We start from the raw sequence: 72089 nt of genomic DNA, 5'->3' as shown, positions 1-72089 counted from the left end.
CCGCTCCGCGGCATGTGGGATCTTCCCGGACCGGGGCACGAACCCATGTCCCCTGCATCTGCAGGCAGACTCTCAACCACTACGCCACCAGGGAAGCCCTGTAGTGTATTTTTCATTTCAGTTATTGTGTGTTTCATCTCTGTTTGTTCTTTAGTTCTTCTAGATCTTTGTTAGACATTTCTTGTATTTTCTCAATCTGTGCCTCCATTCTATTTCCGAGATTCTGGATCATCTTTACTATCGTTACTCTGAATTCTTTTTCGGTTAGGTTGCCTATTTCCTCTTCATTTACTTGGTCTTGTAGGTTTTTACCTTCCTCCTTAATCTGTGACATGTTTTTTTGCCCCCTCATTTAAAAATTTTTTTTATGAGTGGGATTGTGTTCCTGTCTTACTGGTTGTTTGGCTTCAGGCTTCCAACACTGGGGTTTGTAGGCTGTTGGGTAGAGCTGGGTCCTGGTGCTGACCTGAGGACCTCCATGAGACCTCACTCTGATGAATATTCCCTGGGGTCTTAGGTTCTCCATTAGTCCAGTGGTTCCGACTCGGAGCTCCCTCTGGAGGAGCTTCGCCTGACCCCCAGCTCGTGAAGTAATATCCCCCAAGCTGCATGGGGTGGCCAAAAAAAAAAGAACAATAACTAAGTAAAAAATAAAATTAGACTAGGAAACCAACAGATATGTTAGAAAGAATATAAAAATAAAAATGTAGATGAATCAGCAACTGGGAGGTACATCAGTACCACAATAGTAAAGAAGAGGAGGGGGGGAAAGGGGAAAAAAGGGGGAGGCTGGGGAAGAAAGGCCTTGACTGTGGAGGGCGGGGCTAAGCAAGGGCAAGAGTTGGGTGGTGGGTGGGGTGTATGCTTAGGATCCACAGGGCTTGAAAAGGCCCTGGATGCTGTGGGAGGTGGGGCTTAGTCTTAAGCAACAGAATGGCCCCAGGCGTGCCCCCCCCAACCCGTGGTCTCAGAGGGTGGGGGAACTCACCTGGGAGCTCAGCAGGCTCCCTGGGTGAGTGGGTGGGGAAAACGCCCTCTATTACTCTCCTGCTTCTCCTGGATGGCTCCTCCCACCTGCCTCCCCTGATCTCCCCAGCCTCCCTCCTATGCCCCCAGTATCAGTGTTGCCTGGGGGGGGGACAGTGGGGTGGCCTTGGAGGGCAGGGGACTGGCCTGGGAGTTCAGCAGGCTCCTCGGGCCAGAGTGGGTGGAGCAAACGCCCTCCACTCCTCTCCAGCTTCTCCCACCTGCCTCTCCTGATCTCCCCGGCCTCAGAGGCACTGATCCTGTCTGGCCTCCACTTCTTCTCCCCCCACTCAGTCCCCCCATGTCCTACTGGTTCATTTGGGGGTTCCTCCCATCTCCTTGGGTGTCAAGGTTCCCCTGCAGCAGCTGGCAGGTGCCCTAGTTGTGGGGAGATGCTAACTCGGCATCTTCCCACACCACCATCTTGACTCCGCCCCAGATTTTTTAAAATGATATTGACCTTGTGTGTGGAGACATTGTTATATTCACTTATTAATTAAATAGATTTTATTATAGTTTTCTTAGGCTTTTTTACATGAATAATCTTAGTAATCTATAATAATTTATAAACAATAATCTATATAATCTATAAAGTTATATATATGTATACACACATACACATATGTACTTATATACATTTTTTCCAACTTGCATAACTCTGATTTCTTTTTATACTGGCTAGAACTTTCAGGGAAATGTATAAAAATAGACATATTTGCTTGTTTCCAGTATTAGGGGAAAAACATGCAGTCTTTCACCATGTAATATTTTTGTAAATGCTTTTTATCAACTTGAGGAATTTCCCTTCTCTTCCATAGTTGAAGGTTTTTATCATGATTGACTTTGATTTTTCTCAAATGCTTTTCTGCATGTAGAAAGATACATAGTTTTTTCTGTTGCTTTAGCTACCTTATGGTTAATTACATTTGCCTGATATTTGAGTGGTGGAATAGCTTTCATTTGTGGAATAACTCAACTTGCTCATAATGTATTTTCTTTTTTTTATATTGTTAGATTTAATTTTGTAACATTTGGCTAAGGATGTTTGTGTCTCTACTCACGAGGGATATTGAAGTGTGATTCTATTTTCAGTTAATATTTTTTGTCTGATTTTGGTATATGGTAATGTTAACCTCAAATAATTAATTGAAAAATGTTTCCTTCATTTCTGTTTTCTAGCATTTTCTGTGTAGAGTGGGTATCTTCTCCAAATTTTGGTAGAATTCCCCAGGGAAACCATTTTAGGTAGTTTTATAACCAAGCATTTAATTAATTTGTGTGTGTGTGTGTTTGTATATGTGTATTCAGGTTATCTGACTCTTCTTGAGGAATTTTGATACATTTTTCTAAGTATTTTTCCATTTCATCTAAGTTATCAGATTTATTGGCACAGGTCCTCTTTTTAGCCTTTTAATATCTTTAAGGATCAGTAATATGCCCTTTCATATTATTTGTGTGTTTTTTCCCTTTTTTCTGATGATTCTGGTTACAGTTTTGTTAATTTTATTGCTGTCTTTAACTAGCTTTGGATTCCACTTTTACCTATTGCTTTTCTATTTTTAATTTCATCTGATATTTTATATGTATTTTCTTTCATCTTCAAATGAAAAAGTTTTAAGGATTTTAAGGGAAAATTTAAAAACTCATTATTCACAGATGATATTAATGTATACATGATATAGTTGTCTAAACAGAAGATCAAAAAGGACATACAGTTCAATTGTTGAAACTTATGAGTTAAAGGGAAGATTAATATACAAACTTTAGTTGTAGTTTGCATACCAACCACAAAAAGAAAATTGCAATTTATAAATACACTTTATGCAGTAACCAAAAAAATTAGGTACGTAGGAAAAATTCCAACAAAAAGATGTGCATGAACCTTTTGCAGAAAAAATTTAAAGATACTAAAGTTCATTAAGGGATACTACATTGATGGAGATTCATGACATCTTCATGGCTAATTGGAAAAAATGTTATAAAGGCGTTATTACCTAACTACATTATTCACTGATGTAATGACATTCCAATCAAGTTTTTATCAAATATATGATAGAGTTTTTCTTAGAGGTTAGAAATATGATTCTAAAGTTTACAAGAAAGGTAAAACAACACCAATAATAGGCAAGAAAATTGCGAAAGGGAATACATTTTAGAGTGAAATTTTTCCCAATAGATATTGAAATATATTTATTTCCATTTTCTCTCCCAGTTTTTGATAGTTGGATTGTATCTATTCAGCAGAGCATATAACATTTACATACTATTCTGGCATATTTACCTCTATTATTTAGTCTTAATGCTACCCTTATTTTTATTCAACTTACACTATCTATCCTTATGCCACAGCTTCTCCTACCATTTTTGGTTATCTGAAGCTGATTTCTCTCATATTATAGCTTGTTTTGTAATATTGGGTTAATTTTTTTTCTCAGTTATCATCCTATTTTTTGATGTAACTTTGTCATTTAGATAATTTTCTTTTTTTAAATAGCATTTTGTTATTAGCAGTTCTTTTGTATTACATCTGTTGAAATCAGTTACCTGGGTGGGAGTTGAAGGGTGTCTGGGTGGCTCTTTTGACTGTTTACACCTCGGGACGTTTAAACATACAGCTGTTTTTGCAGCCTCATCCACTTTTCTGAGATCTGTGTCTTCTGAAACTCTGTTTCCATCTTTTTTTTTCTTTTTTAACAACTGATTCTGCCTATTAGTGTTGGATTTGACTTCTAGCAGATTTTCCTCAGTACAATCCTCACTCTGAAAATTTATTTTTTGTTTTTTTCTGAAGTGATCAGGACTTCTTCTGTGCCCTTTTAGTCTTTTCTATATTCACCCTGACTTGGAGTAAGCCAATTTTTTCTAGTTTTACCACTTGTTCTCAGATCTACTTGCTGAATATTGAATTAAGAAAGAGAGAGGTCTGCTCCTTTTGGCAATGTTTTTTTTTTGGGGGGGATTTATATGATCCCGTGTTTGATGTATCATTAGAATTTGTTTCCTTTCTTTTCCGACTCTGACTGCTAAACAAACCAGATACTCTCTGTTTCCAAACAAAGAGAACTTGGAATTTAATACAACTTAATTAAATTATAATATGTTAAGTCAAATTTTTCAAGTACATTTTCTAATTCATTAATTTTAGCATCCATTATCTCTAATATATATATAATTATATCTATATACACACTTGTAATCATACACACACACACACACACACACACACACAGCTTCTTCAACTCTAAGACTTCTATGCAGTGCTTTTTCATGTCTGGTTGTTTTTTATTGTAGCTTAGCCTGCTCATTTTTGTGATTTTATTTTTTATTTTAAAAATATTTTATACTCAGTTATTTCATATTATGTATATTATTAGAATACCTAAAGTCCGTAAGAGTCTACACCTAAGCATTTTTATCTTTGATTGTGAGCTTGTACTTGGCTTGTATAGCAGATATTTTTGGTGGTTTCTTCACCCAAGGGGACATGTATGTGTTTGGGGCCAGGGTCACTGCATTCTGCAAAAAGTTTAACCATCTTTCCAGCATTCAGCAAGCGTTTTCCGTAGGCACCCCTACCTTTTGTAAATGCTTATAAATCACTGTGTACCCACTTTTAATTTTCATATCATTTTAATGGGAGATTAATCTTGAACAGTCCTTAGAGTTCATCAGTAAATTAAACTGTATGGTTCATTTTTGTCCCATTTCTCTTTTATGGAAGGCTCTAAAGTCTATCTAGTATGCCATACTTCTCTATAATTGCTCTTTAACTTTTTCTTTCTCTTATTAGACCATTTAATAACATGTGGTTTATTCATATTTGAGTGAGTAAATGGAGGATTCATATGATAAGTCACCTGGTTTATCGTCCTTGTATTGATACATTCAGGTAACTGAGTAAAAGAGACATTGATTTTCAAAGCATTGGCTGAGTTGAACAGATGTTATTGAACTTGAATTCTCTTAACTTTTGGGTTTTTAAAATACTAACTATGACAAAATCTCTGTGATTTATCATGACTTCTTTAAAAAAGCTTTTTGATATTAGTCATATATTGCTCTAGATTGACAGCCGTTCTGTTAAATTCAATTTTACTCATCTCTAATTTAATCCATTTTAAATGGATGGAATTTATTTTTTAGAGAAGTTTTAGGTTTACAGAAAAATTAAACAGAAAGTGCAGAAAGTGCCCATCTATTTCCTTCACCCCCGATCTCCCTCTGTTACCCCTATTATAACATGTTGCTTTAGTGTGGTACATTTGTTACAGTGATGAATCAATGTTGATACATTATTATTAACTCAAGTTCACTCTTTGTTGTACATTCTATGGGTTTTGACAAATGTATAATGTCATGTGTCAACCATTACAGTATCATACAAAGTAGTTGCACTGCCCTAAAAATCCTCTGTGCACTGCCTATTCGTTCCTCCCTCCTTCCTTCTAAACTTCTTTCAACCAGTGATCTTTTTACTATCTCTATAGTTTTGCTCTTTCCAGAATGCCATATAGTTGGAATCATACAGTATGTAGTCTTTTCAGACTGACTTTTTTCATTTAGCAATATGCATTTAAGTTTCTTCCATGTCATTTTGTGGCTTGATAGTTCATTTCTTTTTTTTTTGCGGTATGTGGGCCTCTCACTGTTGTGACCTCTCCCGTTGTGGAGCACAGGCTCTGGACACGCAGGCTCAGTGGCCATGGCTCATGGGCCCAGCCGCTCCGCAGCATGTGGGATCTTCCCGGACCGGGGCACAAACCCGTGTCCCCTGCATCAGCAGGCAGACTCTCAACTACTGCGCCACCAGGGAAGCCTGTAGTTCATTTCTTTTTAATCACTGAAAAATATTCCATCAATTATATGGATATACTCCTGTTTATTTTATCCATTCACCTATTGAAGGTTATCTGGATTGCTTCCAAGTTTTTTTGTTATGAATAAGCTGTGCAGTGGTATCTCGTTGTTTTACGTCGCAGTTCCTTAATGACATATGATGTTGGGCATATTTACATATGGTTATGCCATCTGTACATCTTCTTTGGTGAGATATCTACTCAGATCTGTTGCTCAATTTTTAAAACTCGGTTGTTTTTAAATTGTTGAGTTTTAGGAATTCTTTTGTATTTTGGATACATACACTTCATCAGATGTGTCTTTTGCCGTATTTTCTCCCAGACTCTAGCTTGTCTTTTCATTTTCTTATTAGTATCTTTCGCAGAGCTGAAGATTTTAAATTTAATGAAGTTCCACTTACCAACTTTTTTTTCATGGACTGTGCTTTGGGGGTTATATCTGAAAACTCATTGACAAACCCAAGGTCACCTAGATTTTTCTCCTGTGTTATCTTCTAGAAATTTTGTGGTTTTGTCATTTCCTTTTAGGTCTGTGATCCACTTTGAGATAAATTTTGTGAAAGATGGAAGTTCCATATCTAGATTCTTTTTTGTTTTTGCATGTTATATCCATTATTTCAGTACCATTTGTGCTGTGTATCTATAAGTATACATTTTTCTACAAATTGCTACTATAGTAATGCTTCCAAATAGTTCTGTTTGTTCAAAGCAATAAAATAAAATTGTCTTACCAAGCACATTTCCTTATAAGATTACATTTTTGCCAACATTAAGATACGTTACCACATCAAGAAAGACCCTTGTTAAAGTAACTCAAACTGTGAAACCGTTTAATCTGTGAGCTTAAGTGACTTTCATGTTGTAAAAACAAATTAGGCCTTCTAAATTTCAAATTATGCTTCTTAGCTATTAGTGTTTTTTGGGGGGAGGGATGGCTTTCCTTCAATTAAGAATTAAGTGACATCTACACATGGAGTTGAAATACATGCTATACCATACTGAACCTTTTTCCCTAAACTGGGTATATTGCAAGGCAGGTTAATATATAGAATTATGTGGAAAATATCACTTAAAATTTCACCCTTTATTTAGTTATGCCAGGAAATAAAATAGTTTCATTTCTTTTCCCAAACCTCATTATTCCAACTAGTGGACTGAAACAATTGCTTTTATCTCTTGGGTCCAGTAAAACAATTTAGTCCTTTAATTGGTCTTGTTAGATTTGAAGACCGTGCCTTTTTGGGATAATTATTTTTGTTTTCTTACTAATAATTTTTTTGTGTTAGTTGTATACTACCTGCTGAGTCATCAGCTTAGAAACCAGAGGTTAATTTCCTCCCTACTAAATGAAACAGATAATCAGCCATTGGAGGATGGTTCCTATCCTGTAACTAAGTCTGGACAAGCTGAGGGACAGCCCAGTGCATCACTCAGGACTATTCATGCCATCTGTTCACAAATTAAATCAAAGTAAGGATTTTAATTTGTTACATTCAAAAGCTGTACTGACAAACCCATATGGACATTTTAAATGGCAATAGATAACTGAAACACTTTACTAATATTCGTTGAGTCATGGGTTATGGTTTTTGTAAACTTCCTCTCCAGCAACCAACATGTGGAGAGTATTTTTGACCAGAAGCACAGCTGATGACTATCAAAGCAGATGCTTCTGAAAGCATTACACAAAGGAATTAAAAAAAAAAATCTAAGAAGTTATTTCAACCTCATGGCATAAAATTATATCATTTTTATTGAAAACAAATTATACAAATGACTTGAGATTGCTCTGAACTTTTTACGAAATTATATTTATGAAATACTCTTATCTCCCCCAAGGAAATATGTGTTGCAAGGTAGAGCTAGTGTATTGCAGGGTTGTCTCCTACTATGTAGGTGAAACATGTCAGACAATAGGCAAAGAGAGTCATTTAACTGGGAAGAAGAACTCAGTGAACGGGTCATAGGAAACAGTCATGGCCACAGTAATGTTAACTTCTGTTTGTCTGTGATTAAAAATATATGTATATATGGGGCTTCCCTGCGGGTGCAGTGGTTAAGAATCCGCCTGCCAATGCAGGGGACACGGGTTCGAGCCGTGGTCCAAGAAGATCCCACATGCTGCAGAGCAACTAAGCCCATGTGCCACAATTACTGAACCTGCACTCTGGAGCCCGTGAACCACAACTACTGAGCCCATGTGCCACAACTACTGATGCCCGTGCGCCTAGAGCCTGTGCTCCGCAATAAGAGAAGCCACTGCAATGAGAAGCCCGCGCAACTCAAGGAAGAGTAGCCCCTGCTCACCGAAACTAGAGAAAGCCCGTGTGCAGTAACGAAGAGTCAACGCAGCCAAAAATAAATAAACTTATAAAAAATAAACAAAAATAAATGTATATCTGTGTACATGAGTATATTTGAGACAAATTGTATAGCACATTGGTAAAAGTTCTGCTTAATTCAAGTCTGTGAGAAAGGGTGACATTAAAACAAAATACATCATTATATGAAAAGACATTGATAACTTATTTATACAATTAATGTGGTAACTGGTGAGATATTTTTATTCCTTCCTTAGAATATCTTATTCCCCCACTTCTTTTTTTTGGTAACTTTACTGGATATATGTAGTCAAGATACACAATAATTTATTCTTTTGCCCTTATTCTAAATAAAGAGGAGTGCATTTAATAAGACTTTCATGTAAAGCATGTCTTGCAAAATATATTTACATGTATAATGAGGGCAAGTGATATTCACTTACAGACACGTTTGCAGAGTAGTGTCAGTGAATAATCTGGCACGTCAAACGGTCTTTTTTATTTATTTATTTTTATTTTGGCTGCCCCACATGGCTTGCTGGATCTCAGTTGCCTGACCTGGGATTGAACCCGGACCACAGCAGTGAAAGTGCCAAATCCTAACCACTAGACCACCAGGGAACTCCCTCAAGCAATCTCTTTTCATTATGTCATTTTGGATTTTTATAAACTGTATTATTTTCATCTGATGCCCTTAAATACTATTTTCGTGCTTTCTTAATAATGACATTGATCTAGAACATCCAGTATCTTTATTTTACAGATGATTCAACTGAACCTTAGAAAGTTTTCCTGACTTGCCTTTAACAATATTTTTTTGGCTTTGAATCTTATGTGTTTTTCTTTACTTATTCTTATAAATCAAACAATAGATGTCTTGGCATATATGAACTTTAATAAATTTCATAGCATGGTTTGGTGTTTCTCTATGTGTCATGTTAAGATGCTACTAACAGAGATGTGTATTTCTAACCTAAAATCTGTTCCTATTTTAAAATACCTTGTAGTAAAGACAGTGGTGTTCTTCTGAGTTTTTTTTTTAATTTCGGAATAAAGGAGAGTGATTTAATTTTTAGTTATTCTAACAATCACCACTATCACCTCTTGTTGCTTGGTGGAAGGACAGTTATCTACCTTGAGTCAGCATCAGCAAATCTATGATATAATTAAAGTTGAAGGGAGATTTAACTCTACATTATTAATCTAAAACACTAGGGGAAATCTAGAAAAATGTACTTCTTTACCACCCTTATGTGCCTTTGTTAACTTTTCTTTTGAAATTGTGGGGAGTATAGAGCTTCAGGAGCAGTTGGTACCAGAATTTGCTAATATTGGGTCAGTTTAACAAGTAGGTTAAACCTCAATTAGCCAGATTCAGAGTGAGAAACAGAGTGAGCAAGAGGATGAGGAAATATTAAGGCAATCTTTAAAACTCACTTAAAGTCAAAGCTAGCAAGCAGAGTTCAGACTTGAAGTAGAAATGAGGTTAAACCCAAGCAGCCAGGCACCAGCTAAGCCAGATGTTTAAACTGTATAGGGTTGAAGCAAATCTTCCTTCCACTCTTTGTTTAAAATAACAACAATGTAATAAAATAGTATAAAATTACATTTCTGTAATTCCATTTCCTAAAAATTGAGAGGATTAAAATTCATGACAGTTGTAGGTGAGCAAAGAAAACAATTTTCTAGAACCAGCAATTCCATGACTGTCTGGAATTGCCCTGTAGAAATATTCCAGAAACTCTGGTTTGACTGGATATGGCTTTTTTTTTTTTTTTTCCAGATCTTTCATGTAGTCACTGCAATAGGAATGACTAATAAAATTTAAATTCTGTGCTTGGTTTATTAACATTTCTTAAGGCTTAGCCTTGTTGTATAGAGTGTCAATCACAATACAGTAGCCAGTGAATATAAATGTCAGTGACGCTAATATGATATCAGTGAAATCACAGGACTTTTCACTTGGAGGATTAAGTAACCCCAGGCAATTTATACCATTTCCTTCCTCATGTGTTCTTGTTTTTAACTATCTAGAGAGCCTTAGGGGCAGCCAAGAAAGATTTATTCCTGTAATTTTGTTCAGACTGTTCATATGTCTTTCTTAAGCCATAACAAGAGCCTACGCTGCACTTGGCTTTATGAACAAAGCCATATTCTTATCATGCTACATTTTATTGTTAATATATAAAACTTTAATGAAGATATATGACAATTTTTTTCTGCTAGACTACAAGATTTACTAGTTTTGTATTTTTGTGGGGCTGTGTCTTGTCTGATTACTTTTTGATATCATGTCCTCAAGGGGCAATTCAAATAGAGAAGATGGCCTCTGGAAGCAACAGGCAGGGGATACTGACATCATGTTTTAATCAGCCCTTTAGTCTTTATTAAATATTTACCCTAAACTTCACCTATAATAGCAATATTAAACTACTGTATTTTAATACAAAAAATATTTTTGGAAATGTCATCCAAAAATGATTATTAGAAAACTTTATAAATTTCATATGTTTTATAAGAAAAGTATAAAGTAGGGACTTCCCTGGTAGCTCCATGTTTTAAGACTCCACCTGCCAGTGCAGGGAACATGGGTTCAAGCCCTGGTCCGGGAAGATCCCACATGCCGTGGAACAACTAAGCCCCTGTGCCACAGCTACTGAGCCTGTGCTCTAGAGCCTGCGAGCCACAACTACTGAGCCCATGTGCCACAACTACTGAGCCCACATGCCACAACTACTGAGCCCACGAGCCACAATTACTGAAGCCCACGCGCTTAGAGCCCATGCTCTGCAACAAGAGAAGCCACTGTGATGAGAAACCTGTGCACTGCAACGAAGAGTAGCCCCTGCTCACCGCAACAAGAGAAAGCCTGCACACAGCAATGAAGACCCAGCACAGCCAAAAATAAAATTTAAAAGAGTTAAAAAAAAAAAAGTATAAAGTATACCTGAGTTTAAAAAATTATAGAAATAAATTCATAGACATAGTGGTAGCACATGACATGATTATATGTCGTTTTACTTTTGTGTATTTTTGGTGTTTTAAAATTTTCTACACTGTACATATATCATTATATTTATAAACAGAAAAACTTATTTAAAATAACAATAACATTTTCACTTATAAAACCAGAATTTTACTATCAAAATTGGTTTTTAGTTGTTACATTATTTTGAATAGGTTTTACAAATCAACTGCACAATATTTCATTGTATGTTTAGAAGTGCTGTGGGCTCTAAAGATAGAGAAAGCGCCTGTGTGAGTTCATTATATTATTTTTGACAGATGTACTGTTCTGGTAAATATGAAATTGTATGGTATGATTTCCTCCTCTCTAGATTATAAATTTCTTGAGCCCAAGGAGTCTATAATATAGCACTCCTAATATATTTCCCCAAAGGTCTTAACACTCCTGATTTATTGCCTGAAGTAGGCATTCACTAGCTGGGTAGCATTGGATAAGTTACTTAATCCCTCTAAGCATGTTTGCTTTGTTCAACAGAAAAATTAGGACAATGGACATACTAGCCAAATGTATTGACACAGTTGAGTGGGACACTATAAATGAACATTATGCATAAAGCACAGTGTTTGGCACATATTAAGAATTCAAATCATTATAGCCATCCAGATTATTTATTGATATATAATTTTATAGTTCTCTATTTTTTATTTTATTTTTTTATTTTTTTTGCTGTACGCGGGCCTCTCACTGTTGTGGCCTCTCCCGTTGCGGAGCACAGGCTCCGGACGCGCAGGCTCAGCAGCCATGGATCATGGGCCCAGCCGCTCCGCGGCATGTGGGATCTTCCCAGACTGGGGCACAAGCCTGTGTCCCCTGCATTGGCAGACGGACTCTCAACCACTGCGCCACCAGGGAAGCCCTCTATTTTTTATTTTTTATTGAGATATAATTGACATAATCATAAGAAAAATGCAAATCAAAATCGTATCACACCTGTCAGAATGTCTGTCATCAAGACTACAAATAACAAATGTTGGTGAGGATGTGAAGAAAAAGGAACCCTTGTACACTGTTGGCGGGAATGTAAATTGGTGCAGTCACTATGGAAAACAGTATGGAGGTTCTTCAGAAAGCTAAAAATATAACCACCATATGATCCAGCAATTCCACTTCTGGGTATGTATCTGAAGAAAATGAAAACACTAATTCAAAAAGATGTATGCACCCCAATGTTGATAACAGCATTATTTACAATAGCCAAGATATGAAAGCAACCTAAGTGTCCATCAACAGATGAATGGTTAAAGATGTGGTACATCGGGCTTCCCTGGTGGTGCAGTGGTTGAGAGTCCGCCTGCTGATGCAGGGGATACGGGTTTGTGCCCTGGTCCGGGAAGATCCCACATGCCGCGGAGTGGCTGGGCCTGTGAGCCATGGCCACTGGGCCTGCGCGTCCGGAGCCTGTGCTCCGCTATGGGAGAGGCCACAACAGTGACAGGCCCACGTACTGCAAAAAAAAAAAAAAAGAAAGAAAAAGATGTGGTACATATATACAATGGAATATTACTCAGCCGTAAAAAGGAATGAAGTTCTTCCATCTGCAACAACATGGATGGACCTAGAGAGTATTATGTTTAGTGAAATAAATTAAACAGAGAAAGACAATTACTCTATGTTATCACTTATAAATAAAACAAACAAATGTATATAAGAAAACAGAAACAGACTCACAGATATAGAGAACAAACTAGTGGTTACCAGAGGGGAGAGAGGGTAAGGGGGAGGAGCAAGATAGAGGAATGGGATTAAGAGATACAAACTACTATGTGTAAAATAGAGAAACAACAAGAATGCATTGTATAGCACAGAGAAATATAGTCATTATTTTGTAATAACTTTAAATGGAGTATAATCTATAAAAATATTGAGTCACTATTTTGTGCATGAAACTAACATAATATTGTAAATCAACTATGCTTCATTAAAAAAAGAACAACATTATGCCAGTTGATAAGAATTCAACTTAGTAATTGGGTGTGTTTGGAAGGTAACTGCTTTCATATATAACCATTTCATTCATTTTATTTCTGTGATAATTATTTTATATTTTTTCATTTCACCACAGTATAATAAATTCAGTCCAAAAAAAGAGAGATACAATTGACATATAACACTGTGTAAGTTTAAGGTGATTTGGTATACTTAACACATTGCAATATCATTACCACCATTAGTTAACACCTCTATCTCATCACATAATTATTTCTTTTTTTGTGGTGAGGACATTTAATATGAAGTATCTTAACTTTGAAGTATATAATACGGAATTGTTGACTATAATCAGTATTCTGTGCATCAGCTCTCCAGAACTTACTTATCATCGAGTTGCAAGTTTGTATACTTTAACCAACATTGGTCCCTGGTAATCACCATTCTACTCTGTTTCCACAAGTTCAGCTGTTTTAGATTCTAAATATCAGTGATATCATAAAAATTCATATACTGAAGCCCTATCACCCAGTACCTCACAATGTTACTGTGTTTGGAGATAGGACTTATAATGGGGTAATTCAGTCAATACGAGGTCTTTAGGGTGGGCCCTAATCCAATAGGACTGGTGTCCTTATATGAAGAGGAAATTTGCACATGCAGTGAGACAGCTGGGGCACGCTCATACAAAGGAAAGGACTCTGTGAGGATGCAGGGAGAAGGCAGCCACCTGCAAGGCAAGGAGAGAGGCCTCAGAAGAAATCAAACACTGGCACCTTGATCTTAGACTTCTAGCCTGCAGATTGTGAGAAACAAATTTATGTTGCTTAAACCACTCAGTCTGTGGTACTTTATGACAGACCTAGCAAACTAATACAGTGGCAAAACAAGAAGACATGTCCCAATCCCTGCTTCATTTCGACATTATAATGTATAAGATGCCATAATTGATGCAAAGGGGCATATGTTTTAGAAAGGAAAAAAATCTATATCTTTTTATCTAGACAAAGTGATTGTTTAACAAAACTCCAATCTATTAATATTGCTGACTAAAGCATTGACATATGAATAGCATTCCGGCACCCCAGCCACAACTCCTTATAAAAACTAATAGTAAAATAGATACAATAAAAACTATATATGATATCGAGGAATAGATGTAACCAAAGATTTTTTTTTAACCTTTAAGGAGAAAATTTCAAAATACTATTGAAAACCATACAAGAGCAGACATGATAAATGCAAGAAAACACAACCTATTAGAGGATGAGACTATATTAAAGATTCCAGTTCTCACTGTATTAAAATACATGTTCAATGCTATCCCAATAAAAGTACCAAAAGTTTTTTCACAGAAGTTGATTGATTCTAAGTTTCGTATGGGATTGAGAGTATGAGAATAATAAAGGGAATTTTGAAGGCTAGAAACAAGTGGATGAATGTGCTTAAAAGATAAAAAAATATTTTCAACTTGTAGCAATGTAAACATAGCACTTGTAAAATAATATAGGAAAATAGTCCAGAAACAGGCCTTATCATATGTGGAATTGCTACATAATATAAATGACATTATAAAAAAATCAGAAAATAAACTAGTTAATGGTTGGTGCTGATTCAGCTGGCTTTACATATTTAAAAAATAAAATTCAGTTAGAACTATGGGATAATACCACTTCACATCTTGTCAGAAGAAATCAATCTTTGCTATAAAATATAGAATAGAAACCTAGAATAGAAATGATCAATCAAAAATAAATGCATTAGTGAAAATAAGAAACTACTTTTTTAAAGTAAGCTGTGTAAGAGACTAGAATTTTAGACAAAAGCTGAATAATTTTTCATTTATATATTGCCTCCAATAATGTGACTTCACAATATTACAATTATCTTTTTCAGATGACTACACTTGTCAAAAATTAGATTCTCCCACTACATTTTCTAAATTGGGGTTAAGTGGAGACATGCTTAATTTATTTTTCTGTAAGATTAAAGGCTTTCAATTATTAACTGTTTAAGAGAAATGGATCAAGTTACAGGAAATCTCTTCACTTCTTTCTATTTTCATATTATTTTATTTCACTGAGGTTTCATAGGTCTGCTTGCCAATCCCATCATATTATGGCCTTTAAATTGAATGAGCAGTGGGAATTCTGTTTTGTTATTAACATTTGAATTTTTTTCTGAACTCCTCTCTTCTGTCTTCCAAACTTTGAGGATGGTGAAATAAATGAATTCCTCTTCTCTACAATCCACTGGCATAGTCATTGCTCCTGTGGAGTGATTGTCACTATTTTAAAAGTGGACGTAACAAACTACTCTTCTGTTGAACCTACAGAAAAAACAGTGAATCAGTTTTAATGGGACCTATGAGTTTATTTTTATTTATTAAACTGTGAAGAAAAAAGTGTGAAATTATTTCAGTTTTAGATAGCATGCTGTTAGCTGATTATCTGATATATCAGATTATCTGGGTAAATATATATGTATTAACCTATAAACGACGTATAGATACTATATTTCTGTTGTGAACATAATGTGGTTGATGTGTTCCAGATACTGGCATTTTAAGACAACAGAAGCATCTGGAAACCCAAAGGAGGTAAAAAGTCCTTAAGAGAGGAACAGAGGGTTCTTTGAGTGTTAGGTAATCCATCCCTGTTAGTTCCTGTAGCAACAAGCATTTCTTTTTTTTTAAGTAATGCAAATCAAAACTTGTGAGATAAAATTTATAGCCTTAAAAACTTAATTTAGAAATAATGAAGTTTGAAAATTAATGAGAAATATTGATGTGATCAATCTAAGAAGTTTAAAGATAAAATCAAGTAAAAAAAATAGGAAAAATATCAACAAAAGCAGAAAAATATAATGTAGTGATGTTCAACAAAATTAAAGGTTAGTCATTTGAAAAATATTTTTTAATAAAATAGAAAGTCATCTCATGAGACCTAGCATGATATTGGAGATATTAAAGTATAAATTTTAAAAAGATAAAACCATTACTCTAATACAAATATAAAATGAATACATGTAAAAGATTATATGCAACTCACTAATGAGGGAATCATTAGGATGTTAAAATTGTCCAAAGTGTATTTGAGGATCTGGGTATGTATAGACAATTTAATATAGGAATTTTAGGTTAATATTTTTGGTTATTGTCTTATAGGGGTATAAATTATACACTTTGGAATTACTTTTCCTGCTAGACAGAAATTCTTTGTATCTCTACCAGATAGAAATCTACAAGTTAGATTCTGCCTCTACAGAGTGACAAAAGAGCACATTCAGTATATAATCCATAAAAGGTGCAAACCTAAAAACTGAAAGGACGTTAATTTCTTATATATTTTCAGCTTGCAGATAATTTTACGACAAAGATAAGGTAGAAGTGAGCTGAAAATATAATTTAATAAAATTTGAAAATTAAATAAATATATTAGAAAATGTTATCAACTTTCCACCTAGCAAACACATGCAAACATATACATAGAAAAATGTATTCATTAAAAATGTCACTCACTATTCAATCTGAAAATTCTCAACAGAAAAATAACAGAAATATGCCATTCTTGGTAAAATGAAAAAGGATAAATTTGAATAGAAAGTTGAAAAAGGAACTCTGGCATGATAACTAACACAGTTGCATTTTCAGACAGATCACTTTCAGAAAAGTGTACATGGGGAATTTGGTTATCTGGAAACCGATTCCCTTAAACTATCCTTGGGAAAATTCATGTGCCTCTAAAATACAGTACTAAGGGCTTCCTTGGTGGTTCAGTGGTTGAGAATCTGCCTGCGTATGCAGGTGACACGGGTTCGAGCCCTGGTCTGGGAGGATCCCATGTGCCGCGGAGCAACTAGGCCCGTGAGCCACAACTCCTGAGCCTGCGTGTCTGGAGCCTGTGCTCCGCACCGAGAGAGGCCGTGATAGTGAGAGGCCCATGCACCGCGATGAAGAGTGGCCCCCGCTTGCCACAACTAGAGAAAGCCCTCGCACAGAAACGAGGACCCAACACAGCAAAAATAAATAAATTAATTAATAAACTCCTACCCCTAACATCTCCAAAAAAATAAAATAAAATACAGTACTAAGACTGATGACTTAGAGTTTGCATATGTGCACAAGAGAGTGAATATATCTGCATTCATTGCCACATTGTTTGCTTTAAAGGAAAGAATTGGAAAGAAATTAAATGGCCTTCAACATAAGAATGGCTAAATTATTGTATTGTCACAAATGGAATGAACGATAACTACATATACCAAAAGGATAAGTTTCAAAATCAGAATTCTAAATTTTAAAAAAGAAAGCTGCAGGGTAGTATGAACGTCATGGTAGCATTCAGATAAATTGCCAACTCTGCATAACAATACACATAGATTCATGCATACTTAGTAAATATATGAAAACATACATGAGAATGGATAAACATAGACATCAGAAGCCGGCTACCTTTAGAGAGAGAACAGAAAATGTATCAGGGAAGATAGTTGGTCTCAACTGTGTTTACATTGCTTTAATTTTTAAAAATGAAAATAATTTCTTAAACACATATAGAATCTTGTTAAGATTTGATGGAGTCAGATTCTGGGTACATGGGTGTCTCATATTCTCTATTCCTATCTCTCTGGAAAAAAATCACAATTAGGAAATAAAACCGTAATGGATATAGGATTTCTGGGTGAGAGAAATTGATTGAGAAAAGATAGAGACCACAGTGTAAAAATATAAATTGTAAGTATATTTTATGGTGAAATGTTTAAAAAGGTTGATTCATATGGCAACACAAGCAATCTGAAGTTATAATGTAATATGAAAAAGTCAGAAAATGGATTTTCTGAGTTTGAAACTAGGTGGAGAAACCTAAGAAAAAATTTTAAATTAGTATACTGCAGTTTCCTTGTCTATAAAATAGATAATTAAGACTTGCCCCGTGGAGTTTTTGTATGGTTCATATGTGATTCAAAGTGAATGGTCATGTGTATAAATTTTAGTGTGACTAAATATATTATTGGAAATCTAAATTTCCTTATTAGTTGTCTATCTGTGAATTAACTTTACAGTGGGATTTTTCTTTTTGTCTGTATCTATACCATACTTATATATGTATATCTGTTCTTACACCTATACCTATGTCTGCCTTATCTTCGCTTTTATCTGAGATAGAGTCAATAACTCCCATTTGTTTGACTTAAACTACCTGATTCAGTTAAATATTTTATACAATTATCAGTGTATTTAAAATTTAGGTTTTGCTAACTTGTAGCAATGTGTGCTTAGCAACCTAAATTAAACCTCTTTATAAATATCTACATAGGTTTATAATTAAATCTATTTATATATCTACTTTGTGACCCTGAAGCAAACCAAGTATTAACTTCCTTAGCTTATGACTGTTACATTACATGTACACAGATTTTACATAAATGTGTACTTGCTAGATTCTGTGAACATGATTCGAAATGGGTTCTGAAGTATCTCCAGCAGAACTAACTTGGAAAAAAATCCATGGAATGCAGAGAAACATCACTCTGGTGTGTGTTTGTTTTGCTTTATTTTTTTACTACACAAATACTCAGACCAAAGTAATCTTTGTAAGACAATTTTAGTTTAAAATGAGGAAAAAATGGTAGGAGGCACATGTGTTTTTGAAAGAAAACATTTCTTTATCAAGAAGATTGGAAGACTCATGGAGTTTTCAAAAAGTTTTCATTGTCATTTTCAAATAATTTTAATCCATTGCCAATTTTACTGTGCTCATTTTAAATAATTTCTGACTCTTCAACTAGAATTAATCAAATTCCCTAAAGTAGCTGTTTTCAGTTTTGAACCATGAGTAATTACTGTCATTAACAACAAAAATAACAATAGCAAGAGATTTTGATTAATACAGGTAATGGCCATTCCTTGCTCCAGGCTTCTGGAATCATATCCCTCTGCCACAAATGAGGTAACTACATTTTATATCAATTAAAGTTCTCCATTGACTCCTATTACATCATACAATGTTTTCTTTCTATCTTCTTGATTATTTATTTTCAGCCTCACTAACCATTATTGTATTCCTCTCCCTTAAATGTTAGGTGCTCAATAAGTATTTCTTCAATAAACAAATTTTAGATAAAAATATGAAAAGGTAGGGCTTCCCTGGCGGCGCAGTGGTTGAGAGTCCGCCTGCCGATGCAGGGGACACGGTTTCGTGCCCCGGTCCGGGAGGATTCCACATGCCGCGGAGCGGCTAGGCCCGTGAGCCATGGCTGCTGAGCCTGCGCGTCCGGAGCCTGTGCTCCTCAACAGGAGAGGCCACAGCAGTGAGAGGCCCGCGTACTGCAAAAAAACCACAAAAAACAAAACAAAGCAAAGAAAAAAACAAAACAAATATATGAAAAGGTAAACAGATCATCATATTCTCTCCTTTCATCCTTTACACTTGCTTCTCATGTTTTAATGCCATTAATATTGAATAGATATGCCCCAAGGGTAGCAAAAACTTATTGCACATTTGTTATGAACCATATTCTGCTATGCTAGGGCATAAGAATAAAAGAAGTGCCTGTTGCCTTGGGCAAGTTATGTTTTAGAATGGGACGTACATGCAAACTAATTAGCACATATTCTAATAACTTAAATTGTTAAGCATATTCATAAATATATTTTAATAGGTTGTTATAGTCCCTGTTCTTCCTGGGTGGTCTAACTTTATGGAAAAAGAAAACATGCTATTTGCATGAGAATGTTAGTAAAGAGCATGTGGTCAGAAAAGGTGTGGATGCTTACGTGTTTAGTACTCTATTTTTCTATTTCCTTTATAAAATCATTTCTTTCTTCAGGCCACAAAAATATTTTGTTTGTGTCCCAGAAGATAGCCCAGTGCATCACACATAAAAGCAACCCATAAACATTTGTTGAATTAACCTGGGGAAGTAGCTGACTACATACACCTGGAAAAGAGTCACTGGAAAGTGTTGAGGATCCTTATACCTATTTGGGAGCTCAAACACCATAAAATGGTAGCAAAACACATTGCAAGTAGAAAAAGAAATGGACATGAGATCCAGTTCTATTCAGCATTATTCCTAATTCCTAAAGTACAATAGAATTCAGTTATGCCTCAGTTAATTATTATAATCACTTTATCTAATTAGAAATTTATCATTAAATTTCAAAATTTAAAGGAAAATTAGACAAGGAGAAACATGTTGTGAATAATTTTGTTTTTGCTTTTGCATTTCTACATCTTTTTCTCCCTTGAACTTATTTTGTGTCTTTTTCCTTCTCCTTCCACTTATTAAATGTGATCTAGGTGATTATTCATTCCATTTAATTGAATATCACTTGAATACACTGCTCCCTACTTTTCCAGTTTCTTCATGCTTGATGAGGGGTTGCTAAGGAAATCTGCAAATGTGAACTCATTTCCTCAAATTTTGTAATTGCCTTACAGGGAGATATTAAAGGCGTGAAAATTTAATCTTAAAAGATAAATAAATATAGAGCAACTTGAGATGAGGTTCTAAGGAGATTCTAGATTCTTATTATCTATCCTTGTAATAAAACCTCTTTATTATTCCTTCAAAGTTTTTTTTTAAACTGAATGCCTGATCTGTAGCAAGTAATGCACTATGTGCTAACATAAGAATAAGAAAATTTAACTTGTCAAATATTTGCACATACATGTGATACATGATATATTTATTATCATCATGATTAAAAAATTACCATTTGTTTTGCTTCATTTTACATTGTAAGCATTTTTATATTGATTCTTATCCCTTCTTGTAAAGGAGGAATGAGATGTGTCACTCTGACACATTTCTTAATGCATCTCTCATCATTTACGTGTGAATTTAATGAAAAAATAAGTGGTGTTCTCAGTTCAGTTCCATTCTTGCTTTGGGAATGATTCATTCATGGAGAACAGGAGCTCTGTTTCTCTGAGGTTTTAGGTTGTTCAAGGACTAACCCTTTCAGAAAGTGTGCCTGGCTCTGGTGCTATCTCAAACTTGCTGTTTCAGTCTATGTAGTTTGGGGCTCGAAAAGTAAGCTTAGCTGCCTTTCACATTAAGCACCATCTTCAGAGATGGCGTTTATTAATAGTAAGAATGCTATATTTCCTCATGAAATAAGCTGCCACCTTTTGGGGTGAGGTGCATATATGTCATCATGTTCTATAAATATACATGACTTCCTAGTTGTTTACAGGTTTTTTTTTTTTAATATGATAGTGTTGAATTTTGTTGAAGTATTTTCGCTCTGTATCAGGATGGTTTTCTAACATTTCTTTTTGGATCTACTGTAATGGGGAACTAATGTTAATACATTTGCAAATATTGAACCAATCGTAAATTCCTTAAGGAGCACACTTTATTTTGACGTGTTACCTTTTACTGGGATTTCAGAATCTGTTTCCTAATATTTTGTTAAGTTTAATGAAAATACAGTATGCACACAGAAAAACATACATATCAAACCTGTACAGATTGATGATGAATGTATAAAAACTGAACAAACACATGTACTGGCAACCAGATGAAGAAAAATAGCATTATCCCATAATAGTCGTCATTGTGCATCCTTCACATCACTAACCTTTGCCCCATCTTAACCCAAGGGTAATCATCATCTTTCCTTGTAATAACATAAATTACTTTTGTCTTGATACTTTATATAAATGGAAACAGAGTAAGCAATATTTGTGTCTGGTTTCTTTCACCCAACATTATGTTTGTGAAATCCATTCATGTTGTTGCCTATAGTTTTAATTAATTCCAGTCATCACTATTTGAAAGTCATTATGTAAATATTCCACAAAATATTAATTCAGTTGATTTATGGACTCTCTGATAGTTACCAGTTTGGGATGGAAATAAAGAGGGCTGCTAAAAAAAAAAAAGCGAGAGAGACGGTGCTATGAACATTCTAGTAAATAATTCAGATGAATATACATCATTTCTGTTGAATATGTACCTAGAATTTCTGTGTCATAAGTAATGTCTCTTTGGCTTGCATAAATAATGCCAAAGAGTTTTATAAAGTAGTTGTGCCAATTTATAGTTCATCACAATGTGTGAGAGTACCAGTTGCTCATCAAAATCTGCAGTTTTCTTTGTTGTCATCCTGAAAAGTGTGTAGTGGTACCTCATCATTGTTGTATCTAACTTTGCCTTGGTGAATAATAAAATTGAGCACTGTTGGGCTTCCCTGGTGGCGCAGTGGTTGGGAGTCCGCCTGCCGATGCGGGGGACACGGGTTCGTGCCCTGGTCCGGGAAGATCCCACATGCCGCGGAGTGGCTGGGCCCGTGAGCCATGGCCGCTGAGCCTGCGCGTCCGGAGCCTGTGCTCCGCAATGGGGGAGGCCACAACAGTGAGAGGCCTGCATACCGCGTACCGCAAAAAAAAAAAAAAAAAAAAAATTGAGCACTGTTTCATTGTTTAGTAGCCATTTGTATACTCTTTGCTGAAGTAATTGTTCAAGTCTTTTGCAATTTTCTTCCTAGTTTTTCAGTATTTTTCTTACTGATGTGTAAGAATTTGTTATATATTCTGGGTACGTGCCATTTGTTGGACATATGTATTATAAGTAACTTCTCTAATTTTGTCTTTTCAAGGAAACTGCTTGAAAAGCAGTTTCTCCAGTTATATTTTTCCTTCTGGTTCTGTTTACTTTGGGTTTATTTTGTTCCTCTTTTCTGGCTTCTTATGGTCAAATCTTAGGTTACTAATTTGAGAGTGTTTTATTTTCTAATGAAAGAATTTAGTGCTGCTTTAGTTGCATATGACATATGTTGTTTTACTTTCATTCTGTTCATTATACTTTAATTTTCTTCGAGACTTCCTCTTTAATGTGGATTATTTATATGTATGTTGTTTAATTTCTAAGCATTTGGAGATTTTCCTGTTATCTTTCTGTTATTGATTTTACAGTTTATTTCCATTATGGTGAGAAAACATATACATTCTGTATGATTTCAATTCTTTAAAATATTTTAAAAATTTTATTATGACCCAAGATATTATATAAGCAGGCTTGGTGAGTGTCCCATTGGAGCTTGAAGACAATGTGTATTCTGCTGTGGTTGTATAGAGTATTCTATAAATATTCAGTAGATTCTGTTGGTTAATGGTGTTGTTTAGTTGAGTCGTTCTATATGCTTGCTATCCAGAGGCCAGTCTGAAACTTGAGCAGAATTCCATACTGTAGTTCACTTCTCAGACTTCTCATGTAGTTTCGTTCATATGTTTATGTTTGGTTCATATGTTGTTCAGGTGTGGTTCTGCTCAGGACTTAATGCAAAAATTTGAAAATCGTTTTCTCCAGCTTGCTCCTCTCTGTCTTCTCTCCCCACTCACTAGCTGGAAGAGAAGACTTGATGCGTCATTACTGAAGGGTGTGAATGGAATTCAGGTCTCCAACCACAGTCTCTGTGGTCAGGTTCCATGATGTATTCATTACAAAAAATAAGTATAATCTTTAAAGTGTAATATAATATTTTCAATATTTTGTAATAGTATAAAAAATGAACACTAAAATTTTCACACCAAGTTAGCTAGTTATCTTATGGGAAATTAAAAGCATTGTTGATTTTAAGGTATTACTCACTTATTATAAAAAAGGAAAATGTTTCAAATAAAAAGTTACTACTAGAAACTGTTGAAAAGATACTTTTGTTACCTGGAGAAGACTTAACATCAGATGTCCGGAAATGTTTCCATTTTAAATTTATTGGCAAAATGTATACATAATTAGAAAAATTTTGAATATTCACACACTTCAAGAATCAACAACTCTTCCAAGCAGAAAGCTTTAGTGGAATTTGAATTGAATTTTTAAGATAACAATTACAATAGCTTAATGTAGTCTTGAAATATTTTATGATCTAATTTGTTTCCTACTAATAATCTTTGGGTGAATAAATGAATTAAGAGCAGATTTTTTTTTTTAAGTAAACTATATATAGGATCAGATAGGGGGAAAACACATTGAAATAGACTTCAATATTCCTAAATCCTAAAAGTATAGAATCTTTGCGTTTAAGGATATGTGTTTCATCTAAATTTACGTGTCTCTGGTAAACTCTCATGCATTTTAAGGCACAAATTCCAAATGACAGATGTGAATCCTTTAGAAACATCTAGACAATTCATGTAAGACTCTATTATATAATATACCATTGTGTCATAGATTGCTGTAATGTATTGTTAAGTATTTACTTTCTCATCCAATTCCCCACTAAAGCATAAAATTCTCCAGGGCAAGCACCTTGCCTTATTCATCTTTAAATTCCTAATACCTAACAAAGTGTCTGGAAAAATAACTATGGAAGAATGAGTAAACATGTGAATATATACATGCATGCTGTCCCAAATGACAGTATTTCCTTCTTTTTAAGGCTAAATAATATTTGATTGTATGTAGATACCACATATACTTTATCCTTTCATCTATTAATAGACATTTGGGTTGTTTCTGCACCCTGTCTATTGTGAATAATGCTGTAGTGAACATGAGAGTGGAAAAGTCTTTGAGGTCCTGTTTTCATTTCCTCTGGATTTATAGATAGAAGTAGATTTTCTGGATCATTTGGTATTTCTAATTCTAATTTTCTGAGGAATCTCCATGCTGTATTTATTTGTTTGTTTATTTATTGAGAATCTTCAGGTCTGGCACTTTATTTTATTTTAACATCTTTATTGGAGTATAATTGCTTTACAGTGTTGTGTTAGTTTCTGCTGTATAACAAAGTGAATCAGCTATAGGTATACCTGTATCCCCATATCCCCTCCCTCTTGTGTCTCCCTCCCACCCTCCCTATCCCACCCCTCTACGTGGTCACAAAGCACCAAGCTGATCTCCCTGTGCTATGCGGCTGCTTCCCACTAGCTATTGATTTTACATTTGGTAGTGTATATATGTCAGTGCCACTCTCTCACTTCGTCCCAGGTTACCCTTCCCTCTCCCTGTGTCCTCAAGTCTATTCTCTACATCTGCGTCTTTATTCCTGTCCGGCCCCTAGGTTCATCAGAAGCATTTTTTAAAAATATTTAATAATTATTATTTATGGTTATAGGAAACTAATTTTAAACAAATTTGCATACATGTTTTGTTGCTGTGATATATAATAGGCTGATCAATGAAAGACTGTCAAGTATAAAAATATCAATGTATTACATCACAATAAAATTCTGTGGGGGAAATGAAATGGAAATATTTCAAGGATTAAAAGGAAAGATGTAAAATGTCTGATTGTGAAAGAGCTTGTCTTATACTTTTTAAATGGATGATGGTGGCTGTCTCTTCATAATGATATTTTTTTCCAACATCTTTATTGGCGTATAATTGCTCTACAATGATGCATTAGCTTCTGCTGTATAACAAAGTGAATCAGCCATATGTATACACGTATCCCCATATGCCCTCCCTCTTGTGTCTCCCTCCCACCTTCCCTATCCCACCCCTCTAGGTGGTCACAGAGCACCGAGTTGATCTCCCTGTACTATGCAGCTGCTTCCCACCAGTCATCCATTCTACATTTGGTAGTGTATATATGTCCATGCCACTCTCTCACTTCGTCCCAGCTTACCCTTCCCCCTCCCCTTGTCCTCCAGACCATTCTCTATGTCTACGTCTACATCGACATCTTTATTCCTGTCCTGCCTCTAGGTTTTTCAAAACCTCTTTTTTTTTTTTTTTGGATACCACATATATGTGTTAGCATATGGTATTTGTTTTTCTCTTTCTGACTTACTTCCCTCTGTGTGACAGACCCTAGGTCCATTCACCTCACTACAAATAGTTCAATTTCATTTCTGTTGATGGCTGAGTAATATTCCATTGTATATATGTGCCACATCTTCTTTATCCATTCATCTGTCAGCAGACACTTAGGTTGCTTCCATGTTCTGGTTATTGTAAATAGTGCTGCAATGAACATTGTGGAACATGACTCTTTGAATTATGGTTGTCTCAGGGTATATGCCCAGTAGTGCGATTGCTAGGTCATATGGTAGTTCTATTTTTAGTTTTTTAAGGAACCTCCATACGGTTCTCCATAGTGGCTGTATCAATTGACATTCCCACCAACAGTGCAAGAGGGTTCCCTTTTCTCCACACCCTCTCCAGCATTTATTGTTTGTAGATTTTTTGATGATGGCCATACTGACTGGTGTGACGTGATACCTCACTGTAGTTTTGATTTGCATTTCTCTAATGATTAGTGATGTTGAGCATACTTTCATATGTTTGTTGGCAATCTGTATATCTTCTTTGGAGAAATGTCTATTTAGGTCTTCCAACCATTTTTGGATTGGGTTATTTGTTTTTTTGATATTGAGCTTCATGAGCTGTTTGTATATTTTGGGGGTTAATCCTTTGTCAGTTGCTTTGTTTGCATGTATTTTCTCCCATTCTGAGGGTTGTCTTTTTGTTGTTTTTATGGTTTCCTTTGCTGTGCAAAAGCTCTTAAGTTTCATTAGATTGAATTTTTTTATTTTTGTTTTTATTTCCATTTCTCTAAGAGGTGGGTCAAAAAGGATCTTGCTGTGATTTATGTCATAGAGTGTTCTGCCTATGTTTTCCTCGAAGAGTTTTATAGTGTCTGGCCTTACATTTAGGTCTTTAATCCATTTTGAGTTTATTTTTGTGTATGGTGTTAGGAATTGTTGTAATTTTATTCTTTTACACGTAGGTGTCCAGTTTTCCCAGCACCACTTATTGAAGAGGCTGTCTTTTCTCCATTGTATATTCTTGCCTCCTTTATCAAAGAAAAGGTGACTGTGTGCCTGGGTTTATCTCTGGGCTTTCTATTCTGTTCCATTGATCTATATTTCTGTTTTTGTGCCAGTGCCATACTGTCTTGATTACTGTAGCTTTGTAGTATAGTCTGAAGTCAGGGAGCCTGGTTGCTCCAGTTTCGTTTTTCTTCCTCAAGATTGCTTTGGCTATTCGGGGTCTTTTGTGTTTCCATACAGTTTGTTAAATTTTTTGTTCTAATTCTGTGAAAATGCCATTGGTAGCTTGATAGGGATTGCATTGTATCTGTAGATTGCATTGGGTAGTAGTGTCATTTTCACAATGTTGATTCTTCGAATCCGAGAACATGGTATATCTCTCCATCTATTTGTATCATCTTTAATTCCTTTCATCACTGTCTTATAGTTTTCTGCATACAGGTCTTTCATCTTCTTAGGTAGGTGTATTCCTAGGTATTTTATTTTTTTTGTTGCAGTGGTAAATGGGAGTGTTTGCTTAATTTCTCTTTCAGATTTTTCATCATTAGTGTATAGGAATGCAAGAGATTTCCGTGCATTAATTTTTTATCCTGCTACTTTATCAGATTCATTGTTTAGCTCTAGTAGTTTTCTGGTAGCCTCTTTAGGATTCTCTATGTATCATGTCATTCTCTATGTATCATGTCATCTGCAAACAGTGACAGCTTTACTTCTTTTCCGATTTGGATTCCTTTTATTTCTTTTTCTTCTCTGATTGCCAAGGCTAAAACTTCCAAAATTATGTTGAATAATAGTGGTGTGATCGGGAAACCTTGTCTTTTACCTGATATTAGAGGAAATGGTTTCAGTTTTTCACCATTGAGAATGATGTTGGCTGTCGGTTTGTCATATATGGCCTTTATTATGTTGAGGTAAGTTCCCTATGTGCCCACTTTTCTGGAGAGTTTTTTATCATAAATGGGTCTTGAATTTTGTCAAAAGCTTTTTCTGCGTCTATTGAAATTATCCTATGGTTTTTCTCCTTCAGTTTGTTATAGTGTATCACATTGATTGATATGCATATGTTGAAGAATCCTTGCATTCCTGGGAAAAACCCTACTTGATCATGATGTATTATGCTGTCTTTAATATCAGCTGCACCATTTTACATTCCCCCCAGTACTGTACAAGGGTTTCAATTTCTCCACATCCTGACCAACATTTGTTATCTTTTGATCTTTTTGATAATAGCCATCCTAACAGATGTAAGGTGATAGCTCATTGTAGTTTTGATCATCCTTTGCCTGATGATTTGTGCTGTTTTGCACCTTTTTATTAAACTTCCCAGCTAAGACAAGGCCTGGACCAGGTGGCTTCACTGGTGAGTTCTACCAGACATCTAACAGAAAATTAATACCAGTATTCTCCCTCAAAAAATTGGGGAGGAGGGATGGTTCAACATGTGATACACCATATTAACAGTTGAAGGAGAACTGTCATGTGATCATTTCAATAGATGCATAAAAAGCACTTGACAGAATTCAACAGAATTTTGTAATAAAAATGCTCAATGAATTGGGTACAAAAGGAAAATACCTCAATATAATAAAGGCTATCTACGACAAGTCCAAAGGTAACATCATACTCAAGTCTGAAAAACTAAAATCTTCTGCACAGGAAAGGGAACAATCAATAGGATATAAACACAACCTGTGGAACGAGAGAAACTATTTGCAAACCACATATCTGATAAGGAGTTATTATTCAAAATATATAAGAAATTTATACATCTCAATAACAAGAAGACAAATAACCTGATTTAAAAATGGACAAAGGAATGAATAGATATTTATCCAAAGTTTACATTGACTTATGAATTGTCTGAGAACTTGCTTGGACTAATAGGCTAACAGCAGTCATATTGCAAGAAGGGACTTGAAAAGTACATATGCTTTGGAGCTTGCCTTCTTCCTGCTCCTGTGAATATTGCAAGTGCCCTCATATGAATAAGCCCAGACAAACTTGTTGAATATATGTGGCCCAATCAACTCTGTCAACTCAGATGAAAGGCCAGTAGCAACTAACAGCACTATCCAATAGACATGTGATTGAGACCATGCTAAATCAGCCCCCAGCTAACCCACTAGCTGGGACCTGACGTATTCACAGACACACATATATAAAACTTAGCATGCAGTTATGCTATGTAACACATATATGGCATATATAACCATTATAAATATAGTACTTAACATAATGCCTGTAAACTAGTAACTAACTGCTCAAGCCATTTTAGTCATTGCTACTGCTACTTCTACTTTTAAATCTCAGTATAACAATTTCCATGTTTTTTTTTAAAAGAAACTTAATGAAATTGGAAAGGATTTGCTGAGAATAATATGGTTTCCATCTTTAATTTTAAGTAGATATTATAAGTACTATATTATGTGTATTATAACATCTATAGATATCTTTATGCATATGTTTTATATGTGTTGAATATTTGAATATTTATATACATAACTATTTAAACAGACATTTTTATATGTTCCCCCATATGTCACACAAACAATAACTCTTTTTTTTAATTGAGGTATAATTGACATATAACATTATGTTAGTTTTAGTTGTACAACATAATGTTTTGATAATTGTACATTTTGCAAAACGATCACCACAGTAAGTCTAGTTAACATTTGTCACCATACATAGTTAGAAAAAAATTTGTGTGTGTGATGAGAACTTTTAAGATCTACTTTCTCAAGAACTCTTAACCTATGTAGCTAAGAAAATATTTTCAGTGCTGCTTGGATCTTCTTCTATATACTCAGTATTGTTCTAATTAAAAGAAATGCTCCTTCTCAAATTATTTTGTTGTAATCTCCAGTAATTAGCCTCCTCCTAACCCCCAGCAATATTAACGTACTTAATACAGAAGGTCACTATTTTAAATCTCCATTTCTTACTGAAGTCTAAAATGCTCATTATCAGCAGTATAATCTGAATTGCATGGTAGCACCTTGTCTTAATTTGACAGGCAGAGAGTGGCTTTCTTTAATTAGCACTAAATTAATTAGAGGTCAAAAGAAAAAAATTAATTGAATTATATCTTTGCCAGTAATAAATTTGTCGTGGTAGCTTGGGATACATACGAGCTCTCCATTCCAAGGCAAGGTCAATGTAATTTTTACAGAAGTTAAAATTTAGTTGAATTCTAAGGGGATTTTTCATTCCACAAAGAGTAGAGTCAGTATTTTTCAGGCAAAAAAGTCCTGGCACAAAGGCTGGGATCAAATAGAAAATGATCCAAATTGACCTATTGGTGATTTTCATTTGTTAATATATTTATTATGTTTTAGTAAACACATTTTTAAAAATAAATATACGTTCAGCACTCTGTATATAGCTACAGTCCATCCAGACATATTGGCAAAGTTGTCCTGAAGAGAATCTGATCACTGATCATGGATATGGTGTATTTGGGGGTAAAATGACTAAATATTCTTATAAATACTCCTGCCTCTTTTTGGAAGAGGTTGGATTGAGAGTTTGATGTATCTTGAGCGAGGAAGGTCAGCTGTACTACCTGGAGCTCTGTTCACTGAAGCAGCTTGGAGCAGATACATGTGAAAGAAGTTACAAGCTTCTGGGGCACCACAAAGCATGTCACCTAATTTGTCCTATTTAGAATTTAATTATAGATTCACTGCTGTATTTATTTTGAGAGGAAAAGAAAATCTCAGTATTTCCAAAGTATTTTGAAATCTTCAGTATTAAGTTACAGTGTTTAAACGTTATTACTGAAAGTCGCCTCTACAAACTTTGAAAAAGTATTAAAGTGAGTTTGGGTTGATTATACTTTGACAGCTAGAACCAAGAGATATTTCTCAGCTTCTTGAACCATTTTAATATTGCTGAGCCCATGCTGTCCATGGTGAATTATTAGAAGTCATACCATGCTCAGTTTCGAAGAAGAATGTTCATTTCACCCAACCTCAGTACCATTGCTTTGTTTGGTTTTCATAGCATCTAACAGATTTTGTTATCTGGAAATTTATATTGCTGTAAAAATGGCAGAAAAGTACTTAGAAAAGAGTATATGAGGCGGTCTAAAGCTACTCTGAATGATGCAAAGCTCAATCAAAGGAGGACACCCGGGGCCATTCATTTACAACTACCTTAGTTTCAACTATTTAAAACTTGCATCCACAGATCCTCCAACAGTGGTACATCTTATACACACACAAAAAACCATGATTAGTTTCTTCTTATAACATTTATAGGAGTGGTTAATATAATTGAAATATATATATTGAAATATATATGATATATAATAATGAAATATTATATATATATATGTAGTTGGAAAGAGAAATGACTGAATTTACCAAAAAAATCACCCTATATTTCAGTAAAGATGCACACTAATTACATACAGCTCCACTATTATCGGATAATATTAGGGATACTTTTCAAATAGGCACAATTGATTCTTTCCTTCAACTAAATGGTCTCTGTACGTATAGCTGTTTCACACTATGTACTGTGCAAAACACAGAAGACACTGTAGTGAATGGGACATGAGCCTGATCCTTGCATTGCTTATGGTTCAGTACAAAGATGAAAGGAAGCTATATCATATGCCAGATTTGACCAGTGATGTCTAGAGTGACAGTAATATCCCATTCCTGGTCTAGTAACTTTTAATAAAAAAGAAAAGAAAGAGGAGGGAGAGGAGGAGGAGAAAAAGGAATGCAGGAAGAATAAAAGAAGGATGCTGCATTTGAACTGTAGGTAAACAAATCACTGATAATTTGATGACCCTTAGCTTCTCTATATCTGTAAGGTGAAGAAAAATCATACTGGCCCCCATCTACCTCACTTGATTATAGAAATTTAGTAAAATATATGAAATGTTTAAACTCAAAATTTCGCTACTTCATTTAGGTAGTATTATGATATTTTACAAGTGAACAGAGATGCATGTTGGCTGGCTAGAATGCATTAATTACTATGTCTGATCGAAATTTATTATTTCTTTTTATAGTGAGTGATAGTTTTTGCTTCCCCTAGTTTAGACATTCACAAAAGACCAGTTTCTATATTCTGTAGCCCCTAGGGGGAAAAAAGGTACATGGAAACAAAATGAGGCACAAAAAATTTTTAAATGATCTCTTTCTTCTTTATTTTTCCAATTAGAAAAGTAAAGCTGAACATATTATGCAATGCCATGGTTTGAATATATGAGACCATTTAGATGCTTGAAACATTTATTAAACACATTTATTCTTTCATTTATTAAATAAATATTTCTTGTAAATCTAATGTGTTAGTAGGTAAGTAAAATTCAAAATAAATTTAAGAAAATTTCTTTATATCTGGGAGTTTGCACACCAACCCAGCTTTTTATGTCAGTCAAACAAGGCCAAACTGTGGCATATTGGTATTGGATTATGATCACAGTTTCACTCGCAGACAAAAGGCATTTGAAATAACATAGCATGGCAGTGTATTGGAAACAGTCTCTGGCAGGTTATTCCATCTCTGTAAGACTCAGACTCTTCCACATGGAGGATAAATGGAAATGTCAAAGGAGAATAATAATACTATATATCTTAAGGAGTTGTCAAATTAAATGAGGTAATAGATGTAAAGTGCTTTACACAGTATTTGACATACACTAAGTATTTGATAAACGATAGTTATTATTTTTATATTATGTCAAGCACATATTTAATCATTTGTTCTACTTTATAAAAGGAGCACTCTTCTAAAATAAAGAATAATAAAGACAAGAAAATTTCAGGGTAATATGAAATGTTAGAAATACTTCATATAGTTTCATTTTTATGTTTCAGTCAGCTGTGAAAACTTGGAAAATTAACACTATTTTGCTTCCTCTTCTAATAAATAGCATCATAAAATTGTAGAAAGAAAAAGCTTGTAGAAAAAGATCAATGACATAATGTAGGCAACAAGAAATCCCTCCCCCCAAAAAAACAGGCCTTTGTTTGGAAAAAATGTTTAAATAAATACTTTGAAGTAGCAGATGAGATGCTGAGAATAGGAATCTGAAACTTTTTCTCCTTTCCCGAGTTGTCTTTGTGAGAAAATGAGAACTCTATTCCTGAGAAACATTTGTATTTACTTCTGAGAGAAGAGAAGAAAAAAGGGGAAAAATGGAGGACACGGAACTGATGGACAGAAGGAAGGAACCAGATGTAAATATAGTAAAATAGTTACATCATTAGATAATACTACTGCTTATTTTTGGTTGCTGTTAATAAGACTTTCAGTTTCCTCAACTCCTCCCATTTTAGTGCTGATGACTCTGCACAATTTTGTTGCCCTTTAGTTATTTTTAAACTCTAAATATACCATGCTTCCATGTTGTGATGTCCTATGATGGAAAACAGAAATCTAAAAATTTTGAAATACATGGCTTGATTAATATATTCAGTCAAGTCTAGTTTAATGACACAGTAGTAGCCTTTTCAGGACATTAAATCAATTCTTGTTTTGCCTAATAGTGTCAGAAATGTCTGTTTAGATCTTCCACCCATTTTTTGATTGGGTTGATTTTTTTCTTGATACTGAGCTGCATGAGCTGTTTGCATATTTTGGAGATTAATCCCTTGCTGGTTGCATCACTTGCAAATATTTTCACCCATTCTGAGGGTTGTCTTTTTATTTTGTTTATGGTTTCCTTTACTGTGCAAAAGCTTTTTAAGTTTCATTAGATCCCATTTGTTTATTTTTGTTTTTATTTTCATTACTCTAGGAGGTGGATTGAAAAAGATCTTGCTGTGATTTATGTCAAAGAGTGTTCTGCCTATGTTTTCCTCTAAGAGGTTTATAGTGTCTGGTCTTACATTTAGGTCTTTAATCCATTTTGAGTTTATTTTTGTGTATAGTGTTAGGGAATGTTCTAATTTCATTCTTTTACATGTAGCTGTCCAGTTTTCCCAGCATCACTTATTGCAGCAACTGTCTTTTCTCCATTGTATATTCTTGCCTCCTTTGTCATTGATTAATTGATCATAGGTGCATGGGTTTATTTCTGCGTTTATCCTGGGTGTATCCTGTTCCATTGATCTATATTTGTTTTTGTGCCAGTACCATACTGTTTTGATTACCGTAGCTTTGTAATATAGTCTGAAGCCAGGTAGCCTGATTCCTTCAACTCTGTTTTTTTGGTCTGTTTGTTTTCTGTTTTTGTTATTTTTCTCAAGACTGCTTTGGCTATTAGAGTCCTTTTTGTTTCCATACAAATTAAAACATTTTTAGTTCTAGTTCTGTGAAAAATGTCATTAGTAACTTCATAGGGATTGCATTGAATCTGTAGCTTGTCATGGGTAGGACAGTCATTTTGACAATATTGATTCTTCTAATCCAAGAACAATTCACTCCTGAGTTTAAAATAATGTGAACCTTTCAAGCTCCACATAGTAAAATCACTTAGTAAAGATGTCATCATACCAGTGTAAACCTGTTATAATGCCTTTGTTGCCTACATTATCATTTGCCACTGAAACGAACCATGACTTTCTCCTTGAGGAAATGGTTGATTTCATGTTTGGGGCAGGAAGGATACAGGTAATGCTGGCATATCTCATTTTAACAGAAAGCAAGGAATTTTAATGTGGTTGTGTCAAGAAAGCGAGGAGCCAGGTTGAAAGGTCTCATGGTAGTCAGGTTGTAATCATTATCAAAATAAGAATAATGATCACAACAAATGGAGATATATTGAATCAATAACCTGATATGAGTCCATAATCACACCGCAAATATAAAAGATACCTCCAATTTTTAGTGCTGATATTTTTAATTTAAATAAATCTTTAGATTTAACTTTTGGTTTAGTATGTGTTGGGTCTTCACTTCATTGTTATCTAGTAATGCAGTTATAAAGGAAGACAACCGTAGTTCTTACACCTTGTATCTATTTGATAGGGAGCATATTAAGCACATACCAAAAAAGTCATTGTTTTATGAGTTTGATGACATCCCAAATTTCTCCTCTCCCCTTCCAAAGAGCTCCAAGAGGACCTTCTATTAAAGTTTCACTAGAGGCTTATTCTGATGGTAAGATTTAAGTATTTATTTTCCATTTGGAGTCCAGTGGAACAGATTGTCCAAAAAGCAGCTCTAGGCAAGACCTCTTCAGAATCCCACCTAGGGTGTTATTGGGTTAGATGTGCACAGTTGGATACAAGGTATCTTTAGGCCTTATTCATAGGCAAATGACAGTGCTGTACAATGTGTTTAGTCAGTGCATAAGTGTTAATCTTCTCCAGTTTCATCAATGAAAAATAAATTTTAATATCCACAGTCATTCTTTACAAAGCCTCTGGTGATAACCAGTGATCCATATATTTATGCTGCCTATCAAAAAGGTTTCCCCAAAAAGAACATAATATTTATAAATGACCAAATTGCCTTAGCTTTGTTTATAATAGCAACCTAGACAATTCAGTGAGCCTGCACTCAATGTTGTTAGATTTTAAGAAAACTAGATTTAATTCCTAGTCTTACCTCCAAGTGTCCTTGCCATGCTGCATGAGATTCCCCAGGCCACTGGTACCTGGAAGGCAAGCTTCTGTTTTAGGTAGTCCACGCTCCCGTTCGTGGTCTTGGTGTTGGACTTCCCATAGAACTCAGAATCTCCCCAGGACTCTGGCATCGTGATCTCCTATGACTTAGTTCAGAAAGCCATGAGGAAGCAGCCTGGTAGCTGGGTGGGCAAAGCCACCGCCAGCCCTGTCCTGTGTGGCCACTACCATGCACCAGGTTTCCAGAGGCAATAGGCTGGTCAGAGCCCTTCCCTGCCCTTCCCAGCCCTCCCACCTCAACCCATAGATCAGGGAGGCTGCAGCAAGTAGAAGCAGTTGGGTTCTTTTATATCAAGACATCAGAACACCAAACGGGAAGTTGAGGGAACCCCACTCTTTACTATTTAAGCCACAAGCAAGCCTTATTGACACCCCCTAACTGTGTGCCTTGCACCGAGTGGAAAATAAACTCCAAGTGGCCAGGAAAATAGAAAAACCCAAAAAACAAAAAACAGGCCCATTCTTCTGGGCAAATGATACAATAAAATCTCTTATTGGTTATTACAAATAGGTCCTAAGTTATGTTATTTCCTGGCAAACATGAAATTCCAGTTATCTATTCATTGCATTGTAATATGGCCCCACCACAGTTGGTAGCTTGAAACAGTCATTTTAGTGTCTCTCGTGGTTTCTGTGAGTAGAGATATAGGAAGAGTTTGGTCGGGTAGTTCTAGTTTGGGTTTCTTTTATGGTTGTGGGCAAATATCAGCTACAGCTGGGACAGCTAAGAGCGGAAGTACTTAGGCTGGCTGGACATCTTTCTGTCTCTTTCTCTCGTGCTCTTCCTCTCACTCACTTTTCATGTAGTATCAGGGTTTCTTCATAAGTTCTCTTAGTTGGGCGAGTTTGGGGCTTCCTCACAACATGACAGCCTCAAAGCAGGAAGCCTCTTTACAGTTTCAGTAAAATATCTGACATTATTTTAATTCTGAGCAGCATACAGTAATACTTTGGCAAGTATTCTTTCGTCTAAATATACAAATCTGTAGGAGCTTCAGTGTAAAAATCTTGAATTAGAGTTATGTATGTTTGTCTGCTACTCTAAGACACAAACCCTCAGCTCACCTCCACCTTTTCTGTTTGTATAACCTTCAAAAATTTATCTAACTTCATTAGGCCTAAATTTCCTCACTTGTAAATTACAAATAAAAATAGTATCTCACAGAGTTATTGTGAATGTAATGCATGTCAGTCTTAACAATAACATCAAGTAACAGATGTTTGAATGTACAGGTGAGGAATCCAAGGTACATGGTAATGGGTCATTATATATGAATATCATAAACAAGGCTCAGAAAGATTAAATAATTTGACCCAGATCATATAGAGAGCAACTGAAAGAGCCAGTCATGAATGGTTATTTTATTTGTTTGCCTGTTTGTTCACTTTAAAGCTTAGGTTCTTAGACTTTGGAAAAACTGTTTGTAAATTGGTGCCTTAATAATAGAGCTGAGGGAATTGGGGAGCGATTGTTAAAGAGTACAGACTTGCAACTGAAGATGAATTAGTTCTGGAGAGCTAATGCACAGCATAGAGATTATAGTCAAAAACGCTGTATTTTATATATATATATATATATATATATATATATATATATATAAAATATACAAAATTTAGTGTTTGCTAAAACAGTAGATTAAATGTTCTCACCACAAAAAAGAAATGAGAATTATGTAAAATGTTGGCAGTGTTAGCTAAAGCTGTGGTGGTCATCATACTGCAATATATAAAGGTATCTAATCAGCACGTTGTGAACCTTAAACGTACACAGTTATATGTCAGTTGTATCTCACTAAAAAATAATGGGGCTGGGAATGGGAAATAAACCATAAATGGAGGATTTTAGGAATACATCACAGCACTTTTGAAAAATGAGCCATCAGTATGGTACATAATTATTTATAAATACCCTTTTGGTCAAGCCAAATAATGAAAAAATCTGACCATGTCTTTGGGTTTCATCATCTCTACGTTATTTAGGCAGCACTATCTAGATCAAATCCACATAGAAGTGAGTCCCAGTAATGATAACAATAATAATAGCTACCAATCATTGAATATATTCCGTGTTACTTTTTTTCAGGCATTATTTGAATAGTATTGCATATTTTAACTCACTTAAGTTTTACCATAACTCTATGAGGTAAGTTACAATAATTCTTCAAATTTTATAGGTGAGGGAACTGAAACCCAGATCTGTTAAGTAATGTACAAATATCACAAAGTTAATTAGCAAGGAATGTGATTCAAGTCTAAACTGTTCAGCTCTGGTTCCTGCTCTGAACCATTACATAACAAATTATGCCCAGATACAACAGAAACATCTTCAAGCATGAACAAAGAATAAGACCCTTCTTTAGTCTTCCATTCTATACTTTGAGGCACAAGTTAATGAAAGAATCACTCCTTATAAATTTGAAGATAACTAACATGGTTCCTTGCACCTGACTGAACCTGAACTGCTTTACAATGTGCTTCATCAGTGTGCATTGTAGAAATCTTGCCTGATCACTACCTGAGGAGCAGTCTTACTGATTCAATGCACATGCCTTCTTTATCTGAAATCTCCCACAGTTTCTGTGTAGGCTCAAGTTAAATAAATCTTAGGTCTCTCTGATGAATGACCACGGTTCCAACCATGGTTAGACCATGGTTCTAAAAATGACTATTTTTCTAAAAGTGAGCTTAAAATATGAGTCCAGACAAGTTTGTAAATTTAAGACTCATAATATCATGGTATCAGTATTTCTGTGTGATGGTATAACTGCCTGCTTGATTGCATAAATACTCAAGGGTTTCCAAGTTAATTATATCCACAGAATACCCAGGGTGGGGATGGAAATCCATACGCTTCCACCCTTAGTGTCTAGCTACCCTGTAATTGTCCAAGGACATTAAAATGTTCGTTACAATGGTGAGTAGTACAGTACACACATGCCTACATAATAATAAATTATTTCAGCAGCTCAGAGTGGCCCAAAATAATCATATTAGGACAGATTAATAGGTTAAAGAGTGAGAGTACAAAAATTTCCCCAAGAGTAACATAGAATAAAAAAATCATTTGTAATGAAAATTGAGTTTAAATATGAATTTAGTTCCCTAGAACAGCATAACTGAAATATTCCTATATGATCTAATTTTAGCCATTCTTCCCACATTACTTAAAATTCCTGTGGAGAGTTAGTAATTTAAATCCAAAATGTCAATGATTAGACAAAATTTATGTAGTGATTTTTTTCTTTTTTTCTCTTAGAGACCAAAGCCACCCACCCCCATTTGTTTTTTTTTCCCCCCCGCAAAGAATATTTGCTTTGAGAAACAATGAAACACTGGATTTTTGAAGCTGTAAGTTTTCTATAATTTATTTATCTTGAATATGAAAAGTTAAAGGAGTTGAGAATTTTTAAATTGACTTTAAGAATTTGAGGAATAATGATAATACTAGTGAGAATTATATGGACAATACTAAAAGAAGATTTTACAGTTTCTATGAAGTCTAGATAAGAATATACCTTACATGACAGCTGAACTACCTGAAAGTTAATACTGTTTGATTGTTGCTAAATATTGGAATGGATGTCTCAAACAGTTTGCAGAATTTTTCCTTTTCACAGGATGTAAAAAAAACAAAAAAAAGATCCAATTAGCACTTAATTCAAAGTTTCCCTTGATCCTCCTTTTCTTGGGGCTCGTAGTCATATTGCCAGTATAACTTTGACTGATTGACTCTTAATTCATCCACCACTACTCTGTTTTTGGCTGTGAGTGGTATTCTCAAGTCAAACAATGTGTTCTTAAACTTTTAAAGCACAGATTTGCAATAGTTAACCATTAATTGAGTACACAAGAGAAAATAATTCTGCTTTACTGTCAACTTGTTGGGTATACCATCATGATAATGTGCTCTGACAAGAATCGTATCCAGTAAATGCTAAAAACAAAGCTGTATTATCGTGCCCTCCTTGTAATAATTTAACCTTACCCAAACAGAGGGGTCAAGCCTTTATGCTTGGCTCCTGGGAGGTAATCTCTAACCCCTGAAAAAATTGTCCTTGTCTGTCTGGGAACCTTGAGTCGACCAGATGTAACAACGTGAATTAGGATGTATTGGAGGTGTTAGGTCACATGGTATTGGCTCAGCTTACAAAGGGGTTAGAGACTGAAGTGAGCCACGTGGCCAGCCAACCAGGTTTATATGATCAAGCTGCAATGAAGACTCTGGACAGCAAGGCTCAGGAGAACTTCCCTGCATACAAATCCTCCATGCACGTTGTTACAAATCAGTGTTGGGAACGTAATGCTGTTTATGACTCCATGGTAGGAGAACAACAGGAAGCTCCACAATTGAAACTTTCCTAGAATCTGCCCCATACATCCCTTCTCTTGGCTGATTTTAATCTGTTTCCTTTCCTTTCAATAAACTGTAACTGCAAGTAGAGCAGCTTTCAATGAGTTCTGTGAGTCCTTCTAGCAAATTACTGAACTTGAGGTTTTGGGAGACCCTTGAACTTACAACTGGTGTCAGAAATGAGGGTAATCTTGTGGACTGTTCTTTCTCAAACTCTGCAGCCTCCTACTCACAAAGGGTCAGAAATACTAACAACAAATGTTTCTTATTATGCTGATGCAATTTTACAGTGAAATCCCTTTTACCAGGTGACCATGAAAATTCTCTTTGAAGAGACATGTGTAGTCAAGGAATGAAAGAAATGGCCTTTCTTTCTCTTATTGATTCCATTATCTGAAACCACACAGAGATTATTTTTTAAATGCTGTGATCAATAGAGTTTAAACAAACACACAGTAAGTTCCTAATATAGTTCTAAAATGAAACTCTAATGAAAACACACCTGTGGCTAATATAATCTTGCCATAAAGAATTTATAAAAATCTTACAAGAATATACAATGGAGAAAAGACAGCCTCTTCAATAAGTGGTGCTGGGAAAACTGGATATGACATATACAGATGTCTATAATTATAGATAGAAATACAAGGCACAGGATACCTTTACTCCTCATCATCACCAATAGTTGCTATCTCTTGTCGTTTATCTTTTTTATGATAGTCATTCTAAGAGTTGTGAGGTGATACCTCCTGGTTTTAATTTGCATTTCCCTGATGATTAGTGATGTTGAGCACCTTTTCATATACTTGTTCACCATTTGTACATCTTCTTTGAAAAATGTCTCTTAAGTTCCTCTGCCTGATTTTTAATCAGCTTGTCTTTTCTTGCCTTTGACTTGTATGAGTACTTTATATATTTTGGAAAGCAACCCCTTATCAGATATATGGTATGTAAATGTGTTCTGTGATTTTATAGGCTGCCTTTTCATTATGTTGATAATTTCTTTTGCTCTAAAGAAGCTTTTTCCTAATAAAAGTACAGGATCAGATAGCTTCGCTGGTGAACTCTACCAAACATTGAAGAAGAATCAATACCAAGTCTTCTCAAACTCCTTCAATAAATTGAAGAGGAGGGAACTCTTCCAAACTCATTTTATGAGGCCAGTATTACATTAATACCAAACCAAGTTAAGGACACTACAGAAAAAGAAAATCTAGGCCAATATCCACAATAAACATACATGTAAAAGTCATTAACAGAATATTAGCAAACCAAATTCAAAAGTACATTAAAAGAATCATATGCCATGATCAGGTGGAACTTATTCCAGGTGTGCAGGGATGTTTTAGCATATGCAAATAATGCAGTGATATACTACATTAATGAAATGAAAGATATAAATGATATAATCATCTCAATAGATGTAGAAAAAGCATTTGGCAAAATTCAACATCCATTCATTATAAAAACTATCAACATTTAGAGAAAAGCTAACATCTGTCCTTCTCAAAATCTTTCAAAATATAGCAGAGGGAGGAACACTCCCAAACTCATTCTACAAGGCCACCGTCACCCTGATACCAAAATCAGACAAAGATGTCACAAAGAAAGAAAACTACAGGCCAATATCTCTGATGAACATAGATGCAAAAATCCTCAACAAAATACTAGCAAATAGACTCCAACAGCACATTAAAAGGATCATACACCATGATCAAGTGGGGTTTATCCCAAGATTGCAAGGATTCTCCAATATACTTAAATCATTCAATGTGATACACCATATAAAAAACCATATGATCATCTCAGTAGGTGCAGAAAAAGCTTTTGACAAAATTCAACACCCATTTATGATAAAAACCCTCCAGAAAATAGGCATAGGAGAACTTACCTCAACATAATAAAGGCCATATCTGACAAACCCACAGCCAACATGGTTCTCAATGGTGAAAAACTGAAACCGTTTCCACTAAGATCAGGAACAAGACAAGGCTGCCCACTCTCACTGCTGTTATTCAACATTGTTTTGGAAGTTTTAGCCACAGCAATCAGAGAAGAAAAAGAAATAAAAGGAATCCAAATCAGAAAAGAAGAAGTAAAGCTGTCACTGTTTGCAGATGACATGATACTATACATAGAGAATCCTAAAGATGCTACCAGAAAACTACTAGAGCTAATCAATGAATTAGGTAAAGTAGAAGGATACAAAATTAATGCACAATCTCTTGCATTCCTATACACTAGTGATGAAAAATCTGAAAGTGAAATTAAGGAAACACTCCCATTTACCATTGCAATGAAAAGAAAAAAATACCTAGGAATAAACCTACCTAAGGAGATGAAAGACCTGCATGCAGGTCATTGGTGGCCCATGTAGAGCCTCATAGAGGAAGTAAACTCTATCTCTCACCATTGGTTTAATCCTTTCCATATAACCCTTGAGTTTTTGTAATTCACCTTCAATGTCTGTTTCCAGAGTGAGTTATATAGATTTGTACTGGTTAGCCAAAACTCTGAACCTCTCAGAGAAGCCACCAAAGTCAGAAACAAGATCGCACATCCTGAGTCCACTCCGAGCAGCTTTGGAAGAATAAACTGGGCCAGCGTCCTTTTCTGTGGTACCCAGAATTTTTCCTGCTTGTTCTTGTCTCTGTTGTTCCTGGATGCCATCAGCTGCTTGGTGAAAATCAAATACAACATGAGCTCTATCAGATATAATAAGACTTTTCCCCAGCCTTCCAGACCTTTTCCTTTTTGAACATTTTTTTTCTGCTTCCTCAAACAATCCAGGTAGATGAATTACCACACCATTTGCAATGAATGCAGTAACATTTGGATTTACCACTAGGTCAAAGATGAAAATTATACTCCAGGGCTTCCCTGGTGGTGCAGTGGTTGAGTCCACCTGCCGACGCAGGGGACACGGGTTCGTGCCCCAGTCCGGGAAGATCCCACATGCTGTGGAGCGGCTAGGCCTGCGCGTCTGGAGCCTGTGCTCTGCAACGGGAGAGACCACAACAGTGAGAGGCCTGCGTACTGCAAAAAAAAAAAAAAAAAAAAAAAGGAAGTTATACTCCACAGAATCTACAACTGTATGGCCAGCATTATTTTCTCCCTGGCAGCGGTACATGATGTCGGCAGCCTGCATCAGCAGATCGACCACCTTTCCCTCGTCACCCCACTGCACACCGAGCACCACCGTCACCCACTTCCTTCCGGACCGCGCCCTTGGACACCTGCAGTTGCTGTTGGGCAAGGAGGATGCCGCCAGGTTGGTCTTGGCGAATGCCATGGCTCCACAGACACAAGGAGAGCCCGGAGGGGACACGGGTGGCTGGGAGTGCATGAACTGGGCTGCTCTCAAAGGTCTGTTTTAAATAACATAATTTTAAATCAACCTGATGCCATAAAGAACATCTGCTGAAAGCAAGACAACATTTAATTTGGCCTCATAGGTCTTATTCATCGAATATTAATGAATTGTTGGTTTCTTCATGTAACATACTGGAATAGATGAAACTCCAAGAAAATGTCAGTTGTATGTCTGTTTGGACTTTAAGGGTGTTATAGTATCTGGGAACAATTTTTATCTACATTCTACCTGAGTGAACCTTTTACTGAAAATAAATAAATAAATAATGAGTTCCCCTATAATGACTACAGGTTATGGACATTCTTTATAAGAGTGTGGACCATCTAAAGGAAGAACCCGGATCAGATTCATCCCTATAATCTAGTTGATACCAACATATGTTTCCAAAAATAGTGTTTTCAATAAATTCATTCAGTTCTGAATGAATGAATGAATAAAGGAAAGGGGAAAAAATTAATCGTGCTCTTTGGCATTCTGACAAGCAAACATATGATGAGGAACAAGAATATGTTACTTGTACAGTAAATATGAAATAGTTGATTTTTTGTTTCATCATTTTGGCAGGAAAACAAATTTAACCTTTGAACTTTTATTTGTTTTAAAAATGAAGCATACTTTGAAGTTGGTAGACACTGCAGTGGTAAAGACATTTGTAAATAGAATTTGACCAAGCTAAGGACTTACTGATTTAATAAATGGAGCTTCGTTACAGTAGGTGGAACTGAAGGTCTCCACACTAATGCTGTTTGATGAAGAACAATGGAAAAGTAGACACAAACATTGTTAGATAGGAGTATACCTTTCAGTCCTTCATGTATAGGGTATTCTATTAAAAATTCAGTGAGGAGACCTTCAAGATGGCAGAAAAGTAAGATGTGGAGATCACCTTCCTCCCCATAAATACATCAGAAGTACACCTACATGTGGAACAACTCCTACAGAACACCTACTGAACAGAAGACCTCAGACTTCCCAAAGGACAAGAGACTCCACACGTACCTGGCCATGTGGCTGACAGGGTCTTGGTGCTCTGGTCAGGTGTCAGCCCTGTGCCTCTGAGGTGGGAGAGCCGAGTTCAGGACATTGGTCCCCCAGAGACCTCCCGGCTTCACGTAATATCAAATGGCAAAAGCTCTCCCAGAGATCTCCATCTCAGTGCTAAGACCCAGCTCCACTCAACGACCAGCAAGCTACAGTGCTGCACACCCTATGCCAAACAACTAGAAAGACAGGAACACAACCCCACCCATTAGCAGGGAGGCTGCCTAAAATCATAATAAGGTCACAGACATGCCAAAACATACTACCGGATGCGGTCCTGGCCGCCAGAAAGACAAGATCCAGCCTCATCCACCCGAATACAGGCACTAGTCCCCTCCACCAGGAACCTACACAACCCCCTGAAACAACCTTAGCCACTGGGGACAGACACCAAAAACAACGGGAATTACGAACTTACACACTGTGAAAAGGAGACCCCAAACACAATAAGTTAAGCAAAATAAGAAGACAGAGAAACACACAGCAGCTGAAGGAATAAGGTAAAAACCCACCAGACCAAACAAATGAAGTGAAAATAGGCAGTCTACCTGAAAAAGAATTCAGAGTAATGGTAGTAAAGATGATCCAAAATCTTGGAAATAGAATGGAGAAAATACAAGAAATGTTTAACAAGGACCTAGAAGAACTAAAGAGCAAACAAACAATCATGAACAATACAATAAATGAAATTAAAAATACTCTAGATGGGATCAATAGCAGAATAACAGGCAGAAGAACAGATAAGTAACCTGGAAGATATAATAGTGGAAATAAGTACTGCAGAGTAGAATAAAGAAAAAAGAAAGAAAAGAATAGAGGACAGTCTCAGAGACTTCTGGGACAACATTAAATGCATCAACGTTCGAATTGTAGGGGTCCCAGAAGAAGAAGAGAAAAAAAAGAGTGAAAAAATATTTGAAGAGATTATAGTTGAAAACTTCCCTAATATGGTAAAACAAATAGTTAATCAAGTCGAGGAAGCTCAGAGTCCAATAAATGATAAGTCCAAGGAGAAACACGCCAAGACACATATTAATCAAACTATCAAAAATTAAATAGAAAAAATACTAAAAGCAGCAAGGGAAAAACAACAAATAACATACAAGGGAATCCCCATAAGGTTAATAGCTGATCTTTCAGCAGAAACTCTGCAAGCCACAAGGGAGAGGCAGGACATATTTAAAGTGATGAAAGGGAAAACCCTACAAACAGGATTACTCTACCCAGCAAGGATCTCATTCAGATTTGACAGAGAAATTAAAACCTTCACAGACAAGACAAAGCAAAGAGAATTCACCACCAAAGCACCTTTACAACAAATGCTAAAGGAACTTCTCTAGGCAGGAAACACAAGAGAAGGAAAAGACCTACAATAACAAACCCAAAACAATTAAGAAAATAGTAATAGGAACACACATATCGATAACTACCTTAAATATAAATGGATTAAATGCTCCAACCAGAAGACATAGACTGGCTGAATGGATACAAAAACTAGACCTGTATATATGCTGTCTACGAGAGACCCACCTCAGACCTAGGGACACATACTAACTGAAAGTGAGGGGATGGAAAAAGATATTCCATGCAAATGGAAATCAAAAGAAAGCTAGAATAGCAGTTCTTCTATCAGACAAAATAGACTTTAAAATAAAGACTATTACAAGAGACAAAGAAGGACACTACATAATGATCAAGTTATCAGTCCACAAAGAAGATATAAGAATTGCAAGTATTTATGCACCCAACATAGGAGCACATCAATACATAAGGCAAATGCTAACAGCATAAAAAGGGAAATCAACAGTAACACAGTCATAGTAGGGGACTTTAACACCCAAGCTTCACCAACGGACAGATCATCCAAAATGAAAATAAGTAAGGAAACACAAGCATTCCATCCAAAACCAACAGAATACACTTTCTTCTCAAGTGCTCATAGAACATCCTCCAAAAGAGATCATATATTGGGTCATAAATCAAGACTTGGTAAATTTAAGAAAATTGAAATCATATTAAGTATCTTTTCTGACGACAATGCTATGAGACTAGATATCAATTACAGGGAAAAATCTGTAAAAAATTACAAACACATGGAGATTAAACAATACACTATTTAATAACCAAGAAATAACTAAAGAAATCAAAGAGGAAATCAAAAAATACCTAGAAAAAAATGACAATGAAAACACGAAGACCCAAAACCTATGGGATGCAGCAAAAGCAGTTCTAAGAGGAAAGTTTATACCAATACAGTCCTACCTTAAGAAACAGGAAACATCTCAAATAAACAACCTAACTTTGCACCTAAAGCAATTAGAGAAGGAAGAACAGAAAACCCCCAAAGTGAGCAGAAGGAAAGAAATCATAAAGATCAGATCAGAAATAAATGAAAAAGAAATGAAGGAAACGATAGCAAAGATCAATAAGACTAAAAGCTGGTTCTTTGAGAAGATAAACAAAATTGATAAACCATTAGCCAGACTCATCAAGAAAAAAAGGGAGAAGACTCAAATCAATAGAATTAGAAATGAAAAAGGAGAAGTAACAACTGACACTGCAGAAATACAAAGGGTCATGAGAGATTACTACAAGCAACTCTATGCCAATAAAATGGACAACCTGGAAGAAATGGACAAATTCTTAGAAATGCACAAACTTCCAAGACTGAACCAGGAAGAAATAGAAAATATGAACAGACCAATCACAAGCACGGAAATTGAAACTGTGATTAAAAATCTTCCAACAAACAAAAGCCCAGGACCAGATGGCTTCACAGGCGAATTCTGTCAAACATTTAGAGAAGAGCTAACACCTATCTTCTCAAGCTCTTCCAAAATATAGCAGAGGGAGGAAAACTCCCAAACTCATTCTACAAGGCCCCCATCACCCTGATACCAAAACCAAAGTTGTCACAAGGAAAGAAAACTACAGGCAATCCCACTGCTGGGCATATACCCTGAGAAAACCATAATTCAAAAAGACTCATGTACCACGATGCTCATTACAGCTCTATTTACAATAGCCAGGACATGGAACCAACCTAAGTGTCTATCGACAGATGAATGGATAAAGAAGATGTGGCACATATATACAATGGCATATTACTCAGCCATAAAAAGAAATGAAACTGAGTTATTTGTAGTGAGGTGGATGGACCTAGGGTCTGTCATACAGTGTGAAGTAAGTCAGTAAGAGAAAAACAAATACCGTATGCTAACACATATATATGGAACCTAAGGAAAAAAAGATTCTGAAGAAGTTAGGGGCAGGACAGGAATAAAGATGCAGACAGAGAGAATGGACTTGAGGACATGGGGAGGGGGAAGGGTAAGCTGGGAAGAAGTGAGAGAGTGGCATGGACTTTTATACACTACCAAATGTAAAATAGATAGCTAGTGTGAAGCAGCCCCATAGCACAGGGAGATCAGCTCAGTGCTTTGTGACCGCCTGGAGGGGTGGGATAGGGAGGGTGGGAGGGAGACGCAATTGGGAGGAGATATGGGGATATATTTATATGTATAGCTGATTCACTTTGTTATAAAGGAGAAACTAACATACCACTTTAAAGCAATCCAATAAAGATGTTAAAAAAATAAAATAAAGAGAGTGACAATGTGGAAAAAAAAGTTCAGTGAGCTATGCACATAATTAGCCATTCCTCCTGTCACAGTGAATCTCCTTTGTGAACACTCCGATGCGCCTTGACATGGAGTGCTCGAGCTGGGTGGCTTGCCTTTAAATAAGGGTCTACTGGCTAATTCGCATTAACTTTTCTTGGATTTCTGATAGTTTCAGAGACACTCCTTTTTAAGAAGCTGCTTCTGAAGATAAGAGATTCCCCTGTTTCAGATATTGCTTTTCAGTGGAGGGATTTTGGAAATGTCAGGTGGAATTTCTTATTTTCACAATGTCTCTCCTTTCATTCCATGCAGTGGGGCACAGAGATGAGGTGACTAGGAATGCTAAACATCCTTGACTGCACAGGATATTCTTGCTCAGTAAATAATTGTCCTGCCCAAAATGTAGATAATGTCTGTGGTAACTAGCCTCCAGGATGGCCCCAGATATTCCCCACCTCATGGTGTTCACAGATGTGTACTCCCATCTCACATTATACCAGGATTGATCTGTGTGATCAACAGAATATGGAAGAAGAATTGGTACATCACTTCCAGGATTAGGTTATAATATACACTGCCTTCTTTCTTGGTTGTACATTGTTTCTCTCTCTGTCTGTCTCCCACATACCTTGCTCTGGAGGAAGCCAGTTGCCCTGTCGTGGGATATTCGGTTTGCATAAGGTTACGTCCACAAGTCAAGGAACTAATGTCTGTAGCCAGTAGCTAATAAGGAACTAAGGTCTGACAACAGCAATGTGAGTGAGCTGGGAAATCTGTCTTCTGGTCCCAGTGGAGCACTCATATGACTGCCATCCCATCCAACAGCTTTATGGCAATTTCATGCAAGACCCTGAACCAGAACCAGTTCATGTAAGCCTCTCCCAGATTGCTGACCCTGGGAAATTTTGAGATAAATGATTCTTTATTTAATCTGATAAATTTTGAGATGATTTGTTATGCAACATTAGATAACTAATACAATGTCCCTGCTGACAGGTCTGGTGGCAAATATTTTATTTATCTGAAAAATCTCATATATGGATACTTAGTCTAGTTGTTTTCTGTACAAAACCTAAAATACTGTCTCCTGACAAGTAAAATTTTGGTTCTTTTTATGTGATCTTATATTTAGTATAGCTTATAAATGATGTCATGTGGAATACTTCATAGTCTATTTTTTTAACCATTCTGTAATATTTTATAATGTATATATATATTATTACACCATATTTTGAAATATTAAATTTTCTGTGTGGTATTTGGATGAATTATTGGATATTGGCCCATGTTAATTGTTAGTCTCCCACATATCCAATTTAAAACCTTTCTCATTGGTGGTATAAATTGCCATGGATTGGATATTTAAAAATTAATTGAATCATTGGCAGGACAGGAAAAAGAGTATGAAACCATCCCACTTCATATAGACCTGAAATTCATCTCTTTAGTGTTCAGTAAATGGTTGAGAAATATCACCTGTGTTTGAAAAATCTCTTACTTATTTATCCTATTTAAATATTCAGGTATCAACATGTAGTTGATAACCACATTGATTAAAATTATATTCATGGAGATAACAGTGGAAATTTTTCCTATATTTATAATAACTTTTCAGATCAGTACCATGAGGGGAGACACAATAATCTGTGTCTCAATATTTCCCTCTGTGGCTCAGAAATGTAAAAATTTACATGGGCTGTTTTTGTGGGTGAAGTTCACCTTCACTTTTACTCTTTGGATCGATTTGTCCCTGGCTGAGTCTAGGAAAAGAAGGGATATGAGAGGTTTTTGTAAATTAAAAAAGAAAAACAAGTCAAAATAAAGTAAAAAATAATTGATATAATGAGTTACAGTAAAGACTCTATGAATAATTATATATAACAAGATAATCATCCACCAACATTGGCCAGTAATGTGTAATCAGGAAAAGGCTGATAATTTTAAGTTTTATCCTGACATACTTGGTCCTATGTGTATGAATTCTGATTTTATGATACTCACACACAGAATTCAAGTCTTGAATGATTTGGGGGCTGTAGTATTAAAGTACTTGGTCTTCTACAACAACATCAGTTTACTGAATACTTTGCGTCAGGTGCTGTTGTAAGCACTGGAGACACTGACAGTGAACAAAGACCAGAAAAGTCCCTGTCCTCATTATTGTATCTAGTGTGATAAGACAGTCAATACATAAATGAACAGTGTCTCCCCAAAATTCACATCTATCTGGAACCTTGAGATGTGACCTTATTTGGAAAATAGGGCCTTTGCAGATGTAATTAAGTAAAGATAAGATCACACTGGATTAAAGTTGGCCCTAAAGCCAGTGATGTGTGTCCTTAGAAGAAGAGTAGAGGACACTCAGAGAGAGACAGGGAGAAGGGATGAGGTGAAGATGGAGAGAGACTGGTGTGTTTCATGCACGGGGGTGCTGCTAGTTTAAACAGAGTAGTAGAAAGGCATGAATGATTAAGTAACATTGAGTGAAATTATTTATTTGTCTTCTTCCTAAGTCTGGGCATTACACATTCAACTCTGTATTAAGACCCTTTTCTTCCATCGGTAGCCAGGGCAATTTGAGGCGATAGTAGCAAAGACAGATCTCTTATCCACTGTCTGGGCTTCTAGTCATCTCAATTATACAGAATGCAAGAGAAAATATAAATTGGTTACAAAATTTGTAATATTAAAAAATTGTTACCAAAGATGACATATACTTTTATTTCAAAAGACATTTAGTCTGATACAATGGAATTATTTGCTAGTTTAATAAATTTTGTGAGCTTGTACATGGTATTAAAGAAAACAACCTAGAGACTAGAGGCAGAGCCTGTGCAAAGCTGATGTAGTGAGAAGAGATAATGGATAACAAGGGTACATAGAGACAGTGATAAAGTACCTACTGCCTATTCAGTGCAGACACAGGCACAAATAACTATATGCATCCAGGTAGAACCTGAGAACAACACTCGATTAAAGTTATATATAAAAGTTTTTTATATATTGGGGTGGCCAAAAAGTGCGTTCGGGTTTTTCCATAACATATCTTTAAACTGGTTGATTCACTCTTTATTTCCTCCTTACTTTTTTCATTCATTGAAAAAATCCCTGGCAAATCAAATGTCTAATATATATTACCTTACAATACATAAGCTTGTGGTTTTACGGTCATGGGCTTACAGGATTAGAGTTATACATTAGAGGTTAGTGTACTATAATATGTTCTTTATTATTTAAAGTACCATGAGATAAGAAAAAAGAGAGTAATCAGTGTGGTCTGTATTGTTCTTGGAAGGTATCACAAGGCACTGATATTTGATCTGAATATCTCAGGATATGTGAGCTAGCCTGTAGGACTGGGTATACGCAAATTAAAAAACAAGAAAATACAGGGATTCAAAAAATTCTATGATGTATTTTAAAAACAGAAAGTTTCTCTGATTAACTGGAACAGTTCTCAATTCTGGCTGTACATTTTAATTTCCAGGGGTTCATTTAAAAGAAATCTATGCCCAGTCCTACTAGTGACTAACTAAAGTGGGATGCGGGATCTTAGCTGACGGGCCCTAAGTATGTTTATTTTTTTAAGCTCTCTAGGTGATGTGAATGTGAAGTCAGCACTGAAAATCACTGCCTAGAAGGCAGTCTAAACTGGAGTATTTGTGGAAGTTGATGTGTAAAGCTAGGTTGAGTGTGGGTGGTGAATAACCTGGTGTCTGTTAATAAGGCATTTGGATGTGATGTTCACAGTCATAAACCTAGATCATCAAATAAATTACTTATATTGATACTTCTAATTCAGTTGTAAAATAATTATTTGCATAAAATCAGTAAGAATCAGTTATCAAAAAATTTCACTTGTGTTAAATTTCTCATTCCTTTATGGTAGCATTTTCTCAAATAGGAGTCTGGGGGCATATGCAGTCCCTGATTTACCTCAAGATTTGTTTTCTACTTTTGTTCTTTCATTTTAGGTATAATTTCAAAACATATACATTTTTTATCATCTGGATGACTATGCTGTAAATAAATATTACATCATTGTCTGTAGGTAGAATCATATTGGAACCAAGTAGAACTACTTCAGTTATCGGGACTAATATGAAACGAAAAGAGGCAGATGTACAAAGATTCATTAAAGGCCAAGCGGCGCAGAAGAGCATAACATAGAAAAACAGGTTTTATGTAGTTCAAAGAGAGATGAAAGGTAGAAAACAGAGGCATCACACAGTCAAACATAGATTAAGGCATGGAGAACCCCAAATAATCTGTGCTGCTAGAGGTCAACTTCATGTTCACATCGTGAGCAATGTGAGTTAAAGTGATATCTTAGTCACGTTATCTTGAGCTCAATTTTGTATTTTTCTTTGCATATATTCTTATTTACTTTGTTTTTATGGTATTTAAAAGCTATGGCATGCAGTATGCCTAATTTTATATAGTATATTTTAAAAATGAATATGCCAACACTCACTTTTCAAAAAACATAAATAAATCTATTTGAAGGTAATTTTAAATATATGTAACAGGTTTAAAATTTTTTTAAACATATATAACAGGTTTTTGAAACATTGCTTTAGAGATAGGGAACTAGAATGGAAGTAACACAGAAGATGAAATCGAAGATTCTGAATAGTAATCCAGCTCCATCATCTGTTAGTTTTGTAAACTTTGTAAAACACTTAAGTTCTGTGAGCCTTGGTATTTGGTCTGCAATATGAGATTAAGTATACACTTCTTGCAGGGTTATACCTATGATTTTGTGACCGTTAAATGAGATCACTTACATTAAAGGAGCCAAAAATTAGTAGATGTTAGATAAACATTACTGGCTTCCTGATGACGGAAAAATGATATGATGGTTGGGGCAAATCTTATAAGTACTTTGAAATGATTTGAAATAACGCTCTGTGCGTGTGTGCGTGTGTGTGCTTGTGTGTGCGTGTGTATGTGAGAGAGAGAGAATGTTCAATGCGGTGGCAAAATGGCATGCTAGGAAAGCTTCCAAAGCCTTAAAGCACTTACCTTCTGTAATCTACAGCCTATCAATCTCCTGACAATACCAAGAAGAGATGAGGGGGTTAGTGATTGACTGGGGAATACGCAGGCAAGAGGGCCCTGTGCTGAGGCCAAAGCCTGCAGGTGGCTTTGGTCTTAATAACTTTCCGTTACACACACTTCCTTTAGTACCAGTGAAACAAGGTTTGATTTATTTTTGATGGATCTTCTCCACTTCGGAACTCTATTGGTTTCAAAGCTGTGGCTGCAGCAACACCTGAAGTGATTTTTATCACTGCCATAAAAGCATTAAATGATTTCAGGTGCCAGAGACCTTTTTCGGGTTCTGCTGTTTGATAAGTGAAGTCAGTTGTTAAAAAATGTTTTTCGGCTGCTTTAACTTTTGACATGCCCCTAGAAAATCTATATTCTTGTACCCAACAGGATGTCTCGTGCTTTGTAAATGTGGGGAAACACAGACTGAGATTTGTGAGTGATGTGTGATATTCTACATAGAATAAGCAAAATGTGGTTATTGTTGTTTGTTTGTTGTTATTTGTTTGGTTTTTTTTTTTTTTGGTTGGCTTTCGTGTGATTTTAGTAGAAACTGTTGGTAAGGAGGTTGTGGGAAGATCACATGTGTTCTCTTTTTTTACTCCCAGTTTAGAGAATTAAAGGCTAATTTTAAAAGTACATCCCTCAGTCATTAGGCAATTATAACTAAACCAGCTAGGCAGAGGAGTTTTATTTGACTCTAATTTTAACGTCCTCTGGCACTGCTTGTTCAGTGTCCTACTGAGGTGGATTATAGTGTCTTTCCAAATCAGGTCACCTTCTAGAGCGTGATAGTACAAATGAGTGTCAAAGGTGTATAGTTAGAGAAAATTATCCATATAAGGACCACACAAGAATTGCTGCAGTCACCTCTGAGCTCACTGTAGGCTCAGATTTAAGACATTGAGGGCTAATATTTAAAAGGTATGTCTAGAATGCAATGAAATAATCAACTTTGTGGTAATAGCAGCTTTCTCAGAAAATGACTTATCTACTTCTCCTTTAACACATAAATGTTAATCTGAAGTCTGCAGGCTTCCACAGATAACTATCATTATTTCTTAATATTCCAATAATTTTAAGAGGGAAAATAAAGTGAGTAAATGAAAATTATATTATAGTCCATGCACATGCCTAGATCTTATTATTTTCTACTCTCAAATTTCCAAATCCAAAAGGTAACCAATATAAACAAAATCTGTGTAGCTTTGATATCTTGGTTCATCAGTTTTGGACTAATTCCTTGAAAATTTGTGTGGAAGTATTGCAGGGTCCATTGTGTGTGTGAGTGTGTGATAAAACACCTGGAAATTTGATCAGTCATATATGTGTGCATATAAGAGGATAATGTGGGCAAAATATTAGAAATAGAAACTGTCCTAGGAAATAGAAACTTTAAGATAACTAGAGTTCTAATAATAGCTGAGTATATTATAATATGCTTATGTGTAGCTCCTGAGAGTTTGGAAATTAATCATACAGGGATGCTTTCCATTTCTATATGCAGTAAAGCCACAGTTCCTTCCCATCTTTTATTTTGCTCTTCTCCTAAAGCATGAAAGAAAAAAAATTGACCTAGCTTCTATTATTTAAGTGATTTCTTTTTTCAAGGTTCTGTTGAGCACATGGCAAAAATATGCCAAAAAGTGTTAGGTTTAAAGAAACAGCTACAGGGACTTTCCTGGTGGTGCAGGGGTTAAGAATCCTCCTGCCAGTGCAGGGGACATGGGTTCGAGCCCTTGTCGAACCCATGTGGGTCCAGGAAGATCCCACATGCCGCAGAGCAACTAAGCCCATGTGCCACAACTACTGAGCCTGTACTCTAGAGCCCACGAGCCACAACTACTGAGACTGCACGCCACAACTACTGAAGCTCACATGCCTAGAGCCCATGCTCCGCAACAAGAGAAGCCACCGCAGTGAGAAGCCTGCGCACCGCAACAAAGAGTAGCCCCTGCTCGCTGCAACTAGAGAAAGCCTGTGTGCAGCAATGAAGACCCAACACAGCCAAAAAATAAATAAATTAAATAAATAAATTTATAAAAAAAATAAAGAAACAACTACAATGAAACCAATCAGATCAAGTCATAAAGGGATAGGGGCTTTATTTTCCACAGAAAAATTGTGTCAACTTTTAAAAAATTATAATGTTCTTAAAATACTTACTACAGAGTTAGAAAGAGATACATGTCTTCTACATCAGTGGACACAAACCTATAAAATACCAAGAGAGATTTTGCTATCCAAATATCCAATGAATATCTGAGGAAGAATGGTTGGGTTCTGTAGAGAGAGGGTTTGAGAGATGTCTCTTAATTCATTCCTTCCTAATGGAAACCCTGACCTGATACACTGTGCTATGCTGAAATGGAATGCATCCTACATCAGAGCTTCTTTCTAAAGTGGCTGTAGAATTTTCAGCTCAGTACCCTGGGAATTATAATTTTTCATTGACCTCTTTTGACAATATGGGTGTTTGCAAGACATGGGGGATGCAAAAAATAGAAGAAATAAGTAATGAATACGAAAATTTAAATCATTATTCGAAACAGTACAAAGCAAACTAAGCACTGCAGGATATTTAATCAGTAATATGTAAGATAATTTGTAATACTCTCGCAGAATGCAAAATGAAGGAGCAAAAGGAAAAATGGTACTGAGGTAAGTTAGTTACCTAAATTGTGAAGTAGAAGGAAAATTTCATATTTTTGAAATAACCATAACAATAAGAGCAGAAGAAAAAATTAGAATTGTATTAGAATAAAATTCCACAGTTGAAAATTGAAATGAACCAAAATAAAGCAGGAAAAATAATTAATTAAAAGAAACACATAATGAAGTGATATTTTAAAATTTTATGAATAAAGTTTAATTCCATAGGAATTCAGGACTTTTGAAAAGTTGAAAAAAAAAGCTCACATGTTAAAGTGCAAAAATTAGGTTGAGATCAACATATTCAATGACATTAAATGCCTTCAGAGAAGGGCGTAATGGCTACAAAATTCTGAGAAAAAAATATTGTCAACAATAATTCCATGCCAAGTCTAGTTGTAATTCTTATAATGAAAAAGAAAATATATGCATACATACATAAAGGTAAATAAATGAAGATGTTCTGAAGCAAACACTAAGATATATACTCACCATATATGTTTTTTTTGGGGAAAAAAGCTGCTCTAGTTACCTATTTTTGTGTTGCAAATTAGCGGATTAAAATGGATTAAAAGGTCTTGGCTGGGTGGTCACCACTTGGAGGTCTTTTATGCAGTTGTAATTAAGTGTCAGCAGAGTATAACATACCTCAGCTAGGTGTCCAAAATGGCTCATTGATATGATTGGCAGTTTATGCTTTCTGTCAGTGCTAGGCTCATCTGGACTGTCAATCAGAGCAGCTACACATGACTTCATTAGGTGGCTTGGGCTTCTTGCAGCCCAATATCTTGGTTTGAAGTGGGGACATCCCCAGATGAGGCATTCAGAGAACCAGCCTTCTAAGAGACTAAGGCAGAAGCAATAAGACTTTTTGTAAACTGGCCTTGGAAGTCATCCAGCATCATTTCAACCACGCAGAAGTCAAAAAGGTCATTTAAAAAAAACCCCACGCACCCCAATGTTCATAGCAGCATTATTTATAATTGCCAAGATATGGAAGCAACCTAAGTGTCCATCAACAGATGAATGGGTAAAGAAGATGTGGTGTATATATAAAATGGAATACTACTCAGCCATAAAAAGAATGAAAATTTGCCATTTGCAGCAACATGGATGGACTTGGAGGACTATATGTTAAGTGAAATAAGTCAGAGAATGACAAATACTATAAGATATCACTTATATGTGGAATCTAAAAAATGTGACAAACTAATTAATACAACAAAAAAGAAGCAAACCCACAGATACAGAGAACAAAATAGTGGTTACCAGTGAGCAGGGGAGGGACAATATAGGAGTGGATGAGTGGAAGGCGCAAACTATTGAGTATAAGATAGGCTCAAGGATGTATTTTACAACATGGGGAATATAGTCAACATTCTGTAATTACTATAAATGTAACCTTTAAAGTGTATAAAAATTTTTTTAAAAAAAGAAAGTAAATTAAATCCTATTTATACATGTGTAAAATACCAAAGAATTTGAAACCAATTTTAATCCACACAGTATCTCATTACTCAGGCTAATTGAGAGATGACTGAATCTCACCATACATAAATTAAAACAAAGCAACTGTAAGCACAAAGATTTGGAGTCAAAAAGGAAATTAAGGCAATAATCATAGATTGTTTAGGGAAGAGCAACCATGTCAACAGTACATCTCAAAACTTGGAGAGGTTGCTAAAACAGTACACAAAGAAAAATATAGATGAATAGCTTTAATTTATTTCATTTTTCAGTCAAAAATAAAATTAAAGCAAATAAGTAGGACTACATTAAACTAAAAATTTTCTGCACAGCAATCAACAAAATGAAAAGGAAACCTATGGAATTGGAGAAAATATTTGCAAATCTGATAAGAGGTCAGTATCCAAGATAAGAAATGTGTACAACTCAGAAAAAAAAATACAAATAACCCAATTAAAATGGCCAACAGGCACATGAAAAAATGCTTAACATCGCTAATCATTAGGGAAATGCAAATCCAAACCACAATAAGATATCTCCTCACTCACATTAGAATGGCTATCATCAAAAAGTCAAAAGATAACTAGGGTTTGTGAGGATGTAGAGAAAAGGGAGCCTAGAACCTTGTACACCATTGGTGGGAATGTAAATTGGACAGCCATTATGTAAAAACAGTTTGGAGATTCTTTTAAAAATTAAAAATACAACTACCATTTGATCCAGCTATCTCACATCTGGGTATATATCTGAAGGAAATAAAATCGGTATCTGAAAGAGATACCTGCTGTCCCATGTTTATTGCAGCATTATTCACAGTAGTATGTCAATGGACGGGTGAATGGATAAAGGAGGTGTGATATATATGGAAATACAATAGAAAACTGTTCAGCCATTGAGAAAGAAGGGAATCCTGCCATTTGTGACAATACAGAGGAACCTGGAATACATTAGCTTGGGTGAAATAAGCCAGACACAGAAAGACAAATACTGCATGATTTAATTATATGTGAAACCACGCACACATAAAATAAAGTCAAACTTACAATAACAGAGTAGAATGGGGTTATCAGGGCCTGGAGAGTGGGGATGTATTAGTCAGAAGGTACAAATTTTCAGTCATAAGATGAATAAGTTCTGGAGACCTAATGCACAACATGACTATAGTTAATAATAATGTATTAATACTTGAGATTTGCTAAGAGAGTAGGTTCCAAGTGTTCTTGCCAAAAAAAAAAAAAAAAAGTGTAACTATGTGAGGTAATGGATATGTTAATTAGCTTGATTGTGGTAATTATTTCATGATGTATACATGTATCGAAACATTAGCTTGCACAATGTAAATATATACAATTTTTATTTGTCAGTCATACCTCAGTAAAACTGGAGAAAAAAGAGAAATAGAAAAGTCTCTGTCAAAATCAAAATCCAAAGAAAAGAAAATTATCCCTGAAAAATATCTCCAGTTCTGGATGGTTTTACTGGTCTCTTCATTGCTTTCAAACCTTCATTTCCTGCCATATAGATTGTTCCAGGGCAAAAGTAATACAAAAATCTCCAATATCACAAGTATACCAAATTCTGATAAAGTTAAGATGAAATATTACTTACAAAGATATATGTAAATATTTTCAGTAAAATAATGAAAATCAAGTCTAGCACAAAAGAACCATCGTCACTGGTTAAGAGTGTAAATTAATTTGGAATATACAACATAAACCTTAAACATGTTTTTCTTTATAATGCAGTTTCTCCATGTGGAACTTTAAGGAACTTTAATTAAGGGCAGAGATGCCCTTAATTATTAATAAAAGTGTTTTTATCACATATTTATAATAATTACAATAAATTAGTGATAAATTAGAGAAAACCAAGACATCCCATAGGGTATTTCCCACATTGTCTACAATGAGCCTGTTTTGATTGGAAACATTAGAAAAAATTAGACAAATCATATATTAGAAAATATGTACTTTTTTATAATTAGGAAAACATTAAAATATTTTCAGTTTCAGTTACAATAACTTTATACTCAAGGGGAAATAATGATAATAGGGAGAAGATGGGAATTATCTCCTAATTATAGTACATTAATTGTAGACTTATTTTGGTGTTCCTGGAAAAAACATACACTATTTCTAAAGATAAAGCAGCTAACTGACTGTAGACTACTTTAGCTATTTGGAGCAAAAATAAACTGATACAGTGGCTGTTTGTCAAATAAGCCTTGAACTTTCCCCGCTCTGCTCTTTGCTCAAACTGTACATTTTCCTGCTCATATCTACTCATCAAAATTGTACCTATTGTATTCATAAAACACTTGGCACTACTTACATGGATTTCTGGTATACTGCTGTTTGTGAACACGTTTCGCCTCACTTTTGACTCTTAGAAGACAAGTAGCCTATTCTATTCATCACTATGTCTGGCATAGGAACATAGAGCACAGTGCCTGGCATTTACAAAGTGCTTCATAAATATGTGACAAATAAATAAATATTGACTAAGTTGAGTCTCTTGTCAGGATCTTGGCTTTTTTATTATTATTATTATTCCAGTTTTCTGGTCTTCAGATAATAATTCAGTGAAAGGACTAGAATTTGCGGTGAAAGGATTAGAATTTCTGGGGATATGAGCCTGTCACAGATATTGCTGAATCATCCGGTACACCATACATAGATGCTGTACTTATCTTTACTTTGTTTTTCCCCTTATTTGTCTACTTCCTATCGGTTCCATTTCTGCCATGCTGGGTTCAACTCTGTGCTGCAGGGGCTGGAATTCTGCATAGTCCATTTTTCCTAGACTCCCATTTACGTTCTGCCAGTGGGAGTCACTGGCAAGAAATTGAAATTGTGGAGAGAAAAATTATTTTCCTATTATTTTTCTGTTTTGACAACAGTTCTGATAGGACTGGCCTACTAAGCCTAGCAGCGGGAGGCTTAGGAATCCAGCAGTGCTTAGGGCTATGCTAGTAGTGCCGGCTAGCTGTGGGCTTCCAGTGGCTTTGGCGATTCTGGCAGAAGCACTCGTACTTTCATCAGGTGCGTGGCAGAATATTCTTATTCTGAATATTATCACTAGGTCCATGTAGAAACTTGTCTTAGTTTGTTTGGTCTGCTCCGACAAAATACCATAGACCAGGTGGCTTATAAACAACACAGATTTATTCCTTACAGTTCTAGAGGCTGGGAAGATCAAGGCACTGGCTGATTCTGTGTCCCGTGAGGGTTTGCTTCCTGGTTCATGGATGGCTGTCTTTTCCCCATGTCCTCACATGGCTGAACGGGTGAAGGAGCTCTCTGTGGTCCCTTTTATAAGGGCACCAACTCATCACCTGCCACAGGTCTCACCTCCAAATACCATCATACGGAGGATTAGGCTTCAACATATGACTTTTGGGGTGACATAGGCATTCAGTCTATAGCAAAACCAAGATCTGGGATGTCAAAAGGTAGGCAATGTGAAGAAAAATTCATGATGACCCACACATATTTAGTTAATGCAATATTGTCATTTATTTCCATCAACAGGCTAAGTAGGAAGTGATGTAGTGGATCTGAGGAGGGGTGACAAGTATACACTACTTAATTGGAGTCAGTGAGTCTCTCTCTCCCCATCTCAGCCACCACTGGCTCATAGTTGGTATGTCTCTGACCTTTGACAGTAAGCTATCTTCCTGTCTGCCCAAGAAAGTTAAGGTTGCCTCACAGCATACTGTGTGGTCCATAAACAGAATGGATCAGTGTTTTCCTGAGATATGTGGGGAGATCAGTGCTAGAGACAAACTGGGCTTTCATACTGAAATTATTATTCGAGGGTTGGGAGTATATTAGGCAAGGGTATTAGCAGACATGGATGCCTCAATAGACTTTCTCTCAAACACACAGCATGTTTACATTGATGGGTTTTTTTTGGAGGGGGGTGATAAAGACATATTTTCTTTTTTCAGAATATAATCCTCAAAAACATGTTCAAAAACAAGTTTCACATAAATATATGTGTAACATTTCTTAATAAGAACTTGTTTACAATTTGGCAAAGCTGGGCAAAAATGCTTTATCAAAACAAGTTTATTTTTGGTATTTTACATACTGCAAATATTTTACATACTGCGCACATCACAAGATGGTTCCCACAACAGAGTTTAGCTCCAGTAGTGTCACTGGTGAGTGGTTTCTCTTAAGACCATCTCCTCTCTTTCATTTTCCTCCCATCAGAAATGTTGAGATCTGCTTTCTGTAGTTACAGTTTTCTGGGCTACCTCTCAGCCCATTTACTCTTTCAGTTCCATCATTTTTTATACCTAAATCTTTATATTAAGTTCTCTCTGCTGTTTGACCTTAGAGTGGTCCTTCCCTCGTTCCCTCCCTGCCTCCCTCCCTCCCTCCCTCTTTCCTTCCTTTCTTCCCTCACTCCCTCTCTCCTTCCTTCTTTCCTTCCTTTCAGTTTTTTTTTAAATTGAACTATGACACATATATATATTAGTAGCAAATATCTCAAAGATTTAAAATTCTTCTTGGTTATAACATTTAGGAAATAAGAAAAGCAAGTTAATACAATGAAATGATTCAAGAGTTTGATTGACAGTAGATTGAATGTATTGAACTATTATTTGAGACATTCCCATCCGTTAGGTACTGAGATGAGCATCTGGCATAAACTTTACCATACGTCTATGGTAATGGTACTCATAGAATGCATATTTTACATATATTGATACTGAGAAATAAATAGACTAAGGAAGTTCCCCTAAGTCACATAGTTGGAGAGTTACATAACCAAGACTCAAGTCATGTGTATGCATCTTCATTAATTGATACTCATAAATATTAATATGCAGTAAACATGAATAGTTATTGATAAACTCATATTTATTAGTTAATAAATATTTATTAAATGCCTATTGTCAGACACCAGGTTTATTTGTATTACAGCCCTGATGCAATTGAAGAAAAAAATCTGAATACAGCACCCAAACCCTTAGAAACAGTCTTATACTACCTTTTTACAGTACGGCAAAGCAAAGGCATAGTTAGCTGCTCTTACCTCATTCCTGTTCTGATAATAATATATTTTTCAGAAATTTATTAGGTGTATAAAAAAAATTATCAGAGTAGCATTCCTTAAAGACACCTGTGGGCATGTCATATTTGATTGTCCGTTGGCGATACTGTATGTTTAGAGTTTTATTTCATTATGGTGTTAGTCCTCTAAGGGCGTGGTGGTTCCTGTAACACTTTCAGAGGATCTGCAATGTTAAAATTATTTTTATAGTAATATTATGACATTGTTACCTTTTCTCTGTGCCTTTTTCACTGTGTGATAATTTCATTGATGGTGTAATAACAATGGTGGAGAAAACTACTGGTAAAGTAGCTCAAAACAAGGCAGTAGCCCTCAAATGTATTAATATTATATTCTTCATCACCATAAACCTGCTGTAAAGAAATTAAAAACTCAGTTTCACTTAAGATTGTCCTTGAATATTTAATAAGAAAAATAAATTTTATTAAATCTCAGTGTTTATGTACATGCCTTTTTAATATTTTGTGTGACAGAAAGAAATATGTGTAAATCATTTCTACTATGTAACGAAGTATGGTGACTACTCAAGGAAAAGCACTTGTGCAATTGTGCTACTAGCTGATATAGCTGCTTTTTTCACAAAAAATTGTTTTTACTTGAAAAAAGAAACTAACAGGCAACCTATGGTTAACCAGACTTGAGTATTTGGCATACGTTTTCTCAACAATGAACAGAGTCTGTAACTTCAAGGAAAATGACAGTATTTTTTTCAATGACAAAATTTGGGCCTTCAAGTGAAAATTAAAATTTTGAAAACTTGTACTTGTCCCTGCGTGCTTAAAAGCTTCCAGATACTTAAATACTTTACAAATAAGGTTGGCCGTAATATTAAAAATATGGCTTTCTGTTGCTGCATAGTGAACTGTGTCAAACATTTAGAAGATCTGCATAACTCAGTGAACCAATATTTCTAAAATAATCAATGCCTGGTGTTACCAAAATCATGCACGAATAAAAGATCCATGTAAAATGCAAGACGGATCAATTTTATGGAGGAAAATGTACACACTGTTTTAGATTGCTGAATTTGCTGTGGTATCAAATATCATGTTTCCTCAGTTTTCACATCTCTTAAGTATCTGTGAGGCTGGTTTCTGTTTTTGCCTCAACTAAGACAATGTACAGCTACAGACTGAATGTAGAAGCAGATAGGAGAAAGCTACTGTCTTCTATTAAGCCAGTCATTGCAGATATTTGAAAATATTTACTACAATGCCATTCTTCTCACTAAAGGTTTTCTTTGAGAAATAATTATTTTTTAAAACATTTTTGGAAATTGTGATAAGTTTATTATTTTATCAGTAAATATTTCCCTCAGTGTTAATTTCTAATATGATGAATATAATAGATATAGCCCACATGAACACCATCTCCTTATAGTCCTCAATAATTTTTAAACAGTTTAAAGGGGTGTTATTTTACAACCTCAGGAGTTCCCTGGGTGAAGTCTGAAACTGGCCCCTGTACACAGAGGGCAAGGAGAGACTTAAGGAAGAGGCAGACCACTCCAGGTTGGTAGATGGCAGATTTAACAAGCAAGGGAACTTACATATGAGGCCTGTCTTAGGTCCTACAAGTAGATCTCTGCACCTCAGGCCAGAATCTTAAAGTTTATTTAAAGGCCTGACCAGGGTTCAATCACATATTCAGTCCAGATGGTCACAATAACACCCTACTTTCTCAAAGCTATGTCCTTGAAACAGCTCCTAGTGTGGGAATGGTGGGTGGAATGCACATTCCAAAGACAAGGGAGGGGGCGAGGAGCCTCCAGTTGCCCAGGTCCAGCTTGCAGTCAGTTGGCAGTCACATCCTCTTGATGACTTCCCCTAACAAGGGTCCTGAGAGCAAAAGTTCTGAGAATTGCTTCACTAAGCATTTATTAATAAAGTTATTAGTAGATTATAGAATTAACATTTGCCAGAATTAGAAGTTTCCCTCAGTTTAGTTAGTGTAGTTATTCTTGGGAGAGAACACTCCTCTTCTATGTGTCTTCGCTAAATGATGGAGCCATAGTCCCTCTTTCTGCAGGTAGAATGAGATGAGTGTCTGATGTTTGCTTATTGAAAACTACCACATATAATAAGTTTCACATGGCTTCAAGGAATGGGTAACATCTCAATTAGGAATTCTTTTTTCCTGTGGAGCTTGGACCTAGCTCTAGTCAGGCTCACCCTCTAGCCCCTGGCTATTTCTATTTTCCTATATTTATCCCTTTCACCTATTTCTTTTTAATTTTATTTGCAGCAGTTCTCTCCCTTCTTTCTTTCTTCCTTCCCTCCCTTCCCCTGTTCTACCCCTGCCCTTTCTTTCTAACCTTATTGAAATACTGGTGGAACCATTTTATAATGGGTTATGTATATGATCAGACTTTTAGGTAACATTGGTTCTTTGGAGAATATTTTAATTATATTATCTCCAAGATTATCTTCAGTTTTAACCAGTCCCATTTACTGGTGGAACAGACAACCCAATTTGAAATAACTATATCATATAGTACGTGTTTGACAGGAAAATCACATAGTAGACTCCCTGATGTAGACAGTCAAGAGATAAGAATACTCCTCTAAGCATAATTTATAATAGGGCAATATGCAGTTAGAGATTAGTTTAAAAATGCATGTGTGTAATGTGATTCATTGTGACAATTAAAAATCTTTGTATTCAATGAATACCCAAGACTTAATGTAATATTTGCATGGTATGCAAGTGACAAAATGGTATGAATATTCAGAATATATATGCATACATAAAAAGGCACTAAAAGTGAAGAAAATATACTAAACTGTGCTGATCTAGGGTTTGAATATTTACAAATGTTATAAATCTGTCACTTTTGAAATCTGAGTGAAAACTGATAATGAATAAGGTACATTGCAGAATACTTCACTGCCCAGTTGGCTCTGAGGCAGTGTTCTAATCTGAAACAAAAACAGAGAATCTACTTTCCCACTTTTACTATTGAGTCTGTCAGAGTTCTAAACTTACCTTGTACAAGCTATAATTATTTTTCCAAGAAGCCTCATCTTTATATAATGGGAAATAATACTTCAAATCACAATCTTCAAATTACAAATGCTCATTGCTATGTGTGGTCATTGTTTATAATTCTTTGTATATCATCTGCTCTTTTTGCCTAAAGATAGAAATGATTTTTTTGCCTTTAATATCCAGGAGTTTTTCTGTTAACAGTGTCTTGTTCCTTCTAAAGTTTCATTTTCAGATACAGAGTGTGCTTTTTCAGTATTCACTTTCAAATCTTTAGTATTTCAGGAAAGTCTATTTTTTATTATGATTTTTAGTATTAACTCTGGTCCTTGCTTTGAATCTCTTCTTTAGGGTCTCCTTTTATCTCCATGTTGTCTATATTCAATATTTCACTTTCTTTCTTTCATCTCTGTATTTTTGATTTTTTATATTTTTTCCTTTCTACCTTCTAGTCCTCTCAAGGAATTTGCATTTTGTTGTTTGTGTGGTTGTATTTATTCACTCCTCTGTTGCTTCCATTTCAGTTTTCATTTATGGGATAATGTTTCTTTTATTTTTAATCATGTCCTGAGTTCCTTCTCTGGCCCTCCTTTGTCTCTGTTTCTCCTGTATTGACGAGCTTTGATTCCACTCCCAGAAGTTTCTTCCCAGTGTTGTGCCTGGTCCTGGAAGGAGCCCTGGAAATTCCGTTGAAGGGGTTTTAAGGGTTAGGTTGGTCCAGCCCTGTTATAATCACCCGAAGTCTTCACACTTAACATGATGGGTGAGAGACACCTTCTCAGGTTCAGCTGTAGTTCTCGAATCTACCTATCATGTTTTAAAACTGAGAAATACCTATTGCCTGTTCTAGGGTTCTCCTGTTCTCAGGTGCATCAGATGTTACCTTGCTTCTCCCTGCTGCTTCCTGCACAGTGGCTGAGACATTGCATCTGCTGCCTCGGGTACTTCTCTCCCTATCTTCTCGCAGGAGTTTATGTGATTCATTGTCATCTAGTGTGATATAAAATGTTTCTATGGATTTTGGTTTTAACCCCTGGCCCTTAGGACATTTCTTTTTATGGAGACAACATATGAAACTAATATTCACATTGCTTCAGTCGTATTCAATTGATTTTATATAATTTCTGTCGTACCAAACGTAGCACAGTATCTTTCTTTCCATGGTATGAAATGAACTTGAACTGTTGTGAAAGTAGATCCTGTGTTTGTCTTTACTTTTGTAAATAATATAAAGAATTAGTGTGGTCATATTCCAGGATCAAGTATGAAGTATATATTTTTTATCTAAAATCATTGGATGCTGCCCAGCTCTATGAAAGTTTTCTCTAGGTGAACGACTTCAATACAAAGCAAAATATTTTTTTCATAGGAAAAAAGAGAGAAGCATGGTTGGCAATAGTTTCATGTTTCCTAATGACCCAAAACAGTGATACTTTGACCCTTTTATTACAGTGAGGTGGCTTTTATGGTGTTTGAGTCCATATACAACACATAAAGTCAGTGTCATTTAGCTTCCCTTGAAGTGCAGAAATAGAAAAATATTCACAATGATAAAAATCTTATTCTTTATTTCTGATACACTTTTTGAAGCAAGCAGCTGCTTGTATTCTACTTATTTCAACTTCTTTTTCCCCAGGCACTTTGAAGAATCTTAGCAAACTATTAATACTCTATTCTTCTTCCATTATTTAAGTTGTATTTTTGAAAATATATAAAGAATGGTGTTTTAGAAAAATTATCTCCCCGACATATCTTTTTTTTTTTTTTTTTTTTTTTTTTTTTTTGCGGTACGCGGGCCTCTCACTGTTGTGGCCTCTCCCATTGCGGAGCACAGGCTCCGGACGCGCAGGCTCAGCGGCCATGGCTCACGGGCCCAGCTGCTCCGCGGCATGTGAGATCTTCCCGGACCAGGGCACGAACCCGTGTCCCCTGCATTGGCAGGCTGACTCTCAACCACTGCGCCACCAGGGAAGCCTCAGAGCTAATCTTTTTGCATGACCACTTTAATGTATAAAATAGCACTAGGAATTATGAGAACAATGCATTACATTTATGTATAACCGTAATCACATAATGCAGTTGTACATAGACTATTTTGCTGTTTACAGACAAGTTGTATCTATTTAGTTTTAGAATTTTTGATGCTAGTAAAAGTATCTCTCAAGTCATAAACCATGTTTCTTCCATGTTTTGCTGTTTTACTGTATATATTGAACTTTTAAAAATAGAACTTTATTATGATTTAATTTTAAAATTATCAACGTCCTTATTTAATGTTCCTTGAACATTCATGAGCACAGTAAATATGTGTGTCTCATCACTTACTTTTGTGCTTTTTAGAGTACCTAATAGTGTATCATAAATATGAATAAATAAGTACATTAGTCAAGAATACCTTAAAAAGTTTAGAGTTTCTATAATTTCAAACATACATATAATATTTTGGTATTACAATGTACTTTTCTGTAACAGATAAAAACATGTTTTGGTAAAGTGCTTTTTAAACCTATAAATAAGGAGTTATCTGTATTTATTAATACTCAATTTGATAAACTGATCGTTATAGGAGACTTTCACTTTGCTGTCCTTCAAGGAATCAAGCTTCCCAGATTGAAACCCTTATGTTGTCCCTTTCCATGTTGACATTGGCCTTGGTCACATGGCTGGTTTTGGCCTAATTGTCTGACATTTACTAATTGCATGAACTAGGTGAAATTACTTAAATTTGCTGAAGTTCAGTTACTCAACTGTTAAAAATAAGTATTTACCTTAGAAGTTTGGCCTAATGATTATACCTGATAACTCCTAAAACAGTCTAATACTTTTGCCCTCAGTGCCTAAATTACTGGCAGCTGTGATGTAGACATTGGGAGAAACTGAGTCCAAACCATTAAAATAAATTATTTTGTTTAGTTTGAAAATAATTAACTTAATGCATAAATATTAATAGATTCAAACATTTAATTTGAATATGCTGAATGTAAGATTATTAGTTTTATGTCATTGTGTAGTATTGGTCTAAGCTCATAAATATGTGTTTCCTGAATGTATATAGTGACTCAGAAAAGTATCTCCATTCTTTCATTCTGTAACTCCACAGGGAATTATATTTGATAACATCATCAGTATGAAATAGGCCTGAAACAGTGACCCTGTCTCATTGACCTTTAAAAGTGAATTCTGAGTTTCTGATTGAAGCCATGGTCCTTGTAAAGACTGCAGGGTTTCTGAAAATGACTGCCAAGGTGAAAAATAAGAAAGACAACGTGTTCATCAAATACAGCCTGGCTAAATTTTGGTGGAAGCTAATTGTCAGGAATCTAGTATCATTTTACACTGATACTGGATATATTCTTGGGCTTTTCATTTAAAACTGTCATGCTATCTTGAACCTACTATTAAAAATAAAGCAAGGGATTCCCTGGTGGCGCAGTGGTTGAGAGTCTGCCTGCCGATGCAGGGGACGCAGGTTCGTGCCCCGGTCCGGGTGGATCCCACATGCCGCGGAGTGGCTGGGCCCGTGACCCATGGCCGCTGAGCCTGTGCGTCCGGAGCCTGTGCTCCGCAACGGGAGAGGCCACAACAGTGAGAGGCCTGCGTACTGGGAAAAAAAAAAAAAAGCAAGCATCCTTAGGATGGATAATTGGATGGATGCAACCTTTTATGAGGCATTTAGCACTTTCTACCTGTAATATACCTATTTGTAGGTATGTATCTATATCATCTATTTGTCTTAGTTCAAGCTACTATAACAGAATACTGTAGATCGGATGGCTTCTAATCAACAGAAATTTATTTCTCACAGTTGTGAAGGCTGAAGTTGAAGATCAGAGTGCCAGCATGGTGGGATTCTTATGAGAGTCAGCTTCCGGGTTGTAGATATTTTTCTCATTGTATTCTCACATGCAGAAAGAAAGCCAGCAAGCTCTCTGGGATCACTTTTTTTTTTTTTTTTTTTTTTTTTTTGCAGTATGCAGGCCTCTCACTGCTGTGGCCTCTCCCATTGCGGAGCACAGGCTCCGGATGCGCAGGCTCAGCGGCCATGGCTCACGGGCCCAGCCGCTCCGCGGCATGTGGGATCCTCCCAGACCGGGGCACGAACCCGTGTCCCCTGCATTGGCAGGTGGACTCTCAACCACTGCGCCACCAGGGAAGCCCATGGGATCACTTTTTAAAGGCCACTAGTCCTATTCATGAGAACTCTACCCTCTTGACCTAATTACCTCTCAAAGGCCCCATCACTTTATACTATCATATTGGGGGTTAGAATTTAAGCATATGAATTTTAGGGAAATACAGTCAGTCCATACCACCATTTTTTTCATATACCCGACAAGTAACAATCTGAAGGCAGGTGTTATTCATTTTGTAATCTTCTAAGAATTTTAAGTATTGTAGATATCCAGTAACTATTATAAAATATTATGAAAGTAAAAGTGTAAAGAACTAGAAAAGGAAAGTTATGAATGAGGGAGGGCTAGAGGGAAGAAGGAAAGTAATATGCATATATATATTCTTTATATATCAAAATATTCCTAGAATAACAAAGAGGTCCAATTCATTGAATCTTTGAGATCCTGCCTATAGCCGAGCATTAGGACCAAAACACGTAAATTTAAATTTATGCATATTTTTTGAAAAATTTGCCTTATTTAAAAAGCAATATCCATATCCATTGATCCTATAATGCTACTGCTAGAAATTGACCCTAAGAAAATTGTAAAATATGCATTTAAAGATGCGAGTCCAGTAATGTTTATTGTAACATTTTTAAGTAGTGGAGAAAAAAAACAACTACATGCCCAACAATAAGGGATCAATTTAATATGAAAGGGCAAGAAGTATAAAGTTGGGTTCTATGTGGCCATAAAGTCATATATTAGAAGAATATTTAATAATATGGTTAAAAAAAAGACTCGTGACATAATAGTTGAGGGAAATAAAGGACAGTGAGGTTAGTGAGGTTGAGTAGTTTTAAGGTGACACAATGTGTATATGAAGAACTGGAAATAAAATTAGATTTATTTAATTTTACATGTATGTATGAAAGCGGGATTCAATTGCAAGTATTTTCTACCTACTTGTTTTCAAGTTCACGAATCTTAAATTCACAATGCCCTATGGGAGATAGTTATATATATGTGTGTGTGTGTGTGTGTGTGTGTGTGTGTATACACATATAAAATCATATATATATATAATCACATTGTACATTTTAAATATATGCAATGACATTTGTCAATTATTCATCAATAAAGTTAGAAAAATACAAAAGAGTAAAAAATTTAATGTAGGAAAAATAAAACCAAGATACTTTGTGTCAAAATGAAATAATGTAAGAATAAGGACATTTTAGTATATAAACTATTCAAATACATATTTTAAATATTGCAAAATTTGGATAATAAAGTTGCTTAACAACCTGCAAAAAAAAAAAGGCCATATGGAGAAAAATTTAGGAATATAAAATACCAATGAATATGGCTGTTGATGTCATTAGAGAGAAACTGAAGTGACTGAACAAAATCTTCCACATTTTTACATAATAATTTATGTACTTTTAGTGAAAAGTAATGAGGAGAAACAGTAGAGTGATTTTCTTCTTGAATTACAGCCATTCTCTGAGAAAAATTAAGGGCATTACACTGGATATTTGAAAAACAAGAAGAAAAACCTATGGCTATGTCACTAAATAACACAAAGTTAAAAAGAAGCCCCATTTGTCAAACAATTTACTTTTATTTTGATGTCATTTCTTTTTATCAAAAATATTCTCCCACTTGATGTCTCTATGTCTCTATCTTGTGATTTAGAGCTTTCTGCCAAGATGACTTCGGGGTCATCCTGGAATCAAGCCTTGACCTTGTTATACAGGTGAGTTTTGAATTAGAACTTGCTCACAGAAGTGCAAAGGCAGTGTATTGTTTAAGCTATGCTGAGTGAATAAAGGCTAAGGTTGTAATAACATGGTTGTGTTTCTTCTTATCCTGATGCAATTATCTGCATCTACTTAGACTTTATTTAGGGTAAACCTGCACTGTGCTGTAATTGTGTCAATATTCTTGATAGTTTTCAATCTTCCAACCTAGTCGTTTACCACCTTCCAGCTATCACAGCTTTAACCTCAGCAATGCATATGTTTTCTTTTTTTTTTTTTTTTGAAAGTCAAGTGATATAGGAATCCTTAGGCATACTCTGAAGACTCAGTGTCCCTGGCATGATAATCTGATATAAAACACTAATTTAAATCAGTTTTTGAGTAGTCAGCCCCCAGGTATCATGAGGGAAGACATAATATCCTAGTAATTTTTATTTAGCACCATTTCACATTGTTATTTGTGCTGGTTCCTTGTTCAGGGCCTTGCTGTCAGCAATAAATAAATTACTTCCCAGCTAGTAAATCACAAAACTCTCCTGAGCTTCTCAGAGAAACAAAGCAGAATGATGAAACTGTAGCCCTAAGAGGTTTATTCTTAAATATCCATTTTGTTTAAGGCACTTCGGGTCTACTCAATGGAAGATCAGTTTTCTTCCATAAACCACTGGAAAAGTGTTTATCTGGAAAGAAACATAAATAAAATAGTGTTCATTCTCTGATCTCCATCTAATTTCACGGTTTCCATATGGCATTAATAGTATGGAAAAAAATTGACTTGTTTTTGAGTGGATATTTTAGGTGAGGACAGATATGTAAAAATCAGAAGAAATAAACCCCCTCCCCCAACAAAAATTGAGTCGTCACAGATTTTTTTTTTCTCTTTCAACTTTTCCCACCTTTAAGAAACATTCCTAGATTTTCTGGGAGAGGAATAGCTCTCATTTTTCATATTTGAAGTGAAAAATAGAGAAAGTACTGGTAGTCAGGGCCATATATCTTAAGTGACTCAGATAATAGTTTTAGTAAGTACCTTTTTCTTTAGAGATTCAAGCCCAGACCAGGAGCAATTAAGAGCCTTTCCTCACTGACAATGTCTGAACTCAC

At 35.5% G+C, this 72089-nt stretch overlaps 1 pseudogene; it reads right to left on the bottom strand.

Moving 5' to 3' along the window:
- Window positions 1-42155: 42155 nt before the first annotated feature.
- LOC125960553 (adenylosuccinate synthetase isozyme 2-like) lies at window positions 42156-43136 on the bottom strand (annotated as a pseudogene).
- Between the last annotated feature and the right edge of the window lie 28953 nt (window positions 43137-72089).

Source organism: Orcinus orca, chromosome 11 (assembly GCF_937001465.1).
Source record: "Orcinus orca chromosome 11, mOrcOrc1.1, whole genome shotgun sequence".
Lineage (NCBI taxonomy): Eukaryota > Metazoa > Chordata > Mammalia > Artiodactyla > Delphinidae > Orcinus > Orcinus orca.
The sequence above is the reverse complement of the archived record's forward strand: the minus strand, read 5'-3'. Positions and strand labels throughout refer to the sequence as shown.